The following is a 64,707-nucleotide window of genomic DNA, read 5'->3' as shown; positions in this document are numbered from 1 at the left end:
CTCATGGTCATCCTGTTGTCCACCAGGACTCCTAGGTCTTTCTCCTCCGAGGTGCTCTCCAGTAGGTCAGGGGGGTTATTCCTCCCCAGGTGCAGCACCCTACACTTGCCTCGTTAAAAAGCCAGCGCCCGAGAAACGGAGCACTCAGATGCACAGGCACCTGTACTTCTAACTCTGGGTTTTTAAGGTGCTTAATATAAACTGAAATTGTGACTGCTTGGTGTTGTGGTTTTCTATTTCAGAGCTGTACGTATGACACTATAGTGTCCTACTCAAATATGCAGGATAAAATGATGCAGTCGCTGCCCTGGACACAGGACTCCAGATGGGGCCTCACCAGGGCAGAGCAGAGGGGCAGGATGACCTCCCTCGACCTGCTGGTCACACTCTTCCTGATGCACCCCAGGATGCCATTGGCCTTCTTGGCCACAAGAGCACATTGCTGGCTCATGGTCATCCTGTTGTCCACCAGGACTCCTAGGTCTTTCTCCTCCGAGGTGCTCTCCAGTAGGTCAGGGGGGTTATTCCTCCCCAGGTGCAGCACCCTACACTTGCCTCGTTAAAAAGCCAGCGCCCGAGAAACGGAGCACTCAGATGCACAGGCACCTGTACTTCTAACTCTGGGTTTTTAAGGTGCTTAATATAAACTGAAATTGTGACTGCTTGGTGTTGTGGTTTTCTATTTCAGAGCTGTACGTATGACACTATAGTGTCCTACTCAAATATGCAGGATAAAATGATGCAGTCGCTGCTCCCCTGTGGCTCTCCCCTGAAGAAAACACAGATCATACTCTGCTGAACCACTTATTTTGCAGAGACTGAATGCAGAAGCTAACATCAGGCACTGCGGCCCCACAGCCCCAAGTGCACAAAGTTAGGCTCGGCACGAATTTTTAGAGATTTTTATATCCAAAACACTTATATCCAACATCTAGACGCTACTAAAATCTTCACAGGTCCCCTCAAATACAGAATCACAGAATCTTCATTGTTGGAACTCTGAGATGGACTCTGAGATGGACTCTGAGATGATAGAGTCCAACCACAAAAAACCCTAAAACAAACAAAAAAACCCAACAACAACAAAAACCCAGAACACACACAACCCACAGACAGAAACCAACAATATTGGGCACTCCAGATGGGGCCTCACCAGGGCAGAGCAGAGGGGCAGGATGACCTCCCTCGACCTGCTGGTCACACTCTTCCTGATGCACCCCAGGATGCCATTGGCCTTCTTGGCCACAAGAGCACATTGCTGGCTCATGGTCATCCTGTTGTCCACCAGGACTCCTAGGTCTTTCTCCTCCGAGGTGCTCTCCAGTAGGTCAGGGGGGTTATTCCTCCCCAGGTGCAGCACCCTACACTTGCCTCGTTAAAAAGCCAGCGCCCGAGAAACGGAGCACTCAGATGCACAGGCACCTGTACTTCTAACTCTGGGTTTTTAAGGTGCTTAATATAAACTGAAATTGTGACTGCTTGGTGTTGTGGTTTTCTATTTCAGAGCTGTACGTATGACACTATAGTGTCCTACTCAAATATGCAGGATAAAATGATGCAGTCGCTGCTCCCCTGTGGCTCTCCCCTGAAGAAAACACAGATCATACTCTGCTGAACCACTTATTTTGCAGAGACTGAATGCAGAAGCTAACATCAGGCACTGCGGCCCCACAGCCCCAAGTGCACAAAGTTAGGCTCGGCACGAATTTTTAGAGATTTTTATATCCAAAACACTTATATCCAACATCTAGACGCTACTAAAATCTTCACAGGTCCCCTCAAATACAGAATCACAGAATCTTCATTGTTGGAAGGGACCTCTGAGATGATAGAGTCCAACCACAAAAAACCCTAAAACAAACAAAAAACCCAACAACAACAAAAACCCAGAACACACACAACCCACAGACAGAAACCAACAATATTGGGCACATGCCCTGAAGTGCCATGTCTACTCGTTTCTTAAATACATCCAGGGATGGCGACTCCACCACCTCCCTGGGCAGACTGTTCCAGTGCATGACCACCCTCTCAGTAAAGTAATTCTTCCTAATATCTAATCTAAACCTCCCCTGCTGCAACATCAGACCATTTCCTCTGGTCCTGTCATTATTCCCTTGGGAGAAGAGGCCACCACCCACCTCTCTACAACCTCCTTTCAGGTAGTTGTAGAGAGCAACGAAGTCCCCCCTCAGCCTTCTCTTCTCCAGACTAAGACGACCCAAGTCCCTCAGCATTTCCTTGTAAGATCATCCATCTTCCCAGTCAGGAATTACTGTAATCATCTAAAATTATCCCTTCCACAAACAAAATGAACATGTAAGCACAGCCTGCGCAGCAACGCCGTCCTGCCCTGTATCCTAAGGAATTTCAGGGCAATGCAAGTAGTCATTAAGCCAATTGCTTCATGTTAGTTTTGCCTTTCTGCTAAGAGAAGAATCTCTGCCTATGAAAGACCTGCACCTCAGCAAAGAGACTTCCAGAAGTGGTCACCAAAAAAGGGAGAATCCAAATAAAAGTTCTCTCTTGCAAAAGAGGAAGGAAAAAAATACATGAACTTGACGAGGTGTCTGGGCAAAGAGCAGAAAGCATCAGAGGGTCAAAATCCCCGAAGGACATGAGGGAAATACCAAAGTATTTGAAAAATTTGAAAAATTTAATGTTCCCACACAAGTAAATCACAAGAGCCAGGCTGGGCACACATTTACATAGGAGCGTCAGAATGCGACAAGCCTCATGTGACCAGGGTTATGAGAAGCTATCAGAGAAAAATCAGTGGGATCTAGGGCATTTCATCTGAAACCCTTCTTCTCCGCAGAAGGTGCAGTCAAGCAGCACCGCCAACACTGAAGGTGTCACAACGGAGGCTCTGCCTTTTCAGTACACAGGGGCTGGATGCTGTGGGCTGCCTCCATCTCCTGGTGGAGACATCCCTCCCGGTCTCTGCCTGCTCTTCCAGCCCCGAGGTGTCCGCCTGGTGCAGAAGCTGGATGAATCGGGTGGGCACGTGAATTGCATGAGTTGCAAAGAAAGGGGAAGGAGGGTGTCACAGAATCACATGGGGTTGGAAGGGACTTCTGGAGATCATCTAGTCCAGCCCCCCTGCCAAAGCAGTTCCTCTAGAGCAGGTTGCACAGGAATGTTTCCAGGCAGGTTTTGAGTATCTCCAGAGACGGAGACTCCACCACCTCTCTAGGCAGCCTGTTCCAGGGCTCTGCCACCCTCAAAGGAAAGAAGTTCCTCCCCATCTCTCCTGTAGCCCTTGAGGGACTGGAAGGGGCTCTAAGGTCTCCCTGGAGCCTTCTCTTCTCCAGGCTGAACAACCCCAACTCTCTCAGCCTGTCCTCACAGCAGACATGCTCCAGCCCTCTCATCATCGTGGCACTCCGCTGGCCCCTTTCCAACAGGTCCATGTCCTTCTTGTGTTCAGGACTCCAGTGCTAGACACCATACTCCAGGTGGGGTACTCCTCGCCAGAGCAGAGGAGAGGGGCAGAATCACCTCTTTGGACCTGCTGGCCACACTTTTTTTGATGCAGCCCAAGTACTTTTTCAAGTAGCAGTTGGCAGCTTGCTTTTCAGGAACTATTGAGCAACCCAGACACCAAGACCAAAAGGTGAGGGGCTTCCCTGCTGCCCCTGGTGAGGGAAGGTGGGCTTGCCCGTGCCCTTTTGGGTTGCACACATGGCTGGGCAGAGGTGGGGGTCATTTACTACCATCACCACCACCCAAGGTGGCACTCAAGCAACATCAGTTGGGAATCCCTAGCATAGCTGATGGATGAATGAAGAAAGCAAAGTCAAGTCATCCTACGCTTAGCTTCTCTTTCAGCCTGGTCCTGACCATCCTCACTCTCCCACACCCAAAGTTCTGGGGACTGAGGCTACACCGCACCCCCAGGAGCAAACTCATGCACACTGTGTGGGTCTCCCACGGTACCAAGAGCTCTTTGTGAGAGGACAATGACACAAGATGGGAATATGCAGAGACTTACAGCAAGTTATCACCTCCTCAAAACACCTGGCTACACCACCTGAACCAGGGAGCACTTGGTAACATGCTGAATGGAGGTCCTGAAGAAATGCTCTCTTCAGTGGGTGTCTCACACTCAACTGTGCCCTCTCCCATCAATGCAAAATAGCAAAGTCAATCCTTCAATAATTTATTTCTTTATATCAGAGAATGTTTTTCAATTATACATTTAAGTTGGCAAATTTCAACACGAGTAAATATATGTAAAAAAAAAAAATAATCCTGGCTGTGCAAATTTCAAAAGTTGCATTGTTTCAAATAATATAAATATCTTAATAAAACATATGTTCACATTAAGGTTCACAAAATATATAAAATTTAACAGAAATAAGTCATGAGTTATTTAAATTTTTTTTTCCTTTTAAAAACTGTTTTTTTAATAACTAGAAAAAGATCTTAAACTCCAGAAGCGGCTTAAGAAGAGGTACCACCTCCAAAACCATAGCAGCAAAACAGAGGCTGAAAACTTATAAGGTGTGAAAGGAGAAGAGAGAAGCAGGTACCACGGTGAAGGCAAGGTCGCTAGAGAAAAGTCTGGCAGATGGAGAGCAGGAACTCCAGGAGCGAAACCTTGACCCTAAAGCGCTCCGTCACCGAGCTCCAGGCTGTTTGCAGGACAACAGAAATCACATGAAGGGTAACAGCAGAGAGGAGTGGGACAGGAACGGGGAGGGAGGGTGCGAACAGCAGCACAGGTATTCCCAGCAGTTACAACGCAAGAGAAGAGAGCTGCTCTGGTTTCAGAACTGAAGCTGAAGATGAAGGGCTTTTGGGGTATCTCAGCCTGTCCTCACAGCAGACATGCTCCAGCCCTCTCATCATCGTGGCACTCTGTCAGCAAAGAGACTTCCAGAAGTGGTCACCAAAAAAGGGAGAATCCAAATAAAAGTTCTCTCTTGCAAAAGAGGAAGGAAAAAAATACATGAACTTGACGAGGTGTCTGGGCAAAGAGCAGAAAGCATCAGAGGGTCAAAATCCCCGAAGGACATGAGGGAAATACCAAAGTATTTGAAAAATTTGAAAAATTTAATGTTCCCACACAAGTAAATCACAAGAGCCAGGCTGGGCACACATTTACATAGGAGCGTCAGAATGCGACAAGCCTCATGTGACCAGGGTTATGAGAAGCTATCAGAGAAAAATCAGTGGGATCTAGGGCATTTCATCTGAAACCCTTCTTCTCCGCAGAAGGTGCAGTCAAGCAGCACCGCCAACACTGAAGGTGTCACAACGGAGGCTCTGCCTTTTCAGTACACAGGGGCTGGATGCTGTGGGCTGCCTCCATCTCCTGGTGGAGACATCCCTCCCGGTCTCTGCCTGCTCTTCCAGCCCCGAGGTGTCCGCCTGGTGCAGAAGCTGGATGAATCGGGTGGGCACGTGAATTGCATGAGTTGCAAAGAAAGGGGAAGGAGGGTGTCACAGAATCACATGGGGTTGGAAGGGACTTCTGGAGATCATCTAGTCCAGCCCCCCTGCCAAAGCAGTTCCCCTAGAGCAGGTTGCACAGGAATGTTTCCAGGCAGGTTTTGAGTATCTCCAGAGACGGAGACTCCACCACCTCTCTAGGCAGCCTGTTCCAGGGCTCTGCCACCCTCAAAGGAAAGAAGTTCCTCCCCATCTCTCCTGTAGCCCTTGAGGGACTGGAAGGGGCTCTAAGGTCTCCCTGGAGCCTTCTCTTCTCCAGGCTGAACAACCCCAACTCTCTCAGCCTGTCCTCACAGCAGACATGCTCCAGCCCTCTCATCATCGTGGCACTCTGCTGGCCCCTTTCCAACAGGTCCATGTCCTTCCTGTCTTCAGGACTCCAGTGCTAGACACCATACTCCAGGTGGGATACTCCTCACCAGAGCAGAGGAGAGGGGCAGAATCATCTCCTTGTACCTGCTGGCCACACTTTTTTTGATGTAGCCCAAGTACCTTTTCAAGTAGCAGTTGGCAACTTGCTTTTCAGGAACTATCGAGCAACCCAGACACCAAGACCAAAAGGTGAGGGGCTTCCCTGCTGCCCCTGGTGAGGGAAGGTGGGCTTGCCCGTGCCCTTTTGGGTTGCACACATGGCTGGGCAGAGGTGGGGGTCATTTACTACCATCACCACCACCCAAGGTGGCACTCAAGCAACATCAGTTGGGAATCCCTAGCATAGCTGATGGATGAATGAAGAAAGCAAAGTCAAGTCATCCTACGCTTAGCTTCTCTTTCAGCCTGGTCCTGACCATCCTCACTCTCCCACACCCAAAGTTCTGGGGACTGAGGCTACACCGCACCCCCAGGAGCAAACTCATGCACACTGTGTGGGTCTCCCACGGTACCAAGAGCTCTTTGTGAGAGGACAATGACACAAGATGGGAATATGCAGAGACTTACAGCAAGTTATCACCTCCTCAAAACACCTGGCTACACCACCTGAACCAGGGAGCACTTGGTAACATGCTGAATGGAGGTCCTGAAGAAATGCTCTCTTCAGTGGGTGTCTCACACTCAACTGTGCCCTCTCCCATCAATGCAAAATAGCAAAGTCAATCCTTCAATAATTTATTTCTTTATATCAGAGAATGTTTTTCAATTATACATTTAAGTTGGCAAATTTCAACACGAGTAAATATATGTAAAAAAAAAAAATAATCCTGGCTGTGCAAATTTCAAAAGTTGCATTGTTTCAAATAATATAAATATCTTAATAAAACATATGTTCACATTAAGGTTCACAAAATATATAAAATTTAACAGAAATAAGTCATGAGTTATTTAAATTTTTTTTTCCTTTTAAAAACTGTTTTTTTAATAACTAGAAAAAGATCTTAAACTCCAGAAGCGGCTTAAGAAGAGGTACCACCTCCAAAACCATAGCAGCAAAACAGAGGCTGAAAACTTACAAGGTGTGAAAGGAGAAGAGAGAAGCAGGTACCACGGTGAAGGCAAGGTGGCTAGAGAAAAGTCTGGCAGACTGAGAAGTGGATGCAGGAACTCCAGGAGCAAAACCTTGACCCTAAAGCACTCTGTCACTGAGCTCCAGGCTGTTTGCAGGGCAACAGAAATCGCATGAAGGGTAACAGCAGAGAGGAGTGTGACAGGAATGGGGAGGGAGGGTACGAACAGCAGCACAGGTATTCCCAGCAGTTACAACGCAAGAGAAGAGAGCTGCTCTGGTTTCAGAACTGAAGCTGAAGATGAAGGGCTTTTGGGGTATTTTTTGGTCTGTTGGAGGCAATTCCTTCCCTGTAAGAGGGGAGTGGCAGGATTCAGTTTTCTCATTCCACGCACAAGCTCATGAGATTTGCTTCTCTCATCACCTGTCTTTCCAGCTGCCTTGGGATTTGGGAAAGGACCTAAATGCTGGTTAAGGGAGCAGACCACCGCTGGTCCTGTGTCTGGTGGTGGTTCTCCCAGGGCTCTTGCAGACACAGAACCCACGGGAGGTCCCTCCTGCCTTGATGAGCTCTGTAAGACCACCAGCAAGGACCCAAAGTAAGTCTCTCCAGACATCAGCCTGTCCTGGGGGATCCCTCTCAGGAAAGACTCACCTCTGACGGGTGCAGGCAAACACAAAGAGCTCCTGCACAGGGCTCTTGCAGACACAGAACCCACGGGAGGTCCCTCCTGCCTTGATGAGCTCTGTAAGACCACCAGCAAGGACCCAAAGTAAGTCTCTCCAGACATCAGCCTGTCCTGGGGGATCCCTCTCAGGAAAGACTCACCTCTGACGGGTGCAGGCAAACACAAAGAGCTCCTGCACCTCCAACAGTAGCTGCGGCTCCTCGGCCGGGAGCAGGGGGAGGTTTTGAGGGAAAAAAAGCAAAAAAGAGGCAGAACCGGGAAGTTCTTTGGATTCAAATGCTTCACACTTCCTCCTGGGAAGTCCAAGAATTAAATACGGCATTGTAGGAGCTTAGTCAACGAACGACAGCTCTGTGCAGAAGGCAACCTGCCCTTCTCAGCAGTCCTTGTACGCAGTGTTTAGAGGAAGTAGACGTTGATTCCCATGACAGGGAAATAAACACAAAGATGAGCAGGCAGCTTATATTTCCCTCCCCACCCCAGCCCCCTGGGCCCTCCCGCTCCCAGGACTGTTAAGTGTTTCGGACATAGCACCGTTTGAGTGAAAGAAGTAGCTGGTCTGGCTTTCTGGTTGTGTCCCAGCTCCTCCCCTCTGCTAGCCATAGATCTGTTTGAACTGGTAGCACTCGTTGCAGTAGCCGTTGCACTTGGCATTGCCATAGTGGTCGCAAGCAGGGGCTCGGCAGCGTTGCTTCGGGGGTTCCTCCGCAGGGGGGTCCCTGGTACCCCCCGAGGTTGGAAGCTGCCCACCGAGGAGGCGCTGGCACTCCGGGTACAAGTCATCACTTCTGCTGGCCAGGTTGTTTCTACACGAAGCCACAGCACATTGTCTCTTCTGGCTACTCAACGCCGCTCGCGGCAAATCTCTGTGCTGTCCCGTTCTCTTGAAAGAAAAAAACAAAACAAAAAAAACAAACAAACCACCACGTTAAAACACATCGGTCAGTCGTCATGCCGGCAGCAACAAGTGGCTTTTCATTTATTGACTTTCAACTCCTGCTCATGGTTTGTAGAGGCAACCGCTGGGAGCTGTCGCAGACGCGCTGCTTCTGAGAAGTACTATACCAAGAGTCAAACTGGGCTTTACCAAAGAAAATCCCAAATTCTGTCATTTCTTAGGAAAAAAAAAAATAAATGGGTTTTTATCTTTGGTAACTCTCGATTTGAAAAAGGACAAAACAAACCAATTTTTTTTTTTTAAAAAAAGGGAATAAAAAAATAAATCTATAATGGGCTCAACGAAAAAGGCGACATGAAGTGGACCAAACCCCATGATGCAGTGGCAGAGCTCTAAGAGTAAGAATGAATATCTCTCCCCGAGCAGCAAACAAACCAACTGCTGACCCAATTACAGAATCACAGAATGATATGGGGTTGGAAAGGGCCTCTGGAGATCATCTAGTCCAACCCTGCTCCCGCAAGAGTAGGGTCACCCCGAGCAGGTTGCACAGGAACGTGCATATATATTGCTTCCACTGAAACTGCTGGTGACATCCCAGCTGAGCTAAAACTCAACATGGCCATGATAACCCGAAACTGAGAACACTTGGCAGTGTTAGGTTTCCAGTGGGACTCCATCTTAAGAGTCTTTTCCAACCTCAATGATTCTACATTCTATGGATTTTAGAAATGCTGCCCAGTTGCAGCAGGTAAAAAAAAATCATGAAATAACTCTACGTTTGTCTTTCTGTGATACTCAGGATGCAGTCAGTTGAGGATTCTGTAGTGAGCATCCAGAGAGTGGTTCTCACAAGGGAAAAACACGCCGCACTAAACACGAAGAAGATTTTTGAGAAGTTCCCACTTACTTCTGGCTGTCTCACCAGCTGTTCTTCTGTCCTCCTGGCTTCCTGAAACCGCTGGTTCTGGGCTTTAATGAAGCAGTTCTGGCAGTACCCTTCGAGCATCGTGCTGCCCAGGGTGCCGCAGTCACGCCGCTGGCAGGACACGCTGTTACGGAAGGCGGCAGCGGAGGTTCCCAGCTGAGCTGCTGCCGATGAGGACTTCCTCTGAGATCTCCTCTGGTGGCGTAGCAAAGTGCTGTCTGTAAGGCAAAGGTAGGATAGGAAGAGTTTGAATGTGCCCAGTTCCTCTGGCGACCCAAAGCAACTATGAAAAATTCCACAGTTTAAAAAAAAAACCACAAATCCCCAAATAATATTAATAAAAAATAATCCACCAGCCTCAAAAAATGGGTTTTGGACAATGCTGAGACCCCTCAGCTGATGCACTTTCCTCCATGTTCCATGAAGAAGGGAGCTAATACAGCCTGATTTTCATGTCAGAAGATGTTGAAAGAGCTGATTTGGGAAAAAAGTTGCCCTCAGTGGGAAAACTAGATATTGCTGAAGTCAAGAAGGGTTTCACCTTTGGCTTCTGCATGTCATCTGTGACCTACCCTGACACTTCCTTTTCGGCCTCCCCCATTTCAGGCGCATGGGGTAACGAAAGCCCAGCAGCACAGGGCTTAATGGGAAAAAAAAGAAGTCTTATGGCTTTTAGTCACATGAAGCAATCTTACATATTCCACAAGCAGAAGGAAAACATTCTCACTGTGAGCAATGCTACAAAACAAGCTATTGCAGGCTGGCGTACAAGTTGCCTAATTTGAAAGTATGTGAGAAGCACAGCATTGGCAGACTTGTCAGCAATGCAACAGCCTGAAAAGATCTGCAATAATTCTGCCTCTCACCCTCTCTACCCAAGGGCTCGTTGCCTGCGTAACAGGGCGGTAGCAGGAGAGATGAAGATTTCATGCTGCGATTTATTCACAGGCTATTACATTTTTGAAGCCCTGCCATTAAACACACGTGTGCACGCAGGCACATGATACCACCAAGAAAGATTTCAAGGTAGATTGTAACAATATGCTCTTAAATTACTCCAAAATACAAGCACATTTTATCTACAGTCAGCTTCTGCTTGCTCTGCTTATCAAGGTGACTTCAGTAGTTACTCCAGAGTGTTGTACCCGTTACATCCATAATGGATACACACCACCAGATTCATCCCAAGGTTTTTAGAAGCCTTGTTAACATAACGGGTTGCCAGTAGCATCAATACAGAATCACAGAATGATATGGGGTTGGAAGGGACCTCTAGAGATCATCCAGTCCAACCCCCCTGCCAGAGCAGGGTCACCCAGAGCAGGTTGCACAGGAACGTGTCCAGAGAATGTCTCCAGAGACAGAGACTCCACCACCTCCCTGGGCAGCCTCTTCCAGGGCTCCACCACCCTCACAGGAAAGAAGTTCCTCCTCATGTTCAGGTGGAACTTCCAATGTTCAAGTTTGTGCCCGTTACCTCTTGTCCTGTCCCTGGGCACCACTGAAAAAAGACTGGCCCCATCTCCTGACACCCACCCTTTAAGTATTTATAGGTGTTGATCAGATCCCCCCTCAGCCTTCTCTTCTCCAGACTAAAAAGACCCAAGTCCCTCAGCCTCTCCTCGTAAGGGTGATGCTCCAGGCCCCTCATCATCTTTGTAGCCCTCTGCTGTACCCTCTCCAGTGGTTCCCTGTCCTTCTTGAACCAGGGAGCACAAAACCAGACACAGTACCCTCTCTCTCTCTATACTATAGCATTTCCCTCACCAACTCCCACAATTCATCTAGTTGTGAAGAAAATTCACCCCAAACCATGACTGCAGTGAATGGTGGGGAGGGATCACAACCCACCCTACCTTGAGCTAGTTTTGCTCCCCTGAAAGCCAACAGGAGGCTTCAAAAGAGACTTCACAGATTTCCTACACTGTTAAGGGACAAAAAAAGCACCTTCTCCTCAGACCGCTGCTTCTGCAGGGGGTGACGGAAACAGTGTGGAGCACGGAGAGCTTCATAGCTCCAGGAGCCCCATCTGCAACCAAAGTGTGCCAAAGCTCAGCCCCTCTCCACTTACCGTGGTTTTCCCTGTACTCGAAGAAGCAGAGTGTGCAAAAGCCCTCGTTCTGCGCCGTCCCAAAAAACTTGCAGCCGGGTTTCCTGCAGAGGTTGCCTCCCCTCTTCTCCTCGGGAGGCAGGACGGCCGGCGGGGGTTCCTCACCATGGATGTTGGGAGGCTGGTGGCAGGAGTGCTGGAGGAGGCTCTGGGAGATCTGGGAGGGGTCGGACGTGGACCTCTGATGGCATGTGGGCAGGAAAGCGGGGCTGCCGCTCGAAGGGTGCTCTGTAGTCCTTTTGAAGCAAGCGCTGCACGTGCCGTTGAAGGTCCTGTTGGCCTTCTGACGGCACACCTTGCACGTGGCATGGTCTAAACGCCTCCCGTCGTCCAAGTTGTTGCACGGACCGAGCTGCCTGGAGTTGTAGCAGCGCTCGCAGAGCCCGTTGTGTTGCACGTTCAAGGTAAAGGGGCAGTCTGGTGTCCTGCACTTCATGGCCGTGGTCTCGCTGTACAGGAAAAGGCTCGGAGCAGTCGGAGGTGCGGAGCGAGGGCCTGTCACGGGCTCTTCGGACGTCCATCCCCCAGGTTGGCAAAGGTCCCCGCGGGAGGAGGAACCTGACCCAGATGCCTTCAGTTTCTCGGGTGCTGCTTTGGAGGTCTGCTTTCTGCCTTTGGCGGCCTGGGACCTCCGCTCAAAGCACTCGTGGCAGTAGGGCTGGGTGTTCACGGACATGTAGAAAGGGCAGTTGGGCGTTTCACATTTCACCTGTAAGAGGGAGAGCTGGGAGAGGGACAGTTCCTGCCTGTTCCTGGAGCAGGTCTCCCTTCTAGCGGGTTCGCCGTTCTCCTGCCACTTCTTGTACTCGTGCTGCACCAGCTGGAAGTAATCTTCCACCAGGTTTATTTCTTTGGGTAGGTTGCCTTCATCTAACCTGATGGCCAGAAAAGGAAGACGGCATCAGTGTTTGAAAAGGGTAGACGGTGGGGGTGGAGGCAAATATAAGCAGCGTGGGGAGGAAACGTAGGTTTAATGCACATCCATATTACTCAGCTAGAAGATCCAGGATGTTAAACTGTTGCTGTAAATGGAAATAATTTTAAAGGCAGGTGTCCAGTGATGTCAAATGGAGACTTTCATATCTGAAGAAATTGTCTGATGCAATGCTAAACAGGTATTCTTCAAAGGATTTTCTAGGGGAGGCTTTTCTATCTGAGAGCTGCTTGCACAAAGAATGTGGAGAATCTCTCGGAAGCAAAAAGAAAAACCCCCCCAATCCTGAATTCCTCCGAAGACCAGCGCTCAGCTGAGCTGAGGTTAGAGTGGAAGACCTCCCTCTTCACCAGCCCACACAAAGAACAAGCCTTTCCTACGGTTTATCACGAAATCTGCTCCTGGTTTTGCCCTGTTGGGTCTGTGTCTACCAGCAGAATTCTTCAAACCAACTATGGGGCTTCCGTGCGGTGTGTGTAACGCTACCATCCATCCCACCATCCCTACTCTGTCCCACAGGGAATACCCCCACACCGTGCCACAACTGGGAGGATGAGGAGCTGGCGTTACTGGAAATACCCAAGAACACATCCGTGTGGTGGGACTAGGGAACCCGGATTGCTGCTCTTCATGTATGCATATATCCTTTGGGTAGGAGGACTTTGGTTTTGAAGGCTCCCAAACCACCACTCCCTGTGTAGCAATGGAAGCTGAGCGGACACAGCCTCCAGCCTCCCCTAAATGTGAGAAGCCGGTGAGTGCCACCAGCTGCCTCCTGCACGTTACTGATGCTCAACCGTTGGGTTGATGCAGACGCCGGTTCCTCCACCAGCCACAGCTTCCTGCCCGCAGGGCAACAGCCCAGGGCGTTGAGGCATTTGCCCTGAGAACGTACCACCAAGTACTCTCCCCAGGGCAGCCAAAATTACGCCAGCTGTGCTTTTATGCAATGTGCCCTCAGATAAAGCGCAAGAGCTTGGTCTAACTCGTTCCTGGGTTTAACTACTTCTCAGCCGTCCACCGGTGCAATCTGACAGTCAGCCAAACTAACCCCTTCTAAAAGACTAGTTTGAGTCTCCTAAGTCTGAAGAGGTTTTTTGCATTTAAATTTGAGACTAGCTCGAGCTCATACCACTTCAAAGCACGTCAGCACAGGTGCTACCATGGCAGGAAGGAAGGACCGAAGGAACACACTGGGGTGGCCTGGCTTCTCCCACCGCCATAAACAAGACAACTTTGAGGAAAAAGGAACGGCACTCACTTTGCAGCATTGATTAGATGGGTTGTGCCATGATCCCAGCCTTGCACTGGAATTTCTATCACTATCAAGTAGTCTTTTAGCAGCTGCTCTTTCTCCCTCTCCTCCGCGTCTGTCAGAAAGTGCACGCTCAAGTCCTCAAATCTGCCTCGTTCACTGGTGACCAGAGGGACAGCCCGGATTTCTGTGGGGAAACAAGATGGGATTAGCATATATATATATATATACACATATATATATACTACCAGGCAGGAGTAACCACAAGATGCAACACATGGAGATGTCACCACTGCTGCTGAATTTTGGAGAAACAGGAGAATGGCCAGCAAGAGCAACCATTTTCTGAACAGTGCCACTGTGGGAGGACACAGACGCATCTGCACCATGAATCTGTCCCCATCCCACGGGAGTTTTAATGTCCCCATAGCAATTTTCCTCTCAGTGTGGGCAGGGTTGTAGATCTTAAGCTTGTTATACCTTTCCACGGGACGATGCCCCAATCTAAACCCAGAGAACTGCTATCCATGCAGAAGAGACACATTAAAACCAACAAAGCATTTATCTCATTATCCCTGCCAGGCAGCAGTACATCGCTGTGAGACCATGGCCTTCAGAGCTTCTTCTCTTCTGATGGGGTGTGTAAAGGAGGCCAGAACACAAGGAAGCAGAGGCCACTCTTTGATCCCAGCCTGGAAGCAGGTGAGTTGCACTCTTACTTTCAACCAGCATATTGAAGACAATCTTTACTTTCTATTCCGATTTACAGTCCACACTGTTTCTCCTCACACCATAAGCACGTCTTCCAAAGGAATTTGTTACTCTTATTTTAACTTTAGAAATGCAAACCTAAACCAGATGATATTCAAATGCTGTATCAGCACGGTGATATTGAAGAAGTTACACAAATACCAAGCGAGGCACTTGAAAAATACCTGGCCCGCTGTCCTTCAGAGTCACTAGAGGTGTAAAATGCATGTTGTCGTAGCCGAGCACAATTGGGTATCGATAGCACTCTTCAGCTGGCCAAAGGAGAGGCAAGTAAACACCACCAACGTTCAGAGGAGCGAAACTGGAGCCTGACTCTAAACTTCTCACCACTTTATCTGCCCGGGGAAGATAAAGAAAACACAAATAAACCCATATAAGTATGTGCTACAGGCGAGAGAAAACATACTCCGGGTTTTTGTTTTAGAACAATTGCTGAAAATGCCCAGTTCTGAAACGTATCTGCCTGGAAGCAGCTGTGAGGGAAATAAGATTACTAACACAGCACAGAGTGACACGGTCCATAAAGAGACCTGTGGTGGGGACAACTCACCTGCAATGACAATGACCGGGCGCCTGAGGATGTTAGCGAGGATGAAGATGTGGATTTCTTCCAGCGCATTATATGGAAGCCTGTTTCGAGCCCCCGATGTTTCTGGGGAGGTCATTTCAACGAGGTATTCCCACTCTTCCTCCCAGTTCTGAGGAAAGAAACATCTGGTCAGCAACGGTTCCAAGACACGGAGGTCAGAACAGCTCACAACAGTCAGGCTGTCCCGTTTCCTCCAAAGGAAGATGACTACTGCTCTCCGCTGACGGCACGAATCCACAGAGCCAAAAACAGGGAACAAAATCAGCAAGGCACCACTGACAAGCTGCTCAGAAAGCAGCCCTGTTCCCTCAGGCCTCCTTACCCGGGTGTCGTAGTGGAGCCCCGTTTCTACAAACTCCTGGGATTTAATGGCCTCCCGCTGCCAGCGCAGCTTGAAGTTCCGTGTGTCGATCTCCCTGAGCGCGCTGAACAACGTCTTCCTCAAGACCAGGTCGATATCTTCAATGCCCCACATGTACTGGGACGCAGCGTGCATGAGGCAATTCCCATCGCCTGCAGAAAAAACAAAAAAAAAAAGGAAGAACACGTGATTTTTAAATGGCTACTTGAATAAAACCCCACGGGCATGCGGGATGTAGAATTGCACTGTGCCTATGGGTATTCCCTGCGCATTTCTCTCTCAGCCTCAAAAAGAACGGTTTTAACAAGAGGACAGCAAGGGGCCCTCTGCTCAGAGACACAAGGGACAAAAGTCCTCCCTCTGCTGGTTTTGTCCCTTCACTGGTTGGTGTTAAGCTGTCGTTCAGCAATGGTAACGGGCACTCAAGAGGTAACGGGCACAAACTTGAACATCAGAAGTTCCATCTAAACATGAGGAGGAACTTCTTCACTTTGAGGGTGGCAGAGCCCTGGGACAGGCTGCCCAGAGAGGTGGTGGAGTCTCCATCTCTGGAGACATTCAAAACCCACCTGGACACGTTCCTGTGCAACCTGCTCTAGGTGGACCTGCTTTGGCAGGGGGTTGGACTAGATGATCTCCAGAGGTTCCTTCTAACCCCATATCATTCTGTGATTCTGTGAAGCCTACCCCTTATCTATCTTACTTAACTTTGACTGATAGCAAGAACTGAATTGTGGGGTCAACTGCAAATGTCAAACAGTTGAAACAGCTTTTAAACACAACAAAGTCAATTTAAAATTACAGAACAATGTGCAAGTCTCATTCACTAGTGCTTAGACAAGGACACCTGATGGCACAGGGTAGAGAGAATGGAAACCACTAAGAGTACACCATAGTGACACCAAGCCTCATGTCTCCTCACCAGCACTGCACCGAAAGGCTTAGCACTTGGCTGGGCTTGATGAAGGAATTATTATAATAATAATTAAAAAAAGAAAAAAAAAAAGACACAGAAAGAGAAGAGTAGGTGATTTATGTAAAGCAATCACAAGAACACCTCTTCCTTCCTCTCAGAGCTGATAGCATGCTGGGCTGTTAAATATTTTATTTAGAGGGTACTTTTTATAAACATAATTAAAACAAAATAAATGCAAACCACAATAAATCTATTTTCATTTAGATATGTTCCTTGCATTGAAAACATCGTCTCTACGGGTAGGAAGTAAAGTGATGTTCTGCACTTTCAGGGGGGAAGAAAGTGGGAATCAGAGGAGTTAAGTAACTTAATTAAAAGGTGTGACAAAATATGCCCGTGGCTGGGTTTCAAATTCTATCTCTAGCCATCTTCTTCAAAAGAGGATGTCTCCCCTGAAAGGGAGATGTCAAGAATCACTACTGTCACACCCTCAGATTCAAAACTAGGTCCGGTGTTTACTACAGCGGTGAGCAGATTCACCCAATGCTAAGAAATCGCTGTGATTTCCTTGGAACAGAGGACATCAACCATGCTAAAGCTACTAGATTTTTTCTCACGTGGGAAAAAAAAAAAACCACCCAAAGCACCCACACAAAAGACTTAATCCCAGTTCGCTACATGCATTTAAGAGCTCAAGTACTCTCTTTGTCAACACTTTTGCTACTTTTCCTATGAGACTGCTGAGAAAAACCTACAACAGACCTATTCAAAAATCAGGGAACGACATAATAGGACAGAAAAACTGACTCTGGGTTTCCTTCTGACCAAGAAAGATGACATATTAATCCCATTAAAATTTTCCCTTTGCAAAAATCTAGAGCAAAGATAAGATTTTTTTCTTTTCTTTTTTTTTTTTTTTTTTTTTCCCCCTCTCTCTCTCTCTCTCTCTCTGAGAGCTCGCTTTCAGTTCTTTATTGAGAAGCGCTGCCCAAAATTCCTTACACAGCACTTGGAATTCCCCCGCGCCGCTCGAGCAGCAGTTGAGCAACAGTTGTACTTTTTGTTCTTGCGGCGCGCCGGGCTGAGCGGCGAAGCCTCCCTCGGACTTTCCCGGGGAGGTGTGGCTGGGCGAGCTGGAATGAATGCCGATTCATTATACAAGTGAAATCTCTACAGCCAATAGCTGCTGGAATTTTTAAATTTTTTTTTTCTTTTCTTTTTTTTTTTTCAAAAAAAACCTGTTTCGATTTTTGTACCTCCTACTGCTTTCCTTCTATCCTCCATTCACACATCTGCGAAGAAACGGTGTGGTGATTCAAAAGGGCTTTTTTTTTTTTTTAAATTAAAAAAAAAAGAAAAACCCAACCCCCGCCACTCCACAAACTCATACACATATTAGGTAAAATACACATCGAAAGATCCTACAGGAGATACTTCCTCTGTTTTCAACAATTACAACCTTGATTAGAAAAAAGCCCCAGAATTTTCTGAAGAAAGCCCAGGGCTGACTGAAAGAACTAATATATTCCTCCCACACCTATGGGTTAAGCAGCTAAATGCTTTAAAAAATATTTTTGGTGCCACACGGGAGGAAAAAAACCCAACCCTGTGTTATTTTCTGGGAGAATACAGGGGGGGCTTCTCCAGGCTTCTGTCCCTTCTTCCAGGGATCCCCTTCTTCTCTCTCCTGCAAAGGTCCTTCCTTGCGACTACTTTGCATGAACCACAGGTTGCCAAAGCCACTTCTTCTACTCGTGCACTTGATGACCCCAAAGCACTGAACTGGAGCTGAGTTCATTAGCCACATGGGGGAGTAAAAGGGGGGACACACACACCACAAACCTGGCCCTTGCTTTGTCTTCCCTCAACCTGCCCCAATATTTTAGCATCTCATGCATCATTAGACCTGCTCACGGATGGGAACCCAAGTCCCCAGTTCTCAAATCGTTCCCGCAGTCATGAGACAACCCATGTCTCATCTATCACCACAAATACAGTAATGTCAGCAACAAGGGCCTGTCCAGGCAACACCAACCCCTGCAGGACCCCTATCAACAGGAGATGGGGGGGGATTCCAAAACCGCTGCTCTTTGGCCCGGGGAAAAACTACACACAGTGTCCATTCTCCTAGTAAATCTGTTAAGAGTGCATCTCCTGGGGTGAAGATTTGGAGATCATAGAATCGTCTAGGTTGGAAGAGACCCTTGGGATCATCGAGTCCAACCATCTACCCTACTCTACAAAGTCATCCCCTACACCATATCCCTTAGCACTGCATCTAAACGGCCCTTAAACACAGCCAGGGATGGTGACTCCACCACCCTGCACTTGGATGCAGCACTTGGAGCAACGCTACCTTCTCAGTCCCTGCAAAGCACTTGCCTGCCCCACCTGCCCCACCAGTCCTTCTGGAAGGTCAAGGTTAGACCATCTCCAGCCTAATTACAGTCACGAGAATTTTATGCCCGTGCAGAGGCAGCCCACAAAAGTCCACCAGAAGGTAATGATAGTTACAGAGGTGTCCATTAGCACGAGGGTCTTCTAGGTCGGGGCAGGGACATCTACGCAGTGGTTCTATTTTTACAGCTTTTGTACAACCCGGCTGTGTGCAATCAGACTGAGAAATACAGGAGAACTAGCAAAAGGAAGAATATGGTCTAGAAAGATAAGGGCAATGTGTACAAAAACAGATATGAAAAGAGGCATCCACAGAACATAATGTAAGGCCTTCAGCAAGGCTGGAGGTCCACCACACCCAGTGTTTCTATAACCAGTGTCATCTGCTCCTTGAGCAAAGAATAGATATTTTCCATGTTCTTGGAGTCCTCACCGTGCCAGTCTATCTTCCCAGCTTTAGGGAATCCTGAGTCCAATCCTGTTTGCAGCTGCATGACCATAAGTCATAGCCATTACCCCATCTTTCCTCCACTGAACAATGAAATACCCAGCGACTTCTAAGAGTCATGTGCAACAGGTTCCTGCTCGAGACCCTGTGGACGCGTGCACCCTATTCAAGAAATCTTTGCACTATGGCTGCACCTTCTCATTTATAGCAATATGTGTGCACCTTACACACAAAACAACCCCAAAGCCAAGTCCTGAAACCAGCGCTGACCCTTGAAAGAGAAGGGCACTGTACACTCTGTGTTGGGAGTTACTGGGGAGCCCTGAGGGACAGAGAGAGCTGGCAAAACCCAAGGGGGCAGCTAAGGATGAGGGAGCCAGCCGGGTGCGGGATGTGGACTCCAGGGCCACCGAGGTCAGGTTCCCAGAGGCTCTAAGTCCAGGACGGTCCCACCAGCACCTCTGTTAAAACTGGATCAGCAAGTGAACCTTGACTGCCAGCTACAGTGGCAAGAGAGAGGCTGAGAGTTGGGTTTGTTCAGTGTGGAGAACAGAAGGCTCCAGGGAGACCTTATAACAGCCTTCCAGTCTCTAAAGGGGCTACAGGAGAGATGGGGAGGGACTCTTCATCAGGGAGTGGAGCCATAGGACAAGAGGGAACAGTTTTAAACTGAAAGAAGGGAGTTTAGATTAGATATGGGGAAGAAATTCTTTGCTGTGAGGGTGGTGAGACACTGGAAGAGGTTGCCCAGAGAAGCTGTGGCTGCCCCATCCCTGGAGGGGTTCAAGGCCAGGCTGGATGGGGCTTGGAGCAACCTGGTCTGGTGGGAGGTGTCCCTGCCCATGGCAGAGAGGTTGGAACTGGATGATCTTTAAGGTCCCTTCCAACCCAAACCATTCTACGATTCTGTGATATTAACTTCTGCTATATATACACACGAATGCAACCCCATCACTCAAAACATCTGAAGTCTCTGCACTTCTGATGAAGCAGCCGACACACAGCAGAGCCAGATTCATGGAGAGGTGATGGGTTGCAAGTTGAGGTTTTCCCACCTCGCATTTTATTCTGATGTGCCACATGTTATCAATATTATGAAAATATCTGTGAAATTCTCAGGCTCTTCACAATACTGTGATGCGGGCTGGGGACTGCTACACCCCCAGGACAATACATCACATGGAAAGAATTTTAATTCACAAAACTAAGATTAAAAGGCACCACTTGTTAAAAGCCGCGCGCTTCTGTTTCAGTAACGTGAACTCAGATGCTATTAATAAAGGCGCTTCTTCCCTATTACCCTTTTTAATGCAACTGCAACGACCAGCTCACAACTCACCATTAGTCTTCAGAGGGACCAGTCTCCGAACTTCCATGCACCAGTTGAGCTTCCTCTGGCGCTCCAGCGAAGTCTGGGTGGCCTGGTCTGTCAGGGCCTTCTGAAGTGTTTCCCGAAACTGAGGACAAAACTGGCACATTCTGAACATTTCTATGGTGTATCTGTGCATAGTCCTGAAGTGGTGAATTACTCCAATGGGGGGTTTGACCAGATCTTCAGGAGTCCTCTCTCTAATCTTCATGGCTTTCAGCATATTGCTCTGATACAAAGCTTGAGGAAGGATGTGTTGGCCAGCCATGTTTCTAGAAGACATCTGAAATGAAAAAAAAGGATGCTTTTATTGGCATGTTAGTGCACCACAGCGCTATCACTTCTGCAGAGATTGAGAAGGCACTTTCAGGGGCGGGATCCTGGATGCAGATTTGCCTAAAATGAGCACAGAGTGGATGCCGGCGCTGAGCCTTATATAGATGGTGGTTTTTAAAGCTCATATCAATTAGCCTCTCACATATTACCCAGATACAGACACTGAACAGCTTATTCCAACCATTTACTGCTACCACTTACTGAGATATTAAAGAGAATTCATTCATAACTGAGGAAGTTGCATCATCGTTGGGAAAAAAAAAAAAAGGCATTTCAATCAAAGTACGGATAAAAGAAGGCAAGATCAAGGGCAGGAAAAATTATCCTAGAAACTTGACTAATTGATAATTGCGGAGCGTAATCCCATGTGAACTTGCTGAACTTTCAGCAGGCTTCAAGCTCTTGTTTTGATGACATGCCAAAAGAAAAAAAAAAGAAAAAAAAAAGGCAGATAATGTCCATTTCAGATTTCTGCAGCCCATAGGTTCTGAGAAGTGATGCTTGGTGCAGTACAAAAAGAGCCCCAAGAAGTACATGCCATGCGAGCACCTGTCCCATACTTACGGTGGCCGGAGATGAAAAATGAGGAATTTGTAGCGGAGCAAAGACATGGGGGACAGAATTATGTCACTCGTCTTGAGGCTCCTGATATTTTGTGAGCAGCAGAGGCACTGCACAGCGGTGCCTGTGTGGGGGTGCAGGCTGCAGTGCTGCTATTACTCAGCGGTTAAGTCAACATAGCTGAAAAAGCATTTCCACTTGGCTCAAAAACCCCAATATTTTTCCACGGCGGGACATGTCATGTTTGCTGCCCTGCATCCCTTTCTTCGGAGTCTCTGGGCTACGGCAGGAAGAACAACAAGAAAAAAAAAAAAAAAAAAGCCCCGTAACCTCAAACTGTCTACACTCCCAAATACTTATTCAGAGCACACCAACGTTGTGGCCAGCCAGAGCCAAGCGTAGGGACCGCATCCCTCAAAACCCCCATGCTCTCCACCACACCAACAACCTATTTTTACAGGGAGAGACTCCCCGTGCTGTTGATACGCGTTACTGCTCTGCTTAAAAACAAGGCAAAATCTCTATTAAGAGAAATAAAGGTGCACGTGCCCGTCGTGTTTAGAATACGGCCGGTCACGTCAGGAGAGCCCACCATTGTGAGTATGAATCCATGGAAAAATATCAAGTCATAGGTATAGATTAAGGTCTTGATGTACACCATGACAAGAAACAACTGAAAATAACTGATTTATGCAACTAGCAGGAAGTTTTCCTCATGGAGATGAGAGTCTGGAGGGCCAGTGAGATGAAAGAGGACCACAACCAGACAGACTGACCAGGAAGGGACTCCCAGGGGTGTGGAGGCAGAAGATCCCTCTTGCACAGAAGGGCTTAAGGACATCCTTCCCCACAGGGAACCAACTGCTCTCTCCTCTTCACCCGGACACTTCCCTTGGTGATGTCTACCTCCAGCCCTGGAAAGGACCCTGCCAGGGTAAGAGGGGACCTCAAGCTCCTGCTGCCCTCTGTAACCTCTCTGAGGACCAGCTGATGGAGGGACTCAGCCGATGCCCTGCCAAGCCCCAAATAGAGGCAGGTGAAACACGAGATGCTGCAAAGTCCTTTCTGCTCAGTCAGGGCAAAGTCATTCACGCCGTGTGTCCCCTGCTCCCCGTCAGAGCACTGGGGACAGGGACACTCACAGCTGTCACATCTCACAACACGTGGAAAAGCTTTCCTTTAGCTAATTAAGAGGGCATATTCTTATCATTCCCTCACCAACTTAAAATGGAATTAACACGTTTTCTTACCCATTCCTCCCCCCCAGATATAGTTTTACATGTGCTATTTATGTAATCATAATGGGGGCTCGAAGGAACGAAATATAAACCACCCCTTATTAATCTGTTTAATAACCACCACTACACTTTGCTCTGAGACCATCAAAATACTGAATTCCTTACTTATGTAAGTAGAGCCACTGAGTCAACGGGATTTTTTTTTTCTTCACACGAATAAAGATTAATCACATGATCAAGCACTACCGGTACGGACATTTGAAATGGTTATTTCCAGCTTTAAGTAACGAAAAAGTACTGAGCTTACAGAAGCATTCACTGAAACTACATTATTCAATACTATATATTCTACAGGCACATTTTCCCCCTCCACACAGGGAAATTACTGTCGATGCTATTTGCGGTCATTAAACGTCAATCAAGGCAAAAGCTGAGCAAGGCTTGTTTTCAAAAACAAAAACAATGCTATGAGACAAACAGAACCCAACAAGCTAGAGACAGCTAAAGATCAGAAAGCTCAGTTATACTAGTTATACTAGTTATGCTATACTGCTTTAACATGCAATGACTATGAATTCTCAGAAAAGAAGAGCTGTAAACAATGATTAAATAGCTCTCTGAGGCAGCATCCCCTCTGAGCAGGTAACACTGAGGATGCTGGGTTGAGGAAAGCTTGAAAACTGTCCCGAGATGTGCCAGTGGCCTCAGAGACTTATTTTAATTTTCTGCCCTCTGTCTGAAAAAACCAGCAATAATAAACTCTTTCCCGTAAAGGGCTAAAACCATGCTAAAATAAACATGCTTTAACACACCTTCAGCTCCCATGGATGTCTATGCCTGGGATCTGAGAGTGCTTGGTACAGAACTCAGCATGTTAATTGCTCTTCACCGAGGAAGAGGATGAGGATGAAGGGTGGTTTATGTACCGCAGGACTGGTTTACGGGGCTGAGTTCCCTTTAACTTACTGGTCTGCTGGAAGCCTGTGTGGGCAAGGGGGCAAGGACAGCCGCTATTGCCACCTGCCAGCTCCAAGAGGAGGAGGACCTTCAACCAGACAAACTTCTCCACCAGCAGAAGGGAGACCAAGCTAAACCCAAGCCCAGCAACTCCCCCCTACCCCCAAGCTCCTTTTCCCCGAGATCCCCGCTTGAGGGGCACCCCCTGAACCCCCCCCTCACCCCGGGGACCGGGGGTCCCGTCCAGCCACCGGCGGGGACAACATCCGAGCTGGCCAAAACCAACCGGGAGGACGGGCACACAAACACACACACACACCCCCGCTCGGAACACGACCAAACACGGCAGCCAAACCTCCCCCCCTCTTCCTCCACGGTACCCCGTGCAAGATGGGGGGAGACAGAGCCGGTTGAGGGGGTCCTCCGCGCTCCCCCCGCGTCCCGTCCCGTCCCGTCCCCGCAGAAGCGCTCACCCCTCCGCCGGCGGGGGTTCCTCCTCCGCTGGATCCTGCCGGTAACTCCTGCTCAAAAGCAGGGCCGAGGCGGTGGGAAGGAGCAAAGTTCGGGAGCCATCACCCCCCCCCCGTCGAACCGGGGGCTGCCTTCCCTTCGCCCCCCCCCTCCCCGACCGGAGCTGTTGCTGTCGCTGCCGCCGCCGCTGCGGAATGAAGGGCTGAGCCCGGGGCCCCTCGGGTGCCACAGAAAAGAGTTTTTTTTTTTTTTTTTTTTTTTTTTTTTTTTTTTTTTTAAAAAAAAAAAAAAAAAAAAAAAAAAAGGAAAAAACACACACACACACAACAACACACACACCAAAAAAAAACCCCCACCGGGGATTTCCACCGGCAGCGCCGGGGACTTTCCGACATGTGACAACGGCCGCCGCTTCCCTCCGACGCCGCTTCCCGACGCCGCCGCCAGGGGGAGCCACAGAGCTCCCGGCTCCACCGCCTCTCCGCTCCGCCCCCCGCCCCGCCCCGGGCAGCCCCGCCGCCGCTCCGCCCGCCCTGACTCACCGGCGGGTTTGGGACAGCCGGGCCAAAAAGTCACTTTTTCCTTCCTTATGCCGTTTTTCCCCACCCCGGGCGGGCTGCCCGAGCCGCCTCGAAGGCCTCGCTTCTCTCCCCCGCCGTGGCGGCCCCCGGGGGCTCGGTGGGAGGCGGCGGGGCCGGGGGAGGGCGGCCCGCAGGGAGAGCTGCTGCTGGGGCCAGGGCGGCTCGGTGACCCCCCTGCACGGCCGTGTCTCTCGGGAGCGGGGGGTTTGGGCTGGGGAACCGGTTGCTGCAGCCGGTCTTTCCCTGCCCTGCTGTGCCCAGAGCTCGGGGCTGCATCCCTGGCTGCATCCCTGCCTGCACCCCTGGCATCCCTGCCTGTATCCCTGGCATCCTTGCCTGCATCCTGGCTGCATCCCTGCCTGCACCCCTGGCATCCCTGCCTGTACCCCTGGCATCCTTACCTGCATCCTGGCTGCATCCCTGCCTGTACCCCTGGCATCCCTGGCTGCACATCCCTGGCTGACTGCATCCCTGCCTTTACCTCTGCCTATACCCCTGGCTGCATCCCTGCCTGCACCCCTGCCTTTACCTCTGCCTATACCCCTGGGTGCATCGCTGGCTGCATCCCTTCCTGTACCCCTGGCATCCTTGCCTGCATCCTGGCTGCATCCCTGCCTGTACCCCTGGCATCCCTGGCTGCATCCCTGGCTGCATCCCTGCCTTTATCTCTGCCTATACCCCTGGGTGCAGCGCTGGCTGCATCCCTGCCTGCAACCCTGGCATCCCTGCCTGCATCCTGGCTGCATCCCTGGCTGCATCCCTGCCTTTACCTCTTCCTATACCCCCGAGTGCATCCCTGGCTGCATCTCTGCCTGCATCCCTGCCTGCATCCCTGCCTGTACCTCTGCCTGCATCCTTGCCTGCACCCCTGGCCACATCCCTGCCTGTGCCCTGCCCCGGGCGGGCTGCCCGAGCCGCCTCGAAGGCCTCGCTTCTCTCCCCCGCCGTGGCGGCCCCCGGGGGCTCGGTGGGAGGCGGCGGGGCCGGGGGAGGGCGGCCCGCAGGGAGAGCTGCTGCTGGGGCCAGGGCGGCTCGGTGACCCCCCTGCACGGCCGTGTCTCTCGGGAGCGGGGGGTTTGGGCTGGGGAACCGGTTGCTGCAGCCGGTCTTTCCCTGCCCTGCTGTGCCCAGAGCTCGGGGCTGCATCCCTGGCTGCATCCCTGCCTGCACCCCTGGCATCCCTGCCTGTATCCCTGGCATCCTTGCCTGCATCCTGGCTGCATCCCTGCCTGCACCCCTGGCATCCCTGCCTGTACCCCTGGCATCCTTACCTGCATCCTGGCTGCATCCCTGCCTGTACCCCTGGCATCCCTGGCTGCACATCCCTGGCTGACTGCATCCCTGCCTTTACCTCTGCCTATACCCCTGGCTGCATCCCTGCCTGTACCCCTGCCTGCATTGCTGCCTGTAGTCCCTGCCTTTATCTCTGCCTATACCCCTGGGTGCAGCGCTGGCTGCATCCCTGCCTGCAACCCTGGCATCCCTGCCTGCATCCTGGCTGCATCCCTGGCTGCATCCCTGCCTTTACCTCTTCCTATACCCCCGAGTGCATCCCTGGTCCCTGCCTTTACCTCTGCCTATACCCCTGGGTGCATCGCTGGCTGCATCCCTTCCTGTACCCCTGGCATCCTTGCCTGCATCCTGGCTGCATCCCTGCCTGTACCCCTGGCATCCCTGGCTGCATCCCTGGCTGCATCCCTGCCTTTATCTCTGCCTATACCCCTGGGTGCAGCGCTGGCTGCATCCCTGCCTGCAACCCTGGCATCCCTGCCTGCATCCTGGCTGCATCCCTGGCTGCATCCCTGCCTTTACCTCTTCCTATACCCCCGGGTGCATCCCTGGCTGCATCTCTGCCTGCATCCCTGCCTGCATCCCTGCCTGTACCTCTGCCTGCATCCTTGCCTGCACCCCTGGCCACATCCCTGCCTGTGCCCTGGCACCCTCTGAGCACCAGCAGCACCAGCAGCGAGAGGCTCCCACTTCCCCAGGAGCCGTTCCCATGTCCTCATCCCCCCCAGACCTGCGTGACAAGGGGCACACTGAACTCCATGCGCATGGAGAGGAGTCTCGGGGTGTAGGTGCCCACCCCTCCAGAGCTGACATCCCAACGGGATGGAAAAGGAGCCCGTCCTGTTTGAAGCTGTTGCTATTCTAGACTGTTTTTGAACCCAAGCAAGTTGTTGAGGTTTGGGTTTTTTTTTTTCCCCATTTATGTTGCATCTGCTTCACAGTTTTGGCTTTGTATTGTACGTAACCACAAGTGACTTCATTTCTTTAATTAGAGGTTATACTGATATGCAATCCCATAACTCCGTATGCTGGTATTTTAGGAAGGAGATGTTAATATGCTTTAATCCAACCTTGCTCAAGATAAGGTCGTTTTAGGCAAGAGGCAGGGCTTCGGACTAGAGTTATCAAGTCAGGGAGATCTTAGTGTGCTTGTAAACTCTTGGCCACACCTAGCAGTTTGTACGAATCATTAAATTAAATGATTGTAATAAACTAATGCACACCTCTAAACCATGTCCTAAAATCTGTGTAGTGGAAAAATAAAAAAAATCATTGACTAGAATAAAATACTTAAGGCCTGTAAACATGGCTTATAGATGGGATTTGTGGTGGAAAAGGGCAATTCCTGGCCCACCAGGCTCGCAACCTGGGAATGAAATACAGGGCAACAACAGAGCATCCACCTCTCCCACAGACTGGGTGAGAAGCCAGGGTTGCTCCACACCTTGAAATCAGGCCTTAAATCATGACTCCTTCAGAGAGCAGGTGGATTTTGGGAGAGTTCAGCCTCGAGCTCCCTCACCTCACCTCGCCTCCAGCTCACGGGCCCCAGTCACACGTTGTGGTTACGTGGCAGCACGTTCCTTCCCAGGGTTCACAGGCCTGAGTCTGGCTCTGCACAGCCTGCCATCTTTCTTTCTCTCAAAAAAAAGTCTGGGATGTGGCTGGAAAAATAATAATCCCTTCCATTTTTATTTTTTTATCCTTTCCTTGCAGAGATTTCTTTTCCGTTACTTGTATTTTTTTTAGTACAACTCTTTTTTCTTCTTCTTTTATTTTTTTTTAATCCCCCCCCCCCTTTGTTTCCCCTAACATCTCTGCTTCCTTTAGAAAGTAGTAGTTGGGTAGGAAAGTTTGGCATGTAAGGATTGGTGGCCTGAGGGGTGACTGAGATCCAGGGGGCTGGATGCTGCACCTCTGGCGTGGTTTACCCAGTGGAGGTTTCCTTCAGCATCTTGCCATTCCCTCCCTGCTCCTGGACATTTTCCCCTCTCCCCTGACGTGGGCTGAGGTCCTGGATTACTGAAGTGATCTGATTAGAAACCAGCTATATAGAGACTTGTATTTATTTTCTCTCCTGTGATGTGAAGCCCGGCCACTCAGTGAGTTTTACAGAGAGTGAAGCGATGGAGAGCTTTACCCTGGAGGGGGGATGAGGAATTAAGGTAGGAATTAGGGACATACACCCTGCTTTTTTACATGGAACTGCAGCAAATAGATTAGCCCTTCCTGCTTTTCACTTGCAGGAAGAAGGAAAGGAAAATAAGTGTGAGTAAGGAGGCTAATAGTTCTGCAGGTGTTAGCTGTGAGCCTATGAGGGAGAGGCTGAGCCCCAGGAAAACCTGAAAAGGCAACAGCTTATTTTTTGGTTTTTTTTTCTAGATGGTGAGCACATCTGAATATTCATAATTACTATTTACACCTCGATAAACTGAAAGTTGCTTGCACGTGGCTAGGGCTGATGTTTATCATGCAGGTCTGAGCAGGATGGCAGGAATTTATTTGATCTGAGTTTGCACAGCACAAAATGAAGTTCTGTCTTGTCAACCGAATCTCCTAGGCAATACAGGGATACGTTAAAAACATCAACAACATCAATAATTATAGAATGCACGAATACACATTCCTCTTTTCTGATTGACTCCTATTTCTTGTAATTATACCCCATAGTTTATCCCACCATTTATGATATAATGTTTATATTTGACAGAATATAAACATATATACATATGTATATATAAGGGCAAGGAACATTTTCTTCTTTGAAGTGTGTGTGTAGACACACACATACACATACCTATATATATATACACACACATATTAATATATATATATATATATATATATCTGTATCTCTTGAGGGAAGGGAGAAGCTCTCCTGTGTGTGTATATATATATATATATGTATCTCTCGAGGGAAGGGAGAAGCTCTTCCTGCCATTGAGGATAAGAAATATTTTAAATTGCAGCTACCAAGATTCTGATTAGGAATGAAGGTAAAAAACCCACCCTTATAAGTGGTGAAGTTTGTATAACCCTGCCTGGGGAAGCTGCAGAATATCCACCGTTGGAGGGTATTTTAGTAATCAGTTTCGTGCACATCGATCAATAAGAATTTTTTTATCATACTTGGGAAGAATAATAAATCTCTCAAGGCCCCATTCAGCTCTGTCTCTCTAAAATATTTTAGTTATTTCACTTTTTGTGACTGTTCAGGAAGGAGGAGCTCATGCTCGCTAAATTAAACCCAAATCTCAGAGAGTTCAGGCACCATCACCAGGTGTTTCACAGGTTACAGTAGGAAAGATCCATTGTTAAGACAGCACTCATAGAGTATTCTATGATAGGATGATGACTGACAATATTTCTGGATAGTAACATTCAGACTTTAATAGCTCAATCATTTCCCAGGTCTTTTAATATCAGATAATTCTGTAAGAGGTGTGATTCATCTAGAAGGGAGGAAAAGGATCATAAAAGGGAAATCCCTTCTATTGCAACAGCAGTGCTTGAGGTCACACTTGAGTTCAGAGCTTCTGTCTTCCAGGAGCCCTTTTGTTGCTTCTTTTCCTGGCGGAGAAGTGATGAGAAACACTTGTCAGTGCAGAGGAGAAAGAGGGAGGAAAATCCCTTAAACCCCTATCAGACAGAAAACTGGTGCTTACTACTGAATCAAGTAGTGATGGTAATAAAAAAAAATTACCCAAACTCATCTCTGTCACTTAGATAGCGAGAGCTGAACTAGTTTTGTGAATTTTCCACTATACTCATTTGAATACAGTAAGAGAAACTCTGGATTCCCAGGGAGACTTTCACCAGGGTATTGTGGCAAGGGACTGTACTGGGAGTAGGGTTCTTATTTATGCCACTGGACCAAGCCTCCCTCTGCTTTTCTTCTGCTTTTTTCTCTTCTTCTTCTTTTTTTTTTTTTTTTTTTTTTTTTTTTTTTTTTCTTTTTTCTTTTTTCTTTTCTTCTTCTTTTTAATGGCCATGATACAAATATCAGAAGTAGAGGGCTAGAACTGCAGTGGGTTCCAACAAAGCTGATAGTTCAAATCTTGCCTTAGCCCCTTTTGTTGAGCTGTAGGTGGAACGTTAAGGCTGGTGAAAAGTTGGAATAAATGACCTATGGAGGCAAACACTGGACATCTTTAAGAACAGGATATATTAGCTAGAAGAGGGTTAAGTATGGCCTCAGCCATACTTAAGGTTACCCTTAACCATACTTAAGGTTAGCCTTAAGTATACTTACCTCCTGGGGTGGGGGTAATGGGCAAGCTGAAATCTCAGAGGGCCTTTCCAGGGCTGTTCTACGAGAGTCTGTGAAATGTGTAAGAAGGTTGCAACCGTAATGATAATATCTTCCTAACTTGATTTTTATCTGTCATACATTCCTCTGGTATCTCTACATACTGGATCAAGCCTCAGGGTCCCTAAAAACTGCAGGGATGTATAGCTATCTATACATTTGAGACAGCAGCACAGCCCAGCATTAATGACCCTCTGCAATGCACAATATAGAGAATTCCAACAAGCCCCCCCCGCAAGAAACAAGCAAAAGACCATCATTATTTTTGCCTAGGAGAGCAAAGTGCTTTCCATGGATTTTGAAGCAGGCTCAGACAGGGCTTGTGGCTAAATTGAAGAAAATAAGAACAGCAGCAGCAAGTCAAATCAAAGGCCCCCGGAGCTCAGTTGCCCTGTTTCTCACAGTGCTTGAGAAGATGCCTAGGAAAGGGCACAGAAATGGGGTGGGTCGTTCCTGGTACCTTTCCAGCCTGCACTTTCCCACAGTTTTCCTATGCACAATATAGAGAATTCCAACAAGCCCCCCCCCGCAAGAAACAAGCAAAAGACCATCATTATTTTTGCCTAGGAGAGCAAAGTGCTTTCCATGGATTTTGAAGCAGGCTCAGACAGGGCTTGTGGCTAAATTGAAGAAAATAAGAACAGCAGCAGCAAGTCAAATCAAAGGCCCCCGGAGCTCAGTTGCCCTGTTTCTCACAGTGCTTGAGAAGATGCCTAGGAAAGGGCACAGAAATGGGGTGGGTCGTTCCTGGTACCTTTCCAGCCTGCACTTTCCCACAGTTTTCCTGTGGGATTTGGGGCTGTGGCTTAGCATTCCGGTGCCTCGGTTTCTCAGCTGTACGCTAAGTGCAAGGATGTTTCTTGTCTTGCACTTTTCTGCATCTTGCTTGTTTATTTTTGACTACAAACTCTTCAGGATAGAGTCTTCTCTTGTTTCGTGTTTGCCGTGCCTTAACACTGAGACACATGGCTCGGTGTTATGGTACTCAGCATGTACGTACTCCACATGTATGTACTTGGCAGTGTATCTGAGACACATGGCTCGGTGTTATGGTACTTGGCATGTATGTACTCCACATGTGTGTACTTGGCAGTATATTTGAACTGGGCACTGGTGAGGCCCCACCTCAAGTGCTGTGTCCAGTTTTGGGCACTTTACCATAAAAAAGGCACTGAGGTGCTGGAGCGGGTCAAGAGAAGGGCAATGGAGCTGGTGAGGGGTCTGGAGAACAAGTCTTGTGAGGAGCAGCTGAGGGAGCTGGGGGTGTTCAGCCTGGAGGGTAGACCTTCTCGCCCTCTTCAACTCCCTGAAAGGAGGGTGTAGCCAGGGGGAGTCGGTCTCTTCTCCCAAGTCACAGGCGATGGGACAAGAGGAAATGGCCTCAAGTTGCTCCAGGGAAGGTTCAGATTGGATATTACAAAAACTTTTTACACTGAAAGGGTTATTAAGCCTTGGAATGGGCTGCCCATGGAAGTGGTTGAGTCATCATCCCTGGAGGTATTTAAAAGATGGTTTGACACAGTGCTTAGTGACATGGGTTAGAGATTTATTTATTTTTTTATCAGAGTTAGGTTGATGGTTGGACTAGATGATCTTAAAGGTCCCTTCCAACCTAGACAGTTCTATGATTCTACGATTCTACAACTACCTCTCACTAGACATAGTGCTTAGAGATGTGGTTTAGTGATGGTTTTTATCAGAGTTAGGTTGATGGGAGGACTAGATGATCTTAAAGGTCCCTTCCAACCCAGACAATTCTATGATTCTATGGCTATTTACCATGCGTATTTACAGTGTGGTCCCTGCTGCAAGAAAGTTTCCATCCAAATTTAGCAGACTTCACTTAGCTGTGAACTGTGACTGCTGTAACGGTGTTTGATTTAGGTTGAGGGCTGTAAGCATAAAGCATCGTGTACACAACACCAGAGTGGGGGCCCCTAAAGCAGAGTCTGGATTTCCAAGCTGTTTGCTTCAACCAGCAGCGCTTCGGCATCTGTGAGTCAGAAACCGGTTAACAAATAAATAACTAAACAAAAGGCCTCCTCCTCTGAAGGCTGGGGGAACTACTATTGTTTTCCTTTCTTCTGTATTCCCGTCTGATGAGTTTACATCAGCAGCTATTCTAACTTTTAAGTATGAAGTAAGCATTTCGCACAGGGCTATACCCACTGGGACCAGATCGGAAGGGCTGGGGACGGGGGCTAGTGAATGCCTGCTGACGTAATTAGCTTACTCCTCCTCTATTCCCTGAACAATTTCCACACATAATGCAATCAGTCACACTTTCTCAGATAAAACAGCCTGCAGTTCAGCAGACTTGCCAGTCTCCCAGGTGTTTGGCATGCTGTGCTATATTAGCTCCTTTCCCAGTGAACCCCAATCTCACTGGAAATTTTTTCTTTTCTCACAAAATATATGCAGTTTATATAATCTGAGTGGTAAAAAAACATATTTTTTTTTTATTTTTGCAACCTGTTCTCATTTATTTTAGATATTTCCAATAATATATATATTTTTTACATATGTTTCCATTTGTTAAACCAATCTTACGCTCTTTAAAATCAGTACGTCTATTTTAAATTGCGGTTAATTTCCATGTGGATGGTGAATACGTAAACGAATGACTCTGCATCATTCCTTGCTAATGCGGGAGAACTGCTGACACCGTTTTCTCTCAAGGTGGAAATATCTCTTCTCCTCAGCAGCTCTCCGCAATGGAATTATGTGGGGACTGCAAAGTGAATAAAAAGTCACCACGTGAAGGTAATCCTTAGTCATGAATCAGCTTGACAGTTTTTTTCCCTGTGCAATTTTTGAAATTTCCCCTAATTCATCAAAACGTGGAGAAACAGCCAAGAAATATCCATTTCTAGAGTACACAGTGACCAGCTTTTTATGGTTATAGTTGTCTAGTCTGACCTCCTCAGTAACACAGGGCACTGAGCTTCATCTGCAGTTTCTGTGTCAGCCCCAGAACTTCTTCTTGTGTGCACAGCACCTCTTTCAGGAAGTTGCTATTTTAATTTCATCAAAGACAACAGAATTGTATAAGGGATCAGGTACCCCCGGCGCTTACTGTAAATCCCATTTTAGAAGAACTACTGTAGGTGTGGGATTTAATCTCATTTGACCCAGCCCCAGCCAAAGAGTTTCACCAGGGTTTTACCTCAAAAGCGTTACGTGTTGAATGGGTTTCATCATCTTGTAAGTTAAGAGGTTAACTACATTTTTTGGGTATGCTCGAATCTCACAGCCGTTTTCAACAACAATGAGGAAGTGAATTCAGTCCTGGACTTTCAAAAGCAGAGGAAAGGCATTTCCTTTGCGTAGAGCAAATTCTGTGCACGGGGAATAACACGTGTGGCTTATATGAGTGGCCAAAAATTCAAGCTAGCTTTCCAAGTGGAGAGAAAATCTACTTGCCCTGCATTAGCGTTGCCAGAATTTCCCCATTAAAAATTCCTCCAAAGAAAGATGTTTGTTTACACATGGGAATTTACCAGCATTTGCTGAATTAAATAACAAACTCCATAGATTGCTTCCAATAAACTAACAGTCATCTCCCACCAGGGAAATGGTGATTTTGCTTTGTAAATAAGGGTTTGGTCAAGGTCCATGGGGTGACTCTGATTTAGCTCAAGAAGTATATTGTTTTCCACGGAATTTCTCCTGATTCATACTGATTTCAGGGAGAAGGGATTCCTCATTTTTTGCAATGACAGCACTTATTGATGCTAACATAATAATTTATTCCTACCTGCACAGAGAGGGTTTTGTAAGATTTCTGCCATGAACACGTGGGGAATGTGTTTTCATGCCACATACCCCCACTTCTGTAATTTTTGCAGCTGCAGAACACAACCCACAATCTGCTTACTATAAATTATCGCTCGCTCATCCAGGTGGAGAGAAGTAAAAGTAGTCCCAGATAGATTTGGGAATAGTAGAGATAAGAGTAGTGTATCACGTCTAGGAGATGCTATAGAAATCTATTCCTCTCTGGTCTGCACGGAGCACCCCAAATAACTGTGTTTCCAACCTCATGGTCCCAGAGCATTAAAATTGAGGACTCTCTGACCCGAACCACCTGCACCAAGCAAGTGCATCTCTCTGTGTGTTGACCTTCTTCATATGGAGTGGGAGTCCCTTTTCATGGCACAGTGACATAGTCCAGATTGTGTGGGACAGACACATATATTATAGGCCATATGTATATGATTTTCAGTACATTCCTGTAATAGTTCATTGTCAAAAAGCATTTTGCATGTTTTCTAATTGGACTGATCAATTTGCCATACTCTTTAGAGGAGGCATTTCTTCGTTTGGCAGACCAGTTTTACCGAAAGCTGCTTTTTCTATTGCAAAACCATTTTAATTTTTTTCACTGGGAGTGCTGCTGAAGTGCTAGTCAGCTCCTCTAAGCTGCTTTTTCTATTGCAAAACCATTTTATTATTTTTTTTTCACTGGGAATGCTGCTGAAGTGCTAGTCAGCTCCTCCTCATTGTCATCAAAATATGTTTTCTTTTCAAGTCCTCTCTGTACAGAATAGATATTGTAAAAGAAAACTAAGCAAATGCTTTTGCATGATAGATGAAGATGGATTGAAGGATATATCCCACTGTGGACAAGGTAAAGGCTGAAAGGCTAACACCAAAAATTTAAGTGCAGTATGTACAACTTTATCCTAGCTAGGTCACATCTGACTTGTAGAGCAGTACTCAAACAACCTAAGAAGTCCAGTGTATGACTGAACCTGATCTCCTCGGCCTTCTTGTTCTGCTGTTTTGCCGTTTTTTCCCTTTTATGGTTATGCACATTGTCTGAACTCGTTCATTTTAAAAATAGATGAAAGGAAAACACTACCTTTATGGCTCATTCTCAGATAACTTGTCATAAAATTTCAGGAGAACATGAGGCAGAAAAACAAGGAGCTCAGAGTCAGTAACTATTCCATGGGATTTGTTACTGCAATAAAGGCCTGCGCTGGCTTGACGTGTTTCAATGAGGCCAATTAAATCTGCCTATAGAATCACAGAATGGTTTGGGTTGGAAGGGACCTTAAAGATCATCCAGTTCCAACCCCTTGCCCTGGGCAGGGACACCTCCCACCAGACCAGGTTGCTCAAAGCCCCATCCAGCCTGGCCTTGAGATAGGCCTTGAATAGGCCTACATAGTTTTCCCCTTGCAATTTTGGCTGGTTTATGGCATCCTGTAATTTCCTGGCCTAATAAAGTCATTTAGGTGTACACTGAGGCGAAGCTATGAGACTCTTCCAAAGAAATGGTTGCATTTTCAGGGGTAGTTTCAGTTTACAAGAAAACAAGAGAGAGAATGTGTACCAAAAAGTGCCCTGTGTCAGATCATCTGCTGAGAAACACAGAACAGCATATGCTGGATATGTGTGTGAATAATAAATATTCTATCATGAAAGTGATACATGGGCTGTATGCTCCAGTGAGGATATACACATGTACATGTACACACATGTGCACAGATGGTAGAGAAGTGGAACAGAGGAGGCTAAATCTTAAGGTGACAGAGGCAGCAGAACGCAAACAACAGGGAAAAAGAGTGTAGCGTGATCTCTAAGGAGTATGGAGTGGGTGCTTTTCACAGATTCCCCATGAATTGGAGTGGGTGCTTTTCACAGATTCCCCATGAGTTCAGGCTGAGGGGAGACCTTCTCGCCCTCTACAACTCCCTGAAAGGAGGTTTTAGAGAGATGGTGGTCAGTCTCTTCTTCCAAGTCACAGGTGACAGGACAAGAGGAAATGGCCTCAAGTTGCACCAGGGGAGGTTCAGACTGGATATTTGGAAAAATTTTTACACCAAAAGAGAGGTTCAGATTGGATATTTGGAAAAATTTGTACACCAAAATAGTTGTTAATCCTTGGAATGGGTTGCCCAGGGAAGTGGCTGAGGCACCATCCCTGGAGGTGTTCAAAAGACGGGTAGACATAGTGCTTAGAGACATGTTTTAGTGGTAGTTTGTATCAGAGTTAAGTTGATGGTTGGACAAGATGATCTGAAAAGTCCCTTCCAACCTAGACAATTCTATGATTCTACAACTACCTCTCATTTTAAAGTCCTCCATCCCTAGACAATTCTATGATTCTATGATTCTACAACTACCTCTCATCTGAAAGAGCAGTCATTAGTTATTCCTGGTCACAGGCCAGGACCTTGCTCTAAGCACACATTGTTCCAGGAGCTCCTGTGTTCCTCTGACTGTTTACTCTTCTGGCTGCAGGTACATTACAATGGCCGTGGGAGCAGGTATCTGCATGATCTATCTCTGTTCTCTTTCTACGGTAGATTGAATCCCTAGAGATGTAGGGAGGAAGTAATCTCTGCACCCTCTGCCTCTGTGGTAGATTCTTGTGGAGATTGCAGAAGGAAGATTTGTTCTTCCCCCTTTGTTGCTTGGCATGTATACCGTAATTGGATATTAATGAAACCAGGATTATCTCTGACCTCATGTTCTGCAGAGGGATTAGTTCCTTTATAGATAGGACAGATTGTACCAGAATGGGGAGAGTTTCCAACAGGCCAAAGTAGGGCAGCGCTGTGATTTCAAAGTTCAAAGTGGGAGCCTGCAAGCTCCAGAGAAACTTCCTGGTACCCGAGTGATCCTGGGCAGAGAGGACGACTCTTTCTAATGAAGTCCTGCACGGTTCTAACGAAACTTTGCAGTAGTTCACCTACTTCCACTGAACTGGGCATAAAAACCCCACGAGGCTGCTGCAGTCCATAGCTAATTTAACAACTGAACTGCTTGTCAAAGGTAAATCCCCTAATCGAACATTCACCCTTGCGTGAGTGTTTTTGCAGATTGGAGGCACCTACGCACGCTTACCCATTCCTTGCCTTAGTTCAATACTCAGTGTATCTGCTTGACGTTAAGCCACCACTGTTATTATTTAGAGAAATTTGATACAGCATCTCTCAGGAATGAAATTATAGCACGTGTTCCAGTCTTATGTCTTAATTAGAAGCAGGGTCAGGCAAAACCAGTTTACTAAATTGCTCAGCATTGGTGGTGTTAAAACCCAGTTTCCCATTTTTTTCACGTTTGTCAAATCACATCTGTTCTGGATGGAATGTCTGAAGTTGGTCTCCACAGTGAATTTGGGGAGGGAGATGAGGAAAAGGGAAAGACTTAAAACAGCTTATTTGTTTCCAGGGACAAGGCTGGGAAAAAATACATCATTTTGCCTGTGAGAAAAAAATTCTAGCAACTTTTTCTTTAAATTGCTCAGATGACCCATTCTTTGGGGCAGAAACCTGACTTATGGCAACAGAAAGACTTATGCATCGGGGATCTGCTATTTGCAACTCAAAGAAATGTCAGGCCAAACCTATTGCTAATCAACTGCTATTTGCAGCTGGGGATAGAGACTTTTTAAAAGTCAAACTCCAGGTGGTTCTGTAATTAGTGGTCATGTGCAAATTCCCCTTAGCTCCCCAGAGTCCTGCAGAGCTCACTCCATGCCCTGGCTTGGCCATGGTGCTTTCAGTGAAGATATTTTTCACCTGACAATTGAGAAACCTGTTCTGGTTGACCTGGAACCATCAGGAGTCAGATCGTATACTTGGACCTGGAAAATATTCCAGCATGAACACGAATGGAAGTGGCAATTCCTCTGGTTGCCCAGTGGCCAAGGGGACATCACACGTTCAGAATGTGGTAGGCTTTAGATTTCCTTTACCCTCCCTAGTAAAATAAGGAACTCTCTGAGCCATGCTGAGGCACAGAGTATGCAGGAGGAGTCTTTCAGTCCCACTTGCTCAAACTGTGGCACTTATGGAAATAATTATTTGTTTTCTGTGTAGGAGAGGAAGCAGCAAGGAGTTAGGTTTAATCGTAGACTAAGAATGAGGAATCTTACTGAGGTTACTCCAATTAATAGTTAGGTATTTCCAAATAGAGTGGGGCAGTCTCAACATGCGAGGCTGGGAGCACCTTACCCTGGATTATACCATCTGGTGATATTAGCTGTGGAAGAGGAGTCCTCACATACCAAATCTTAACCAAAAGCTCCCTAGTTAAAAGGCAGGAAGCTACAGCATTGCCTCAGAATCACAGAATGATATGGGGTTGGAAGGGACCTCTGGAGATCATCTAGTCCAACCCCCTGCCAAAGCAGGTCCACCCAGAGCAGGTTGCACAGGAACTTGTCCAGGCAGGTTTTGAATGTCTCCAGAGAAGGAGACTCCACCACCTCTCTGGGCAGTCTCTTCCAGGGCTCTGCCACCCTCAAAGGAAAGAAGTTCCTCCTCATGTTTAGGTGGAACTTCTTATGTTCAAGTCTGTGCTTGTTACCTCTTGTCCTGTCCCTGGGCACCACTGAAAAAAGACTGGTCCCATCCTCCTGGCACCCACCCCTTAAGTATTTATAGGTGTTGATCAGATCCCCCCTCAGCCTTCTCTTTTCCAGGCTGAAAAGACCCAAGCGCCTCAGCCTCCTTGTTCCTCACTTTGTGCCTTTTTTTTTTTTTAATGCGGTAAATGGAAAGGAAAGGTTTTCTAATGAGTAAAAATGCAGGCGAATATAATTTTTCAGGTTACTAAAAGGAACTGAAAAATCTACATTTTCCTCCAGATCAAACCACTTCTTTTATTGATTTTTTTTTTCAGTTCTTCCTCCAAAGAAGACCAGGTTTATCCAGAGCTGGAGTAAGTTGCCACCCCGTGACTGTGTGCTTCCCACAGGGTGATGGAGCACATGCCGTCCCCTCACAGATCCAGTGTCACCCAACCATACTGGGTGATCCAGAGGTTTGCTGCAGCCCAGATCTGCAGGGCAAGGCTGGACCTCCTACAGTTCCTGTCCCCCACAAGTCCAAATTAAGGTGGGAGGCAGCGTAAATGAAACTGGGTAACTTCTCTCTTTTAGTGCTTTTAGTGGCTTTTGTCTTGCTGACCAGCATGGTAGAAGAGGTGAATATCTGTGACTCGGACGGAGCCTGGTGTTATTTGAGTGGCAGCTGAGACTTGGTGGTGATTGCTGGTATCTAAAGTTGAAGAAGACTGAATTTCAGAGCTGGGGGCACTGGGGACACAGAGAAGTTTCTGTGGGAGATGGGAAACCAGGAGCTGTGAAGCTGCGTAAGGGGAGAAGTTCAGTCAAGTAGTTCACTCATCACTGGTACTAGAATGAAAACTAACTGGGACTGGGGAATCGGTGATGGAAAAAAAAGTCAACGCTTGTTAGGAACTAAAATACAGAACGAGAAAAGGAAATGACTGGAGAACAAAAGGTCAAGTCAAGGAAGGAAATGAGTGGGACAGGAACAGGAGGAGCCTGGGGGAAAGGCTACAACAAGGAAACAGAGAATAGGGAAAATGAAGGCTATTAGCAAAATGGCCAATATTAGGAATTTTGAAGACTTGAAGACATGAAGACTGAGCCAGGAGGGCTAGGAAAGAGGACTGCAACTTGGTAAAGCAAGGAGCCTGGACCTTGGTGGAGGAGCTTGAGGAATGGAGACTGAAAGTTGAAAAGAACAAAATTAGAGGGATAAGAAAGAAACAGGTGGAACCTGAGCAGGGAGGAGTGAGGAATGAAAAGGAGAGGCAGTGGGCAGAGACATGTGTGCCCCGCCACACAGTCTGTGCTTGAGCCTGGGCTGGTGTGTCTAGTGGAATAAATGGGTTTGTTTTGCTGTTGTCCCACACTTCCTATTGCTCTCCCCCAAATTTTGAAGACTTGAAGACATGAAGACTGAGCCAGGAGGGCTAGGAAAGAGGACTGCAACTTGGTAAAGCAAGGAGCCTGGACCTTGGTGGAGGAGCTTGAGGAATGGAGACTGAAAGTTGAAAAGAACAAAATTAGAGGGATAAGAAAGAAACAGGTGGAACCTGAGCAGGGAGGAGTGAGGAATGAAAAGGAGAGGCAGTGGGCAGAGACATGTGTGCCCCGCCACACAGTCTGTGCTTGAGCCTGGGCTGGTGTGTCTAGTGGAATAAATGGGTTTGTTTTGCTGTTGTCCCACACTTCCTATTGCTCTCCCCCAAATTAAAGAACATTGAAGTCACTGAGAGTGATAAGTGAGAATGCCCATCTCCTTTGCAGTACATTGTCTGTCCTGGGGGAGTCAGGGACGTGAGGCAGAGCAAACAGGACATCCCCTGGTGTGCCCAGGACCTCTGCCCTGCTCAGCATCTCGTTCTGAAGCTGGCTGAAGGATGGGATTTCACCGACAGCGAGAACAGCCGCCTGGCGAAGGCGGTCGGATGCTGGCCTGGGAAACTGCACTTTATCCTCTCCCTTGCCACAAAATTTCTGTGCGGTGCCGGGCAAATTTTTGAAACCTACCTTGTCAGAGGTGGTGACTGACGGGGCGCTCCTCGTATTTCCCATGTGTGGGTGGAGATTTCGGGTCTGACGCGAAGGAGTGCTGAGTTCTCACAGCTGTAGCTGAGGTAATGCATGCCGTGCTTTGGGAGGCAGAAAGCAGAGTATTAAATAAGCGGAGAAATCAGGTCCTAGGGAGCGCGCAGAAGTAGTGGAAACTTTTGACCTTAGTCACTCCGTCCTTCAGTTCCCGATGTGTGAAATGTGGATTCTACCACCCCCTCATCTTACAGGGCTTAAGAAGAAAGATTAGCTAACACTCAAAGACACTCCGATGTTTTGGCGGTGAGGCAAGAGCAAGAGTCTGTGAGTAATTTTATTTTCAGAGCTGTTTTTTGAGTATTAGGTAAAGTGTGAGGCTTGCCGCTGAGCCACGGGGAGGGCACGAAAGCCCAAATAGCTGTCACCAAATGACTCGCTCTGCAGCCTGTAGCAGGCAGAGAGATGGCAGCGGGGTGGAAAAAGTTATCGTGAGCTCATGAAAGGACTCTCTCCTGAGGCACAGAGCAACTTAAATAGAGCTGCAAAGGTAACTTAAATTCTGGGACTTCCTAGCCTGAGTGGCTGGTTTGTAAATGTCTGATTAACATTTCTGCACACAGCGTAGACCCGTGTTAGCAAACTCTGAGAAACGGACATTTCTCTCTGTCTGTGAGTCAAGATGAGTGAGGCTTGCCTCATTGTAGGACAGCATACTGTGTTGGTGAATAATACTGATTTTCATGCAGTAATTTGAATTAACTTTGCCATTCCTGGTAGCAGGATTTTAGAAAAGCGAGCAAATATCGCGACCGTTTTACAGAACTATCCAAACCAGATTTGAAATGAGCATTGAGGAGTTGGGAACAAACCACAGATCCCTGCGTCTTGCTCCTTCCCTTAAGGATCAAAGGAGACATGCATTTTTGTTCCCGTCGTGTTGGGTTAGAAACACTGCATAAATAAACACGGGTCTGAAGATAACCTGGGAGTCAGGTGGTTGTCTTGCTATTTAACAGAACTAGGGGCAGGTCTGGGATGAATAATTACTTGTGTTAGAAGAGAAATCCAGGCCTGATATTTAAGGGAATCTTAATGAATCTCCATTACACAAAAATCTCTGAGGTCTGGATAGGTCCCATTTGATGCAATCGAAAGAGCTTCTGGTATCAAGATCACAGCTCAAGGCCAGGGAGACGGACGAGGGGTCTGGCTTTGGAAATAAAGGCAGTTTCCTAGAATTGACGTTTACCTGTCCCTTAATGAGCAAAGGGGTACTCCTTTCCATCGCACCGAGAGTATGTGGAATCCCCTCTCACAGCTGATAATGAAACTGTAACTGATACTTCTAAAATCACACATTTGGTGGTTTGTTTTTTATAAATGGCTGTGAGTCACAGGAATCCGTGAGGCTCTTTGGGAGCAGGGGGAGAAAGAGAAACCCTTTACAAATGTAGGTCGGTAATTATCAAAAAGTCAGTGGAGAAAAAATAAAAGCCCCAAACCAAGTATAGATCCTTACTCTAGTCGCTGTTTTGGGTGCAGAAACATTCTCAGTGAATAAGAACCTACAGCTTTGAATTGTGTTTTATTCTCCACCATGAAAACAAGATTGGAGGGAAATTTATTCCAAATGTCATTACAGTCTGTAGATGCAGAGCAATGAGCCTCACATCACATGGGACATTTATCAGTAACACTTTAAAACTCGGTATACACAAATTTCCCGATGGCTGCCTTCACTAATGGCTTCTTTTGGTCTTGGACATGAGTTTTCTCTTTTATATACTCTGTATTCATAGCAGGAAGGGCAACGTCTTGCCTTCCTTCACAGCACTATCAGGACTGGGACTCATGGCATAGAGGAGACAACGGGTATGAGCAGCTCCTGAGAGGTATGTCAAGATCTGGAAGAGAACACAGAAGCAGTAACACAGTTCAAGGAGGTCTTAAATTCCAAGATTAATCTCAAACTATTAAGGACCCTATTAATGAAGTTTTATGGCAGACAAGCTGCTAGGGATCTTCTAGCTGATCTGGTTAAACTTCTGGAAGATGGTCTTTCTGGTATACCTCTTCTCCTGCAATAAGATTTTTTTGGAGAAAGGTTCAGCAGCAGGACTGCTGATTATAATTCTTTATGGTGTTGCCTCTAATCCAGTCCATTTGAACATCTGGATTATTATCTGGAAGAACATACTTGTTTTTCCTAGTGGCCTGATGTATGCAAGAGAGGCGAACTTATACTCTAAAGTCCCTACTCTATTTTTAAAGAACAGTGAAAAAATAGAGAGGCAGAATAGTATACATAGGGTTAATATCTTATCTGACCAGCTAGTATAGTTGGGAAAAACAGAAAAAAAATTGGGTACACAAGCCCTTCCTCTAGTTGGTAATTGAAGATTCAGTTTTCAGAAACGAAGAAGTATTTTAGGAGGTTGGAGAAGGCACTGTTAACTGGGAGATTTAAATGGCACAAACCTTTGGGCCGAAAGAAGATCAGCTTTGGTTTTGATAGGCATTTTCTAAAGGAGACTGGGTGTTAATGGTAGAAAAAGGCAAAAAAACCCCAGTGGCTGCAAGTCAAAGCTAGACAAGTTCAAATGAGGAGTTGGATGCTCATAGCTAAATTATGGTTAATCATTATTGGGACAAATACAAGATGGACCTGAGAGCTCTTGAATGTCAAATCAACACAGGACAGTCCTCTGTATCATAAGCATAAGCAAAACACCACTGAGTGCAACCAACTGTGCTCAGTGCAGGGACGACTAGGAGACTTGTAACCCTGGGACTGGCAAACCATCTGATTGCCCCTCTCAGCCTATGACACTCTGAGGCTGTAGGTTATCACTTTATTGAAGAACACACAAACCTGCCACTGCTTAGATAAACGGGTCACAAACCCAACCACACACCACCTTCTTTGGGGAAAAAGGGGTGGAAGATATTTTCAGAAATAGCTAAATGATTTGGAAGTCCAGGTCCCACCTTCAGAAGCAACCTTTATCTCATCGGCGCCAAAAAGTCCATTTTATTGCTAATATGAGCCGGCAACGTATCCTGGTCCTCCATCAGGAGGCAAAGCTGGTCAGCGGCATCCTGGGCTGCATCAGGAGGAATGTCACCAGCAGCTGGAGGGAGGTCATCCTTCCCCTCTGCTCGGCACCAGTGAGACTCATCTGGGGTTCTGGGTCCAGTGCTGGGTTCCCTGGTACAAGTGAGATATGGACTTGCAAGGGTGAGACCAGCAATCCTTCCCCTCTGCTCAGCACTGGTGAGACTCATCTGGGGTTCTGGGTCCGGTGCTGGGTTCCCTGGAACAAGTGAGACATGGACTTGCAAGGGTGAGACCAGCGACAGCCCACAAAGATGATAAAGGGACCAGAGCATCTGTCATGACAAGAGAGGCTGGAGTTGCTGGGACCTGCTCCGTCTGGAAAAGAGAAGCCTCAGGGGGATTTCATCAATGTGAACAAATACCCAGTAGGGAGGAAGTAAAGAGAAGGGAGCCAGGGCTCTGCTCAGTGATGCCCAGTGACGGGACAAGAGGCAAATATGGGAAACTCCACTCAAATGTAAGAAAAAACAGGATTTCATCAATGTGAACAAATACCCAGTATGGAGGAAGTAAAGAGAAGGGAGCCAGGCTCTGCTCAGTGATGCCCAGTGACAGGACAAGAGGGAAACATGGGAAACTCCACTCAAACGTAAGAAAAAACTCTTTTACTGTGAGGGTGGTCAAACACTGGAAGATGTTTCCCGGAGAGGTTGTGGAGTCTCCACCCTTGGAGATATTCAAAACTGGACACAGTGCTGAGCACCCTGCTCAAACTGAACTGGGTGGCCTCCACTGGTGACCTCCCACTTCAGTGGGTCTGGGACTCCGTGACCATGCCAAGGAGGCAAATTCAGCCAATGTATTACAGCCTGGCAGCTTTCTTTATCTGGATGAACCTTGGTTTATGGTAATCACACCCCAATATCACCCTCCGTATTGGTCTCGCTGGATGTGGGCACTGGCAAATAAGTACAATGTTCTGACGCTAAAATACTACTGGTATTCATTGGGTGGTGTGTCTGTATTAATACACAAATAAACACAAAGATATTTATAAATATATATATACAAAATATTGTTTCATGCCAATGCAACTTGCTCCAGTTCAACAGCTTGTAATTAATAAAAAGTATTTACTACAGCTATGTATCAGAACTGTTATTACCAGTGCAACTATGTTGGCAGAAAATCACCTCTCTTATCAGCGTGTTTATACTGGTTAAAAAAAAAAAAAAAAGCACAACAGAACTGTATACTGAAGTCCCAAGTATTTATGCAAAAAACCTGGCATAAGCTCAAAAATCATACAGGTATTTTTTAACCATTCCATCTTTATATGTAGGTAATACTACAGCTAAGGGCAAGCAGCATCTGCATCCAGAGGAGATATATTTACACAGCTGAGAAGGTGCTCTGTGCTTCTATATCACTGTAAAATACAATAATTATATTGATGAAAGTTAGCTCTTTCTTGATAAACTATGTCCAAAGCAAGAATTGTATGATTCCAGTAAGAAATTGCACCCCTCATTTACAAAGTTCCTTGCCAAAAAGCCTGGGGTTACCAGAGGAGTGAAGTGACTCTTTTTGCCTCTGTTTTTTTTTTAAATTTGGACACTGACTCTAGTAAGTGAGAGGGGAGTTGGAGTGTGGACATTTCAAGCACGTTCTGAAACTGAGTTAGCTGAGGTGGAAGAGACCTGTGTGTGTAGACACTGGATGGAAGGTCTCTTTACCAACATATGCAGTCTCTTAAACAGACGTAGATTGAAATGTCATCCTGTTAAGCCACTCAAAGAAAGGAGGAAGATTAGCTCTTCTGTGTAGGGCCTGTACCCACAAAGCAGTTTATGGGTCATAAAGCCAGGCTCGCTTTCAAGAAAATCAAAAATGGCCAAATCAGGTAGTAAACATCTTTGGATATCTATGTTTTGGCTGAATGAGAATACAGAAAAATAGCAATACCTTCCTTAGAAAGGAGGAACATATAGAAGCATCCTTTTTCATATAAGGCAACTGGTAGTTATTTTTTAAATGGCTGCCTTTGCTGTTCAGATCTGCAAAGATTACTGGTTATTTTGGGGTGTCTTATTTTTTGTGGACCAGCCACCCAAAAGAAACTCAAGAAAGGGCACTCACGTAGCACTGTAGAAGATTCTGGTCTGTTTAAGTACCTAACAAAAAGACACGGCCAAATGAGGGCAAGTGAGATGAGTAGTCATGTTCAAGGGGTTTGCCCCATGAAGACGGGAGTGAACTTCTGGATGCTCATTGGCAAGTATTACCCCCGGGTTGAATGAAGTGTTGAAGCACTGAGCTCTATGGTTTTCAAACACAAAAGTTTGATGCTGCTGCAAGCCTTTGGCATTTCCCCAGCCTAGCAGTCCTGACACGGGGTAGTTTCACCTTGTGTGAGGGTTGTCCCTGGCCAGTAGCACAAGGCTGCCACAGCTGGAGGGACAACACGCACGATCCTCCTGCCATTATTTTAGCAGCTGGGGAGAGTCCACTAATGTTAAATGCTGCTCAAGTGGCTTGAAAAATGACATGGTGGCTCGGGTGGGTGACGCTGCGTTACATTAATACATGCTGGGCTGCAAAATTGCTGTCATGACTTTAAGCAGTAGTGCTTTTCTCTCTGCAGGTGCATGTTTACAGAATTAAAAGAGTTAAGTGCGAGATGCTGATCTAAGAAAGAAGGTCAAACCGCTTTCATCCTTTCCCTTTGCCTCCCTTCGTTTTGACGTGATAAAGAGTTCATGACTTTCTCTGCAAGTATCAAATCAGACGTTAAATCCCTCTTAAACTTTTTTTTGGTTCTTTTCATACCTGTCAGTGGCCACAACAGATCAGTTGTTGCTCGGGGACGGCTGTTGACATCCAACCCGTTTTATTTCCCTTGGTTACGTGATCAGTATCACCTCAAAAAGGGACTTATCTGCCTCACTCGCTGGCGCAGCTGCTTCAAGAGATGGCAGATTGGGACGTTGGGTTTCTGTCATCTGCTACGTGTTCAGTGGAAAGGCCCATCCTTGCTGCGCCGGTCTGGAGTGACACCGTGTGCTAAAGATACGTGCATGTGGCAATGAAAAGCCACTATATTCTTAGAAAAGGATGGCCTGTGTGGCGGTCAATCATCTCAGCCCACGTCATGTACCAGAGGTGGGAGGATGCGCCCACGCTCGTTAACATTTATATAGGTACGGGCTAATTTAACATCGCTTGACGCTTGACTGCTTTCTTTTGAGCAATATCTTCTTTTCTTTCTTTCTTTCTTTCTCTTTCTCTATTATTTTTTTTTTTTTTCGGAGGGGAATGCCAGACTTGACTAACAAAGCCAAGAGCAGACTAAATGTTTCCTTCACAGGAAGCCACTAGCTCTCCGCTTAGCAAGTGGGGAGGGAAAGCCTTTAAAACTCTTCAAACTTTCTTATGCAAATTTCAGCTGCACACCAGTTAAACTTTTGGGAGTATGTCCCAGGGCAAAACTATTCAATTGGAAATTGAGACCCCTCAGTCCCTTCCAAAAAGTGACTGTGGTCTCTCAGTTGTCATAAATGCACAGTACAGAAAACTACATGCAGAAAATACACAGAAATCTAAAGGTGAGGGGGCTTTCAGGTCTCCCAGGGTGTTGTTCCACAGTTTCCATCTGATCTGGTTTTGGCTGAGGATAACATCTTTTCTAAGAAAAGCATTAGAAGAGCTTTGAAGAAAAAAAAAATAAAAATAGAGCATTGAAAGACAAAGCAATGCAGTCCCCCTGGAGGAACACGACAGTTTCTCAAATGAAGGCATTTTACTACAGTTATAGCCAGAAAATTAGTGTTTGACTGGCTATTTGAAACATCTGCATATACAAGTGCCACTATTAGAAAATATCCCAGAGTCCTGCCAGAGGGCAAAGGTGCTTTTCTAACTGCTCTTCTCACAGACATCAAGGAGACTGTTTTTATCTCCAGACTGTTCTGCCTTGGACTTGGGACCCGTATGCATTCCTTCTTTGTGACCTCAGTGGTGCTCTTCACATCACATCAAGATAAGCACATGTGCAGGGACTGAGGCCTTAGTCAGTGGCCAGATACCATCAGAGGGTAAAGCAGAAAGAGTGATAAGTGAGAGGTGGGCCATTGTTTACAGGGTGTCTTCTCCAGCCCCCATGGTAAAAAGGATGTGCAGCGATTCGGGTGAATAAGAGCCACTGCAGGTGCTGTAATGGTCTTCCTAGAAAAACAGCTGTTGGTACCAGTTACTCTGTTGGTACCTGTCTGTCCAGGTACTCTTCCCTGAACTTCTGCCTCTCTCTTGCTGAGAGGCACAGAAAAGGGTTGAGATGGCTTCCATTGGACTTTGTGGGACAATGGGACAGTCTGCAGAGGGACAAGTGTCTTAGTTGGGTTGCATGTGAGGTTGCTTTAAAACTGCATTGTCTGGCACATACATCCCAAAACTCACTCATGTGCCTGGTACCTGCCTGAGACTGCTTTTACGTAGGCCAGCATCTAATGGTCTTAAGGAGGAGATGCCACAGTTGAGTATCAAGAGAGCAGAAAGTTATTGGGGCAGGTTCCCCCCCTCCACCTCCCACCCCACTACTGTCAGGAAAGCAGGAAGTAGCTTATACTACCAGAGGATGCCTTTTGCATTCGAGTGAGGTACCTGCAGCTGAGAATATCTCAGAGAAGGCACAAAGACCCTGGAGGGTGTTGTTGCTAATGATTCAGGGCAAGGAGTGAGTCTGTCCCTTGAGTTCTGGGCCCAGTTTCCTCAGATCAACCCGTTTAGTAATAACAGGGACAGTTTTTTATCATGGCCACGCATCTGCAAATGTTCAAGGCCAGGCTGGATGGGGCTTTGAGCAACCTGGTCTGGTGGGAGGTGTCCCTGCCCATGGCAGGGGGGTTGGAACTGGATGATCTGTAAGGTCCCTTCCAACCTAAACCAGTCCAAGATTCTGTGATCTTCATGGGGACTAGACAGCTTTTGGTGTACAAGACCTGGGCTGAAGTCTGGCTTGGGCTATGGTATCTCTCTGACTCAGTTTCCTCATTGGTCAAATGTGAATAAGGATGCTGCTCTCCTTTGTGAAGCCTGCTGAGCAGCGTGGGTGAAAGTGGTGCACAAGGGAGAAGAATTGGGAGACAGGTCAGGGGCAGACCACAACCCTGGCCAGCCATGGGCTGCAGTGGGCTGCTGTGTTATGTCTACGTAGGCACAGCTGTAGGCCTTCTCAGATAAGGAGAGAGATGGTCTGAGTTGCCTTAGCTACCCTTGCTTTGCTTGTCTTCTTGAGGAAGCAACCACTTCTATCCATGTGGCTGACGTCTGAGAGAAGTGACCCCTCTCTAGAGAACTGAAAGTCCCTTTTGGCATGCCCAGAACATTTCATTCCCTAAGAGATAAGCTCAGGGCTTGTTACTGAGAAATGACCCTGGGTCATATCAACTCTCTCTAGCTGTCCACAAGCCTTAGGTCACCACATGGCCACACATCAGCAGATAAAGTTCTCTGGGCCCTGTTGGAGGGTGGGAGAAGGTGAAGGAAATTCCTAGGTGCCACAGATGGTAACGTGGCAACGGTGGAAGCAATGATTCAGGAGGCTGAATTATTTTCTCTGAGTCATCACCCATCCTTTTAAGAGGTAAAAGGCCTGATGTTAGAGAAACTGTGTTGGTGCGTAGTTACCATCTTTCTCATGGTATTTAAAAGTGAGGTTTTGACACTTTTTAAGCATCAGCAGAGGCTGCAGCAACTTGCAGGTTGCAATGAGCTTTTATTGGGTTGTGAGAGACCAGGTAAGAAGCCTGGCACTCAGAGGTGACCTGGGGCAGGACCCCACACACCTCAGCTGGCCCTGGCAGATGCCCCTTTACCTGTTCTTAAACACCTGCAATGAGAAGGGTTTCACACTCTCTCTTGGCAATCTGGTCCAGTGTCTCCTCAGCTTTATTGACTGGAGGTATCTCCTCAGCTTTATTGACTGGAGGTGTCTGCTCATGTTTAACTTCCAGCTCCCTGACCTGTGCACTCTGCAGCTGGAGCCCAGCAGTGTGAGCATAGGCATCATTTGGCACCAAACACTTCCACTTTGTAGGAAGGAAGCGAAGGATTCTTTTTCCCATTAAAGAAATGTGGGGAAATTAAGTATTTATAGTGCAAATGCCTAGATTAAGACTTTGCTTTCCATCTCCGTGGTGAAAACCAACCTAGAAAACCCACCTCTGAAGGCTGGATGTCACAGGCCACCCTGATCTGCAGTTAGGACCAGTGGCAGCACCAAGCCATAAACCCCACGTCACTGGCACACGCTGTCACTGCTGCCAGTCCATGGCCTGCAAGCCCAACCACTGCTTTGCTTCAGAATTTCACCTGTCTGCAGTGACGCTGGGGGCCATCACGATGGATGGTGGGTTAGGGTATACATCAGTGACTGAGTCGCTCTGCAGGTGGTGGGAGGGCAACGATCTAATTTGCCTGTGCGAACCTCTTGAAGTTCAACCAGGATGAACTTCAAGGATCATGGCAGCAGCGAGATGGGGACTGGCTCGGGGCAACCTGAGAAGTCACATTCCTGCCACCTCGATGCCAGCAAAACTTTTTAAGAATCAGCTTTCCAGAGAAACAAATGCAAATGAGGTTAATGTCTCATTTGAAAGCCTTCAGAGAACTTCAAATCAGGTCCTATACCCCTTCTTGTCCTACAGATTTGTCTTTTATGTCAATTTTATCAACCAGATAGTTAGGCAAAGAGCTGGATCCTCACTAAATCAGAACAGCTCAATTGAAGTCAGTAGCACAGCTATGTTATTTTAGTAGCAGCATGTGGGTTCAGACCCTAAACTGCAAAATAATTTATTATCTGCCTGGATATGAATTAATGGTGCAGGTCCTTACTTTCCCACACTGTCCCATCCTGCTAAAGATGCCACCAGTCTGGTTTGGCTTGTTTCAGTCTGAATGTGCCAGTAGTTTTTGGTGCTTTGGATCATACTCCACAGCCACTGCCTGCATAGCAATTCCCTTATTAATTTTCTCTTTCAAAGCTGGCAACCTTACCTTCTCCTTACCTGTCAAAATTCTGTCCTCAAGCACCAACTTAAAATAGATGCATATATCTATTTGTATATGGGTTCATTCCTGTGCCTCTGCTGAATTTATCAAGAATTTTGCATTAGCCAAACTCTTGTAATTACGTAATGGAGGAAAAAGCAAAGGAAAACCACTTCAGTCATTCATACCGGTCATTTACCAACACTCCTTCATGCATCTAGTTCTTGTGTGTAAAGTATGTGGCAATTTCCCAAGAATCAACTGCCCCTTTACTGAAAGTAAGTTTTTAGCTATACTACCAGGGAAAGCCACTATTACTATTCATTTCCCAATTTAGTTTGAAATTCATATTTTGAAATAGCTGAAATTAATATCTTTTTCTGCCAGACAATCCTGGTGACTTGTTACCATAAGACCGGCAACACTGGGCAGAGGGAAGTGGATCATTTCCACTAAGACAGGTCATCAGCTTTGTGGCAAAAAGGGGCTACTGATTCCAGCTGGACACATAATGACTAGGTTTTAATGAACAGGTTTTGCAAGTCTGGTGGTTTGCTTATTTTTTTCACTTTACACTGATAGGTTTTAATGAACAGGTTTTGCAAGTCTGTTGGTTTGCTTATTTTTTTCACTTTACACCGACTTTCTAGCTTTTCTACTGTTTTGGCAAAAACTCCACAGTTTCTGAAGTGCAAATGTTTTCTGCCCAGCTCTGCTTTTATGGCAAAAACTCCACAGTTTCTGAAGTGCAACTGTTTTCTGCCCAGCTCTGCTGTTAGCAGTCACAGAATCATGGAATGGTTTGGGTTGGAAGGGACCTGAAAGATCATCCAGTTCCAACCCCCTGCCCTGGGCAGGGACACCTCCCACCAGACCAGGTTGCTCCAAGCCCCATCCAGCCTGGCCTTGAACCCCTCCAGGGATGGGGCAGCCACAGCTTCTCTGGGCAACCTCTTCCAGTGTCTCACCACCCTCACAGCAAAGAATTTCTTCCTAAAATCTAATCTAAATCTCCCCTCTTTCAGTCGCCTAAAAGCATTTTACCTTTAAGGGCATGTACTCCAGCTGCTACAGACGTCAGCTCAAAAGAGGAAAGCGACTTTTTTCTGGGTTTTTTTGGCCATCCCCCTTTTGAACCTGGCAAACCCAGGTGTGATTTAGGTGATCTATGCCAGCTGAGTGCTGGTTCGGGGCTGATCTCAGACTCACATCATTTTTACGGGCGCTGACGTCCTCGGGCTTCCTGCTGGCTTGAGGCTGCGCTCGGCGTCCTCAGCTTCAGGCACCGCTTAGACATCACCCTCCGGCTCTTGTTTTGTTGGTTTTTTTTTGCTTCGTCAGCCCTTCCCCACCCTCCGGCTCTTGTTTTGTATTTTTTTTTGCTTCGTCAGCCCTTCCTCTGCCTGTGAATAACGTTTGGTGGCGAAGGCAGCGTGGAGAGGTGGGGAGGGAAGGTCCCCTCTGCCGCAGCCCATTTTTGGTGGCAGTGGTGTGGGAGAGGTGGGTGCGTGTGGGAAGGAGAGGCAGCGACTTTCAGGCAGGCATTAGTAGCATGCCAGACGTGTGGTAGGTGGTATTTCCCACCTTTCTTCCCCCACCCCCCCAGCCTCCCAGCACCATTAAACCTTCAGGTTACCCAGTGGGTTGAATCCTGTGGGGTGGCGGGCACGTTATAAAAATAAACACAGAGCTCTGAGGTGGGAGAGTTACTGGTGAGGGGGCAGTAGCGTGGCTAAATCACATCATTCCTCTTTCTGGTAAAACACCGAGAGTAAAATCAACTGTTCCTACCGCCCGGCTGAAAGGCTTGGCCCCCCCTCAGCCTGCCTGGTGTTGGGGCTGTATTATTGCATGGCTTGGGTGGCCACCCCCAAGGAAAAAAATCCTGCCCATGCTGATGTTGCTGGGCGCATTTCACGGAAGCATGGAATTGGCAGAGTTGGAAGGGACCTCTAGAGATCATTTAATCCAAAGGTCCTGCACGTGAAGGTCCTGAGCTCCCTTTTCTGCTGCCAGACCAGAATAATAGCAATGGGCTAGCAAAGAGCTTCTCTGAGAATTACTGAGACCGGAATGGAGGGTCTTGCCTGTCCATCCTTTTATTTTTGAGATGTTAGTTAGGGAGGAGGTTTCAGGTGTTATTTGGAGGAAACCGAGGCAGACAGCACTTCTCCCTCTGTTCCAGCTCTGAACCCCATTTCAGTAACAAACTCATGGAGCATTCCCCAAAACAGACATTTCACCATATAACTGAGGGTTTCACTGCCTGGAGTATTCTGCTGTCTGTAATTCAGAATTAGTGCTGTGTTTTGCCAGTGGAAGCAAGAGAGCCCCAAGCGACCTGGTCTGAGCCCACTGCTGAGCCTGCTTGGAGCAGGAGGTAGGAGTAGGGACCTGTCAACAACCCTCCCAACCTCAGGCCCTGGGATCCTATGTCTAGGATTTAGCTGGTATCCCACACTCTGAGTGTCATGAACAGTCTCAGATTTGAGTGAAGGGTTGAAAAGGTAAAAGGAATATATTTTGTCCCCTCTCTCTCCACCTTTGAAAAATTGATTTAGCTCCAGTCCAGCAGCAATGGTATTTCCTGATTTTTCTAACCCTGATCAGGCAGAAGGCTTGTGCTTGTATGAGGGTTATAAGATGAGCTCAGAGGAGGTGAGCACTTGGCAGCGGGGATGATGGACCCACTGCCTGAGGAGCTTCTAACGCTAAAGCAGGGCTCAATCAAGCATGAGTACCTGAACCTCAAGGGATGTCTGGTGGGCTCAGAGGTAGGAACAGAAACCAAGCTTTGTCCAGCAAGATATACCCAGTGGGATACCCCTGGTAAATGAGCCGCTGGTATACACATGGAAACAAAGCATATATCATTGGCCAACCTTAACAGGTTTAATGTCCTCAGAACTCAAAATCAGTATTATACCACAGTATTAAGATAACTGCAGTTATTTGGGCTATTTCACTTCCCAACCTAAAATTAGTTGCGTGCAAATTCGTCCCCGAGACGTTGCCTGTGGGGCAGCTGCTGTGCCCAACGGTGCCACCGCGTCCCTACCCTACTTCTTCCTCCCTTCCTTCCTTCCTTCCTTCCTTGTGGCTCAGAAGCTTGGTGTGGGTCCATCCCCTCCCCACGGATCCCAGTGCTGAGCAGCCACCGGCAGCCAAGAGAAGAAGTCACCGCGTCTGTGTTGGTTGTTGGTTTGGTTTCTTTTTTTTTTTTTTTTTTTTCTATGACTGCAGAAATTACCACAACTGAATGAACAATTCATTCATGAAAACGATGCATGAAAAAGCAGCGCGCTCCTCTGTTATTCTTGGAAATCGTTAACCCAGTTGCTATTTTTTTCTTTTTTTTTTTTTTTCCTGGGGTTTTTTGGTTTTTTTTTTGGCCTTTGCTGTGGTGGGGGGGCCGGCAAACGCCCGTCGCTGGGAGCCAGAGAGTTCATGCTCAGTGAAAGTTTGCCGGCGGGGAGGAGGAGGAAAGGTGCATGTCTTCTGGGGATGAGCTCTGACCCGCTCATCACCCATGGCTTTCGTGGGCGTTCTCAGAAAGTCCTGCGGGGCCGGCGGGGTGACTCACCCGGCAGCTGACTGAAGGCAGGCGGGACGCCAACAGCCCCGGCACGACTGGAAAGTACAGAGTGAGCCCAGCTTGCACCCCAGAAAAAAGGAGAAGATGTCACGCAGTAACGCGTCCGACCGCCTGTCTTGTCTGTCTCTCTGTCACAAGGCTAGAAAAAAATACGGTGACTCTCAGTATTCCTGGTAGGATATAGGGGGGAGCTCGGTGCTTGTGAAGAACACCTTTGTTCTTGGAAGAGGGCATGTTACACCTACCAAAAGTGGGGAGCTACCACAGCCTTTCTGCAGACTCCTTGGGCAAACCAGACTTTCTAAGGTAAATGTGATACTAGGTCCTTTTGCAGGCACAGGGTGCCTTGAGGATCCCTGAGGACTAGGGTCAGGTTTACTCCATCAAACCTACTCGGTCCCCTGTGAAACTCTTCTTACCACTTTCCAGCAGGCAAGTGGATGCCCCATCCCTGGAGGGGTTCAAGGCCAGGCTGGATGGGGCTTGGAGCAACCTGGTCTGGTGGGAGGTGTCCCTGCTCATGGCAGGGGGATTGGAACTCGATGGTCTTCAAGGTCCCTTCCAACTCTGACTATTCTATGATCTTCTCGTCCCTTCCAACTCTAACTATTCTATGATCTGCTTGATTATGAGGTGCTTCTTCTTCGCAGACTGAGGAGGGGTATCCACCTGCTATAGCATCCTTCCATTCCCTGGACTGCTTGCCCCAAGAAACTGCCTTTTCTTACAGATTGTATAGAATTTAATTTTCTTCAAAACTCCTACCCCTGAGAGTCATAGTTAGCATTGGCCAACAAGCTCTGGGCTACCTGGCGGGGTGTTTCTGAGAGAGGGGGCAGGCAAAAATGGCAGGACTGGCAGGCAGACAGACAGACGGACATACACACTGTGACTCCTGGCACTTTTTAAGGAAGCCAAGGTGAGCATCTGCCTGGAGTCACCCCAGGTGGGAGCTTGTCACTGCCACCAGGACCCTGCCGAGATAGACCTGGAGTTAGCAGACCACCAGCAACATGTGCCTGGGGCTCACAGGAATGAACCTTACCATGTCCCTGCCTGGGCATCCCGGGGCTGTGTCTGAGACTGGTTCCCCTCACTGGGCCTGATCCTGACCCTCACCCACAAGCCAACATCCCGTCCTCATCCCTGGGAAGGTGCCCCATGCTGAATCCTAGCCAATTCCTTCCTGGCCCTGGATACCCAAAGCACATTAACCAATAATGAGGAGAGTCACTGGGGTGCTTGATGACAAGGACCTTCAGCATGTCCCTAGCTACAGCTGAGCCATGGTGTTTCAGAGAGCACTGAGCCCCCAGTCGTGGCTCCCACTGACACCAAAATTATTCATCAAAGGCAGGAAAAAAAAACCTTCCTGGTTTCAAGCCTTCGGGGAAGCACTGAGCCATGGGCTCAGAATGATACAATAGAGAGCAAACAGTGATTCAGTCTTGATTCAAAGCCCCTGGTGAAAGGCATGGACACAGCTCAGCTTTCTCTCTTTTTTCCTTGAAAGGGTGGTTCTCCACCAGTATTACACCCCGGGGCGGGGGGTGGTGGTGTTGTGAATGCCTTTCCCTCTTCCTGCAGGCTCAACAACAGCGGGAGGGTTTTGTGAGGGGATTCCATCAAAAAGCCCATGGAATCCAGTTGGCTTCTCTCCAGTGGGAAACGCCACAGGCTGCTCCCTGGGGCCAGGGTGCAGTTATTCCCACTGCTGGTGGGGCAAGGAGAAGAGGTTTGGTGGAGCTGGGCAAGGCGAAGAGGTCTGCTGGAGCACCACGGCTGGTCTTGCAGGTATGGACCTTGAGAAACCCAGGAGGGCTGCTCCAGGGACAAGCCTACGAGAAGAGGTTTGCCCACCGGCGGTTCAGGTTGGGTTGGTTGGTTAAATCACCGCTTAAGTAGCTGTCCTAATATGGGCAGGACATAAAACTCTGGAATTTAAAGAAGGAACTGACACTAATGTTTAGGGATGAAAATAATGAAGTGTTCCTTTTTTCAGTAAGAGTGACTGATCTCCAGCCTGCAAAGAGGGAGTTTTTCAGAGCACAGGCACATACTTCTGTGGTTTGTGCTGCCTGACAACCATTCAAGCTACAGAAACCACTGAGACAGTCTTTTCTGTGATGGATGCAAGGCAAAACCGAAGAGCAGCCCTGTAAAAACAAATGACCCCTGCAAATGTTCAGTATTCTGTAAAATCGAGGGTTGATAATACTGGGTGCAGGAGCGACAGCACCGTGCATCCTCCTGTGTTGAGCTTCTGATTTCCAGCCAAAGCAGGCAAAGGTGAGGGCAGAGGGAGGGAAAGAGTGTGGTAAAACCAGGACACTTTAAGGGTCAATCAGGGACCAATTAGTTTGCATTTGCTTGGAGTAACTGGAACTTTTTTTCTTTTTCTGTGGGCGTTTTGTTTATTTTTCAGTCTCCTATATCCAAGAAAGAGGTGTGTCATTCATCCAAGAAAGAGGTGTGTTGTTCAAGAATTCCTTTAGAGCCAGAGCCCAAGGGGACTTGGTAGCAGACAGGTGACAGAATCACAGAATCACATGGGGTTGGAAGGGACCTCTGGAGATCATCTAGTCCAACCCCCTGCCAAAGCAGGTCCACCCAGAGCAGGTTGCACAGGAACGTGTCCAGGAGGGTTTTGAATCTCTTCAGAGAAGGAGACTCCACCACCTCTCTGGGCAGCCTGTGCCAGGGCTCTGTCACCCTCAAAGTGAAGAAGTTCCTCCTCATGTTTAAGTGGAACTTCTTATGTTCAAGTTTCTGTCCATTTCCCCTTGTCCTGTCGCTGGGCACCACTGAAAAAAGACTGGCTCCATCCTCCTGACACCCACCCTTTAAGTTTTTATAGGCATTGATCAGATCACCCCTCAGCCTTCTCTTTTCTAGACTAAAAAGACCCAAGTCCCTCAGTCTCTCCTCGTAAAAGAGAGACTCCAGGCCCCTCATCATCTTTGTAGTCCTCTGCTGTACCCTCTTCAGCAGTTCCCTGTCCTTGTTGAACTGGGGAGCCCAGAACTGGACACAGGACTCCAGATGGGGCCTCACCAGGGCAGAGCAGAAGGGCAGGATGACCTCCCTCGACCTGCTGGTCACACTCTTCCTGATGCACCCCAGGATGCCATTGGCCTTCTTGGCCACAAGGGCACATTGTTGGCAGGTCTGTGGTGCTGAACTCAGTGATGTTCAGAAGACCCTAGAGACGAGTCCTGGGGAAATACAGAGCCTGACCCTACTGGAGCTACTGGCACCAACTTTTTAGGGCACCTCTGCCCCCTCCACGGGGGACAACAGTGTGCAAAGCCACAGCACCGCAGTGCTTTGCTATGGGCACGTGTGTGACATGGTAGCACATCATGGGACAGCTCCAGGACAGCTTGTTATCCTTTTGCTCTACATCCTGGCAGGGAGGATTGGCTTGGGCAAAGAACCACCACAGGAGCACTGGTACTGCCCTACCAGCCCCCAGAGAAGTGATGCTCTCCATGCTGTGCTGCCTGCAGGTCCCTTGCCAGCCCGGACCATGGGTGAAGTCCGGCCCAGAGTTTGCTGCACTGAACATCTGAAGCACCAACACATCTTCCTGTCCCAGCAGATGTTTTGAATGATGGGGTTGTGCATCAAGGTTTATGCCGTTAAGGGGCTATATCATCCCCCGCTTTCTGGGTCAGGGGTTTTGGGGCAAAGATTGCAAATATGCATGCTTTGTTTTCCTTGCAGTGTTTTTCTGTGACAGAATGAATGAAAGTAATATATATGCCTGAAGAATAAGAAAGGAAAAAAAACTTCTGGAGATGTCCGTGATTTAAAAAGCCAGAAAGAACCCCTGATATTAACTCGTACTTGTGAGGCTGCTCAATGGGTAAGATCAGGTTTAAAAAAAAAAAAAAAAAGTCAATCCAAACTCCTCCTTAATAAGTATGCAGCTGATTAAAGGGGAACTGTTAAACCACTTCTTATACAGAATGTGGACTGGAGTTCCTCATCTTCATTGAGTCCTATGGATTGCGAGGGCATGTCGGTTTGTTAATCCAAAGCAAAACCCTAAGCAGTGAGTGAGGAGAAGCCAAGGGTACAAACAGAGGAAACTCCCTCAAACAGACTCCACAGTTCTCCTTCGAGTGGTGTCTGAACCGTAGAAGGCAGCTTAAATATCTCCTGTTTCTTCCATCTGCTGCTCCATTTTCTCATGTGTCAGTTGTTCAGCAAAGCAAGTGTAAACCCTCAGCCTAAAATATGCTTTCTTGCTCTGTTGAAAAGACAGCCAGCGATTTCAGCTCCTCTTAAGGAAACGTACAGCGCTAGCAGATAAGCTCCTGTGACCTAAATATGGTTTCTTCTTAAGAAGAAAAGAGATATGAAAAATACTGTGGGCACATTAGCTGTGGAGAAGTCTTAGGGGAAGGTTGATGTTTAGCTTAAGCCAGTACATCCTGCTTATAAGTTAATATGTTCAGAGGTTGGGAAAGACAAGAACAAGCATAAAGGTGAGAAAGGTGGAAAAATATTCTCCTACTGGCCTGTAAGTGTGCTTCAGTGCCAGAGCAGAGAGGCCAGCTAGAGACAGGAGGGCAGTAAAGTCCTCTTGTCAGGTCTGTTTGTCTTCCTTGAGATGTCCAGCAGGACTGTTACTGAGAGGGTCATTCCCATCTGCATGTCAGTGTGATATCACATGGCAATATCTCAACCTGAAGGGAGACCCAGGCAGGTTCTTGGTTACCATTCCTTTTGGAAAGCTATGTTGTTGCCTTGACGTTCAGTGAAGAAAATCTTTTCATCCTTTTAATTTATTTCTGTCATGATCTGTAGAGCTGCATCACAAATGATGTTGCTTTGGCTGGTTTCATCAGCAGTATATGAGGGTCTTCAAAACGTAGTTCATGCAAAGGTCCGTCATATACCAAGAACCATAAAAAAATTTAAAAAAATGGTCTTGAGTAGGGCTGTTTGCACAGACCTGAGTTTCTGTGAACAATTTACCTATGAGAGAATGACATTCCCATGGCACAGCTCCTGGACATTCACTGACCAAAGTGGCTACTTTGATATTTGACATTGCTATCACTAGAATTGCCTTTAGCAGTGCATGGGCTTCACGTGCGGTGAAATGGCTACAAGCCAAACAGGTACAAGCCACGATTAAACCTAGCAGAAGAAAAATAAGAAAGGAATCTGAGTCTCTGAGAGATGAGCCCTGGTGATGCTTGACAGGGCCATTGAAGATGCCAGCCCTGGCATCTCTCTGCACTGATTCTCCAGCAGAACCTGCTCTCACTCAGCAGAGCTGGTAGATCTACATCCTGCTTGTGCCTTAGGCATCCTGGTTCATAGTTTGATATCCTGGGGTATCCAGAGAGCCACAGTTTGTCATATTAAGGTACTCTGAGTGTAAAGGACAGTAGCCCTGTGCTAAGATTTTGGCACATGGGCAAATGTCGCATTCTGCCCACTCCCTCATAGGAATGGAAACCTCTGGCTTTGTTTCTTGGTGGACCAGAAGGGTCAGAAGCATCTTCACACGTCCTGGCTGGATTTTCCAGAGCTTGTCAGGCTAAAAAGGAATGATAAAATGGACTTTAGTTAAATCAGCACAACTTCCCTATATAGATGTGGTCAGTGTTTCTTACAGTACTGACCTAAAAAGGAAGCAGAAAAGAAGGCTAGAGTTCCCTCAGTCCCCACAAAGCCCTAGCCTCTGTGTTCTCTTCTTCTTGAAGAGCTGGAAAATATGTCTGTTTTCTTCTAGAAACGCCAAGCGGCGTGTGGATTTCAAACTACATTTTCCCATCTCTGAGTTCACACCCTCACACTGCCTGAGAGTTCAACCCCTTCTTTCACAAGGCAGAAAAGATGGGTGGAAAATGCAGACCCTGGGGAATGGGGAGAGCAGGATGGTGGTGGCTGGGTGAGAGGAGAAGGAGGGTGATGGAGGACACGTGGTGCATGGCTGGAGCAGCAGCAGAGAGCTCTGAGACCTCAGAAAGGATCTGGGAGCAGAAGAGTGCAGGAAAGGGGAAACAGAAATGCAAGTAGAGACAGGGCAAGCGGAGAGATTTGTGCTGGACATGGAACAAGAGCTGTGTGGACGATTCAGAGGGGAGCGTGTGGCAAAGGCACAGCAGGAGAAAAAGAAGATGAGCATTTGTTTTGGCTGCTTATTCCACAAAGCTGTTCCTATGGGTGCTGGCAGTAGTCACTACATCCATTGGTTTTGGTGACAGACATTGGACAAGTGCTGATGATAAACAAAACGTATCTATTCCCAGCTGACTGAACTGGTTAACCTTGTGGTTCAGAGGATGTTGTGATGGGGCCATCAGGATTGTCAGGATTACAGTTACAACACGGGCTCTGATCATCTCGCCTTCTGCGCATCTCGCAAACAGCCAGGGCAGTTTTATTACCCTCAATTAACTGCGCGCCCCAAAATGGAAGGATTCCAAGATCACAATGAAAAAAAATTCAAAATATTTCCATTTAAGTGTTTGCTTGCTGAGAAATGACGAGGGTACGTAAAGTACCCTCCTTGCTGGGAAATTCTGAGGCTATGTATCAAGACCAGGGTAGTTTAAGGGGTTCTGGGGGACAACATGCTGTGACAGTGATCCAAGCAAAACTTTCACACGCGTTGATTGGTGCACATTGATCTTCAATGACTTGCCCAGACTTTGCTGACTGAGTTCTATGGGGGCACCACCAAGTCATGGTTTGTTTTCTTTTTCCTATTGCAGCAAAGCTACAGAGCAGGTTAAAAAAAAAGACCAAAGAACAATAAAACAAATGCACTTTAACCCTGGCCCTAGGGAAAAGTGAAAAACTAAAGTTTATCAGGCTTGAACAGTTCACTGCCACACATTTTCCCCAACTGGAGACAGTATAAAAAATCACAATATGGAAAAAAAAAAAAAAAAAGAAAAAGGAGGATTTGTATTAAAATTTAGCTGCTAGTGTAGTTTCAAATCCTCGGGGGACCCATCTAAAGTAACAGAGCCATGGCTGGGGATTCATAAATATTTTCAAGGACAACATTTTCAATGGAAAAAAAAACCTTATTGTGAAAAGCAGCAAGTAAGCATTTTCATTCTCCACTACCTCAACCCTTCTTGGCAGACTATCACAGCAAAAACAATTTTCGCTTTGTTTTGAGACTTTTGTCTTGCCTTTAACTTCTTCCTCTTTCTGTTTCCTTCCTTATCATTTCCTAGCCTTTGCAGGAAAATTTGGGTGACTGGCTATTAACCGGAATTATCTTTGGGAAGGGGTACATTGAAAGAATAATTCCCCTTTCTGAATAAGAAATTCTCCATTCTAAACTGCCATTTTAGTAAACCAGAGACTGTATAACTGGAATTGATTCTCAAAATAGAAAGTTGAAAGAGAAAGAATTGTGCAATGGAAATCACCTACGGTGGGAACCCTTATTTTTAGACCTTCCAGGTAAAGTCCAACCCCATGGGGTTGATGAGATTTAGGATTTTGCCCATCCTTTTTCATTCTTACACAGCAACTAAAACTTGGACTCGTTATAGGAGATGTTGCTGTCATACCAGTCTCACTCTAACTTACAGGGCTATCTCCCATGTCCTTCCTTGCTGGCTGGGAAGTTCCTGGCTTGCGAGATTATGGCATCAATGTAGAATCATAGAAACAGAATCATAGAACGGTTAGAGTTGGAAAGAACCTTAAAGACCATTGAGTTCCAACCCCCCTGCCATGGGCAGGGACACCTCCCATCAGCCCAGGTTGCTCAACCAGAAAAGAGACAAAGGTTGGTAGGAAACTGGTGAATCAGTTGCCTAATGTGCCGTGTGTCATGTAGCAGGAATGCCAGCACCTTCAGCGCTCAGACCCCTTGCTCCCTGTTGAGATATGGGTTTTTACCATTTCATATTGTCCTTTTAAGGCAAGAACCAGTGCCTGCAGCAGTGCCAGCATCATCAGAGCTCTGCCTGGAACCAGTGTCTAATTTTTATGACCCTGGCTTGCTCACAGGATGGACCAGGGTACCACCAGTGCTCTGGTAAGAGTGGTTGCCAGCAGGACTGGCATCCCATGAGCATCCCCTTCTCAAAAGAAGCAGCCACTTCTTCTGTTTGCTTCAAATCTGCTCAAGAATAAGCCTCTATGCTTCTGTTGCACCACACACTGCCAGTGACAAAAATTCAGGTCAAGAGTGCACTACTGGCTTCCTTTTTAATCGTCTTTCTTTCCTGTCCTTCAGGTGATGTTCCCAAGGGAGCCTGGTTGGAGGTGAGGACACCTGGGACACCAAACTGCCTGCTCCCATGCAGACACCTTTGTGAATCAGGGGAAAAAAAGACTTCAAAAACTTTGCTATGTTGGTTCAACATAGTGGGAAGTGGGAGTGGGAAATATGCTGTCCTTTCATCAGAGATGGGGTCAGAGATGTTCCTCTCTCTGATTATGGAACAGTGAATGTTGCAGTCACCACCTGTATTTCCTGATAACAGCAATGTTGGGATGTGTTTTCAGGTACCTCTGGCTGGGAAAAGAGGTGCTGTCATGTTTGTAGCACTCCCCCCAAAGGAGTGGTTGGAGCAGGAGCAGGACACCAATCTATTTCTTCCTCTTGGGCCAGTATCCCTAGGGGACCTCTGGGTTGTCTACTGGGCTGGGCAACCAGCAAACCACTGCACCTCTGTCCCCCAAAAACGCTCCTGTGAGAGCACCCATCATCATGTGGAGCTCCAAGTTGCAGACGAGATCCACGTGTCCTAAGGAGGCATCTACATCATGTTCTCCCCAAGAGGATGATGCCATATTGCACAAGGGCATGAGGTGTCTGTGGGATGTGGGGGCCAGCTGTGGCAGTCTGATGAGATGGGGATGGCCAGAGTCCCTTTGCCTCAATCATTGGCCACCAATCCAGAGCCTCTGAGTGAAGTCCCAGAGGAAGCTTGTGGAGAGGAGCCAGCATCAGGAGCCTACACAGGAGCTACAGAAAATACCCTGTGGTTTTGACTGGGCTTTTTTTGGATGAACAGCCCAAAGCTGGGGCCCTTTAGCTTCCTTCCCACCCTTCCCTTCAGGCTCACTCCTGCCTTTTCCATCCTTTCAAATTCCTTCTACCCGTTCCCACTTCCTTCTTGTGGTTGCCTTTCCATCTCACTGACCTTTCTGCCATGGGTATGACACCCTTCCCTCTGCCCAGCATCCACCTGGTCTAGCAGCAAACCTCCCGCTCTGAATTCAATGTGGCATCTAAGCAGCGAGTCTCCGAATTAACAGAAGGCTGCGAAGCAACTGCTGTGAGCAAATGCATTTTCTAGTTTTTCTTCATTTTCTGTGACAGGTATCTATTAAGGAAAAGATACACGTGCTCACACAGACTTTCTCCCCAGACTACACCCTTTTATACTAATCATAGCAGGGACCAAGCAGTAGGATGTGCAAAGTATGAAGAACACGAAGCAAATCTCCTCTGGAAACGTTCATATGAGCCCAGAGAACTCATAGCAGGGACCAAGCAGTAGGATGTGCAAAGTATGAAGAACATGAAGTAAGCATATCTCCTCTGAAAACGTTCATATGAGCCTGGAGAACCAGACTGTGCTCTTCTGGTTGATCTTCTGGATAAACAGAGGAAGCAGTAGGATGTGCAAAGTATGAAGAACATGAAGTAAGCATATCTCCTCTGAAAACGTTCATATGAGCCTGGAGAACCAGACTGTGCTCTTCTGGTTGATCTTCTGGATAAACAGAGGCTTTTGAAAGAAGTGAGAGGGAAAAAAAAAACAAGAAAATGAAAGTGTCTTTTTTAAGGGCCCATAAAATCTCTAAACAAGCACAATTTTTGTGGTGCAACAGTTCTCAGTCTAACTCTAGGGAGGCAGTGGGTTCATTTGGAGACTAAAGGCCTTAACATCAAGGAGAAAATACTTGCAGTCTTACTCACAAAAATTACAAGTGTCTTCTATTAGCTGAAATGAAGCTCTGCCCAAACCAGGCAGGAGGATTTGGCTGTGTGACAGAGCAAGAAATGAGTTTGCAGTGTCAAATTACTGCAGACCAGAACTTGCTGAGGTGATGCCGGGCTGTCTGTTTCTGTCTGTTAAAAGTAACATTTCTGTGAGTCACCCTAGATAATTCCTCGGATGCTTTTCTGGCCCTACAGCAGGAAACCTCTCCTTCTTTCTGGCGGGAGTGTTCCCCGTGCTGTAGCAGAGCCCGCTGTGGTTTCATGGAAAGGAAATCCATACGTCCCTCCCAGGTAGGCAACTGTCAGGGCTGTGGTTTAGTTTGGCAGTTATAATATTTTTGACTGTATGATCCATTGCATTTTTGTCTTCCACTCACTCCAAGCTCTCTTCAATGACCTTCAGGAGTCCT

The 64,707-nt window shown here is 47.3% G+C and overlaps 1 protein-coding gene across 1 annotated transcript; it reads right to left on the bottom strand.

Annotated features, from left to right (window-relative positions):
- Positions 1–7,686: 7,686 nt before the first annotated feature.
- On the bottom strand, positions 7,687–24,300 carry TNFAIP3 (TNF alpha induced protein 3). Its single transcript, XM_014959817.1, has 9 exons — positions 24,129–24,300; positions 20,534–20,846; positions 15,395–15,585; positions 15,034–15,181; positions 14,648–14,818; positions 13,719–13,899; positions 11,485–12,398; positions 9,396–9,631; positions 7,687–8,470 (listed from the first exon to the last, which is right to left on the bottom strand). Exons 2-9 carry the CDS (start codon positions 20,844–20,846, stop codon positions 8,183–8,185), a joined length of 2,442 nt encoding a protein of 813 aa, XP_014815303.1. The 5' UTR covers positions 24,129–24,300; the 3' UTR covers positions 7,687–8,182.
- Positions 24,301–64,707: the final 40,407 nt, after the last annotated feature.

Source organism: Calidris pugnax, unplaced genomic scaffold (genome assembly GCF_001431845.1).
Source record: "Calidris pugnax isolate Ruff unplaced genomic scaffold, ASM143184v1 scaffold396, whole genome shotgun sequence".
Taxonomy (NCBI): Eukaryota; Metazoa; Chordata; class Aves; order Charadriiformes; family Scolopacidae; genus Calidris; species Calidris pugnax.
Note: the sequence above shows the minus strand (reverse complement) of the source record. Positions and strands in the feature narration are given on the sequence as shown.

Coding starts and splice junctions, on each gene's coding strand:
- TNFAIP3 (XM_014959817.1), bottom strand. CDS start 20,846: ATGTCTTCTAGAAACATGGCTGGCCAACACATCCTTCCTCAAGCTTTG. Junction 9,632..11,484: donor CGAGTACAGGGAAAACCACG/GTAAGTGGAGAG, acceptor TTTGCCTTACAG/ACAGCACTTTGCTACGCCAC. Junction 8,471..9,395: donor AGCTGGTGAGACAGCCAGAA/GTAAGTGGGAAC, acceptor TTTTCTTTCAAG/AGAACGGGACAGCACAGAGA.